At 32.9% G+C, this 72089-nt stretch overlaps 4 protein-coding genes across 4 annotated transcripts in view; 1 reads left to right on the top strand and 3 right to left on the bottom strand.

The window, feature by feature from the left end:
* Positions 1 to 2520, bottom strand: part of LOC137932056 (lactosylceramide 4-alpha-galactosyltransferase-like) — a 4154-nt gene extending 1634 nt beyond the window's left edge. The window contains exons 1-2 of the mRNA XM_068775615.1: positions 2307 to 2520; positions 1011 to 1135 (exon numbers count right to left, since the gene is read on the bottom strand). Coding sequence (XP_068631716.1) covers positions 1011 to 1135; positions 2307 to 2446 — 265 coding nt within the window. The 5' untranslated portion in view covers positions 2447 to 2520. The remainder of the gene's footprint in view (positions 1 to 1010; positions 1136 to 2306) is intronic.
* A 13487-nt stretch (positions 2521 to 16007) lies between these two features.
* LOC137932055 (pyridoxal-dependent decarboxylase domain-containing protein 1) lies at positions 16008 to 34674 on the bottom strand. Its single transcript, XM_068775614.1, has 15 exons — positions 34553 to 34674; positions 34109 to 34482; positions 29993 to 30099; positions 28643 to 28774; positions 27323 to 27537; positions 25833 to 25904; positions 24944 to 25003; positions 23731 to 23919; positions 23100 to 23144; positions 21807 to 21935; positions 20690 to 20909; positions 19615 to 19765; positions 18433 to 18554; positions 17385 to 17556; positions 16008 to 16480 (listed from the first exon to the last, which is right to left on the bottom strand). Exons 1-15 carry the CDS (start codon positions 34622 to 34624, stop codon positions 16393 to 16395), a joined length of 2148 nt encoding a protein of 715 aa, XP_068631715.1. The 5' UTR covers positions 34625 to 34674; the 3' UTR covers positions 16008 to 16392.
* Positions 34675 to 34969: 295 nt separating this feature from the next.
* LOC137932172 (NADH-ubiquinone oxidoreductase subunit 8-like) lies at positions 34970 to 41117 on the top strand. Its single transcript, XM_068775763.1, has 5 exons — positions 34970 to 35070; positions 35288 to 35511; positions 36213 to 36353; positions 39317 to 39415; positions 40734 to 41117. Exons 1-5 carry the CDS (start codon positions 35034 to 35036, stop codon positions 40893 to 40895), a joined length of 663 nt encoding a protein of 220 aa, XP_068631864.1. The 5' UTR covers positions 34970 to 35033; the 3' UTR covers positions 40896 to 41117.
* A 1622-nt stretch (positions 41118 to 42739) lies between these two features.
* On the bottom strand, positions 42740 to 46095 carry LOC137932423 (deoxynucleoside kinase-like). The gene is made up of 5 exons (XM_068776037.1): positions 45788 to 46095; positions 45325 to 45494; positions 44584 to 44720; positions 43797 to 43891; positions 42740 to 43052 (listed from the first exon to the last, which is right to left on the bottom strand). The coding sequence occupies exons 1-5, from the start codon at positions 45917 to 45919 to the stop codon at positions 42906 to 42908; spliced, it is 681 nt and encodes a 226-aa protein (XP_068632138.1). The 5' UTR covers positions 45920 to 46095; the 3' UTR covers positions 42740 to 42905.
* Between the last annotated feature and the right edge of the window lie 25994 nt (positions 46096 to 72089).

Below are 72089 nucleotides of genomic sequence, written 5' to 3'. Positions count from 1 at the left end.
CTCGTTGCACACCGCCAGGCAAACGATCGACTATTTGGCGACCTCAGACGTGGAATTACTGGGTCACCCGCCGTATAGCCCCGACCTCGCACCCTGCGATTTTTATTTATTCCCGAAAATAAAAGAAAAACTTCGAGGAAAACATTTTATGGACGCCGAAGAAGCAGTGGCTGCGTTTCAAAACGCCGTCGAAGAGACCCCTAAGGCCGAGTGGGCAAGGTGCTTTTCTCAATGGTTCCATCGAATGCAGCAATGTATTGATGTAAATGGACGCTATTTTGAAAAGTTATAATAAAACTAATAATTTGCTAGAATGCTTAGTTTTTGATTTTCTAAGAACTTTCAGTTTGACCCTCGTATATATGACTGTGTACCAGAAGCTATTTATTTTGTTTGTAGATGACACACACACATATTAAAAATAAAATAAATAAATAGTATTGTATAAATATAGATTAAGTAGTATAAGGTAAGTAAACACAAGACGCAGGGCTTTCTACAATATTGTGGAACGCAGGCAAAGGGGAGAACGATGTAAAAATAAAGATGGGTAGACGTAAATACTTAATAATAAGAAAGAGTAGATTAGAATAGACTAAGATATTAATGTAAAAGAATAATAGTAGAACCATGAACGAAAGAGAAATGAGTTGAAGAAAAATCAAACCGAAAGATGTTATAAATTCTCTGCCACTTAACAGTAGAGATTAAAAAGCGTAAAAAACTGTTTGAACTCTTCCTTATTTTTCATAGTAAGAGTATAAAAAGCCTTGTAAAAAAATATCATTCTGTGTTAAATATTTATGCGGCTTACCTCACAAAACAATGTTTAGATAGACAACCTTAAGTGGCTCGTCTTCCTCTATTATAATTAAAATATAAGAGCTGGAAGAAGTAAACTGTCCCGCATGTATGTTCCATATGGAACGTCATCACGGAACGCTTGTATTTGTTTAAGTTACATAACTATAGTTATTACAGTTAATAGTTTTTTGAAAGAGAAGTCATACCTCCACATAAGTCTGAAGACATGAGCGTGACATCTGTGGTGGAACATAGTCTTTTGAGGACTCGTGTTATGACACCTGGACCGTTGTACCCCCAAAGATCACCTCTGTACGTAGTCTGTATTTCTCTGTAGAAAATACACAGTGTGACGTTATAAACCGTAATCTATGAACGGGGAATCCCCTCGTAATAGTTCACATGATTCGATTCAATAAATTCGCATTAATAAAATTGTATCATATAAGGATAACATATTCAAGCAAGTGTATTATAAGCGTATGTACTCCTGTACACAGTTATGTTAGCTTATATCTAAACGTAAATTAATAAGCCAGAAAAATAATATCAAAAGGTTGTTTAATTAATATAAAATTAAATATAAAATAAAAACAATTATTGATGTTTTGACTAATATCATGCTTCATGCTTCTTGAATTCTTCTTTCTTGCTTCTCGTGAAGCGTACTTTTATAGACGCAGGTTGGAGATGTGGTCTGTGACCGACAGAATGCGTAACATAAACCTGGTTTTAAGAGACTAAATTCGTCAATTCCGTCAGGAGTCTTTTGTTGAAGTAAGGGCGTCTCCACCTCGGACGGAGGTTTAGTTTCACATAGCATATAACTCATGAGATAGACAGACGACTTTGTTAAGGTTATGGATTTCTTTCTAGAACCGTACACGTCTGTGACTCAATTCTACCGTGAGGATTAATGTATAATTTTAATTATCTTACACTATACGTTTTTGCAAACATAACTTCAACTACTCTTACGGTTGGATCTTATCTTTAATTTTAATACAGATTAATTTATTTTAAGATCCTTTTTTAACTGACTTCTACTTGGCTAGAAGAGTTTTTCTACCAAATTTCAAGTCTCCAAACATCATGATTCCAGAGATATCGTGATGAGTCTATATATAAGTGGAAATCTCATATATATACAGAATTATTGCTTTGTGGGATTTTTTCTATGGCCGGTAGGTCTTGGAGGTAATAACAACACGAAGTTATAAGTAGATGTGTGTATATTCATTCAAGATACACTCATATTTATACCGATTTAATACTATAAAAACATTAGTTAAGTAATAAAATTCATCAGCATGTCATCAAAAATCAAAACAAGTCGTGAAATATTGTAACGCGCTCTCTTTCGCTCGATGTAAAAAAGAATTATATTTCTGTGGGATTCCCCTTTTTGATGCGTCGATGAAGTACTGTACCGTGTACATTTCTTACCACTTTGATATGATTTTTGCGGGCCGTTATTATTGCATTCTAATGTAAACTCTTACCTGACCGCAGCTCGGGCAATTCTTCTGCCGACGTTGTCTGTGGAGAAGGCTAATACCGCGGCGGCAACTGATAAGTCACTCTCCCTAGCTGCCCAATTAGAGCCTAATGAATCCAAGCGCTTCGCGACAACGACATCCATGTCTAAATATACTCCACCAAACTTGTACAATGTCAACAACCTTAATACATCAGAAGTGTGTGAGACTCTCCAACGAGAGCTACTTAATTTTCCATCAACGAATATATTTTCTACAGGTGTATTCTTTACATATTTATCTAAATTTATTCTAAGAAATTTAACATTATCAAACGCGAGTAAATGTGTTATATCTCCGATCGACGAGTTTATGGGTCTGTTAAAAATAACATTTATTTCAAAATCAGAATGCAAAAGTGCAGCTGGGTAATTCTCATGGAATCTCGAAATTCTTGTCCTTTTAGTTTTTACACAGTTCGAAACTATTCATGGTGGTATTTTTTTTTTTTTTAAAGAACATCACTTAGGCTAATAATTTTGGTAATAACCTTAAAACTTTATGTATATCTGTAAGGAATAATAAATATATAATACCCTTAAAATCATTCCCTCACTATGTCCCAAACTTTAAAATAAAACATGTTATAATTTTTTAACTAGAAATTGCTTAAAATTTATGTTTGCGCGTGTGACTATTTTATTAAAAATACATCAAAATTTTAAAAATTCTTCGAATTTAGGATTATAGATCGTAAATAAATGAGGAAATGTTGATTTGACATGTGTCCCTTAAAAAATAGTCATTCCCTCACACCATTACCGACAGTCGATAAGTTAGCGTACTTGAGATTTTTTATTGGAACTTCTATTAATTTTTGATAGTTGGTGACACTAACAATTGCTCAGAATGGCGAAGTTGTATTAAAATTGTCGGAGTACTTGTTGGAAGAAGATTAAATTACAATTTTTCAAAGATTACATTTCAGACAGTCATTCCATCACTGAGAAGAAAACAAAGAGGTAATTACTATATTCGAATATAAATTTAAAAATAAAGTATGTTTTTAGAAGCAGTAAAATCACCGAAAAATTTACATACAGCAGTTTACTACATTTGGAGATTTTTGAGGTTATGTTTTATTTTGTCATTCCCTCATTTCATTTCAAAATGAGGGAATGACAACTAATGAGGTAATGACGTCTAGACTATTTTAACTTAGTTTTTTAATGAACTTGCTTATGTCAACCTTAAATTTACTATTCTGTTTTGTTTTAGAGCTAAAAAATGGCACGAGGAAAGAAACTGTCTGATGCAGAAGCAAAATTGAAAAAAAAAGAATATGATCGAAAACGTAGAGAAAAAATGAAATCTAATCCTGAAGTGTTAGCAAAACTTCGCGAGAAAGAACGAATTTCATATCTTAAAAAAAACAGAAGGGCCAAATAAAATCTGTAACTGCCATGAGTTCCAGAGAAAGAAGATTAAAGAGAAAAAATTGGAAAAAAAACAGTCAATCGTACAGACACCGAAAGGCACAAGTCCGTAAGAATCTGACAAGTCTCCTCAATAAAGTATCACCTTCAAGTTCTAGACTTGCAGCAGACCCTGTTCTTCAAAATAATAATAAGCGTGAAAGTATGATAGCTGTTTTGAGAAGGAAGCAATTAAGAAAACGTAGAGCAATACAATATGCAAAAATTGCTAAATTACAAAAAGAATTAAAAGAGCAAATTCGACAAAAAGAGAAGTACAAGAAGAGATCTCAAAGGCGAAATAAAAAGGTTTTATCCTCTCCTGAAGCTAAAGTATCAGCACTTTTGAAAAACGTTCAAGGTGTCACTGTTACGCCTTTCCGTGGAACGCAAAAAATTCGCCAATTTGTGTTCGCTAGTGATATATTAGAGTTTAGAAGCCTTTCTTGCTGTCAATGTATTGGAGAATGTAGCCATTTTCACCTGGGATACTACTTATCTTCGAAAACTCCTCATGTTGAAAAAAGACTTGGAAAAGTACAAACGCGGTCTTGTGGTAGACAATCTGCGAATAATTTTTTCAATGATAATGATTCCCAAATTGATGAATCTTATGATATAGGCGATTTCGTTCTCATCAAGTGGAACGACGCAATTTATCCCGGAAAAATAACTTCAGTTTCTGATGATGCCGCTGTGGTAGATTGTATGGAAAGAGTAATTAAATCCTGGAGATGGCCTACACCCAAGGATGAAGCATTGTATCCCTGGACTGATGTTGTGCAGAAAATTGAACCTCCAAAATTTATCAGAAAAGGATATTTTTCCGTAAAGGAAATAAATCAGCTTAAATTGTAAAAGTTAAGACTTGACTGCAAGGTATTCTATTGTAGACTGATTCGGAAAAGACTATTATATTATTATATTCTAACTTGTGTGATATAATATTGTTTACTTTAAGACTAAATGTTGATATTAATGGTTTTAAACAATATTTTAGGATTTATATAAGAGATTTTGAAAATTTCTAAATGAGTTGAATATTTTTAGTCATTATTAATTAAGTTTCATGTTGCAAAGAAAATGCAATTAATATAAAAATGAAAGCAAGTTTTGCTGTAAGCAATTTGAGTCACTTTCAGAGCTGTGTTATTAGATAACTCCAGAATTTTCATATATATATTACCTACTAAAGTTATACATGTGTTCAAAAAATAAATAATTAAATTTTTCATAATAAACTAACATAAACATCATTTCCTCACCACAGTCATCATTCCCTCACTTTTAAAGTTTATCAATATTGATTTACTTCATTTAAAACTCGTTTATTCTGGGGACCACTATATTCCCTAAAGTTACTAACACATATAGTACAAATTTAAGATAAATTTAATAGATATTAACTAAAATAATTCTGAATAATTTAATTTACATTTTTTCGAGATTTCATGAGAATTACCCAGCTGATTCTATTGCGCACATTTGACGTGAATTTAATTTTCCAATACATGAGGTCTCGTGAAAGAAAATTAATTTTGAATTGTCACGAAATTTGATTTCATCAAACGCATCACCATTCTCTGTATAACATGATGTATATATTAAAAATTTTCGATATAATATTAAATAATGTGTTATAAACTATTGTAATAGAAATAATACATATTGTTAAAATTAACACATATATTTTATAATATTTAACAAAAATAAAACTTGAATAATTATTATAACAATTTCGACACATTTTTAAAAGTATAAATTAATGATATATATCATAGATTCTACATAAATATTTTGCACTGAATTTACACTTTTAATAATTAACATATACAATTACGTTTTTTTTTTATCAACCTGTACTATTTTGTCGTGTTTAACCTTCGACGTTTGAATTTAAAATGGCGACAGATAGGCATGAGTGGTTTTCACATATCAAACTTTGAAAGAACCAATGTAAATGTGTTGTTTGAATTGATATAAATTTTAGATACACAAACCTTATTGGCGGGAGAATTCGCGTCATTATCTTTACAAGCATAGTATATGATATGTATAGGCATAATTTATTATGTTTTTTATTTACGATACATACTATATATAAATATATATAAATAATATAGAGCACTATCTCTGTCCCACACCACCTTCGTGACGTTTTTTCAGTCGTATTTCGTACAACAGAGATAACGCTCTACGAAGCCGAAATTAGACGATTATCTCTTTCCAAATGTCGATTATAATGTTTTTTATTTACGATAAATACAATAAATAAATAATACAGAGCACTATCTCTGTCTCACACCACCTTTGTGACGTTTTTTCAGTCGTGTTTCGTGCGACAGAGATAACGCTCTACGAAGCCGAAATTAGCCGACTGTCTCTTTCCAAAGGTCGATTATTATGTTTTTTTATTTACGATAAATACAATAAATAAAGATAGATAAATAATTTAGAACACTATCTCTGTCCCACACCACCTTCGTGACGTTTTTTCAGTCGTATTTCGTGCGACAGAGATAACGCTCTACGAAGCCGAAATTAGCCGATTGTCTCTTTCCAAAGGTCAATGTGGAATATTTATCACCGCGCACTTTATGTAGTTACCAGGAGTTTAGGCGTACCAAGAGTTTCGTACCCGCAAATATGGTACAACCTGGCGACTTATTTTCTGATTATTATAACCAAGGTCTCTTTAAAGTCAGAGTGAATAGGTACCCGCTGAATCTGACTGCTTCATCTTCGATCACATCGTCGTTCCATCAGGCGAGTTGATGGTCAGACGCTGACAAGTAACCGCTATAAAAAGGTTTTTAATGTAGCGGTTATAGATACAAATATAATACTACAGATGTTCTCTAATATCTACATTAGTTAAGAGCCGTGTCGAAGGTAGTAATGTCTACCTCCATGGTTTAAAGGCGACATTGTTGATTCCATAATAAACAAAAAAAAGGAAAAAAAATTGTGCGTGTGTATAAAAAAGGTTTAGAATAAGTGTCATCTGCTCATATATACATAAACCAGGGGTAACCAACCTACGGCTCTTTAAACAATTGTTTTTGACTTGGATTAATTGTAAAAATATTTTAATATTTAAATTTAAATTGCGTTTATCATAGTTCCAGAGAAATATAAACTAAGTACTCGTCTGAATAATTTTATTGTAAAAATTAGTGAAGTCAAAATACCAATCATAATTAACTGCCCGTCATTTGAAATAATTACTAACATGTGCTGTCTTCACCATTCTTCTTAATTCTTAATATCTAAATTCAATACACGTATTCTGTACCTTACTTTATTTTGAAGAAATAAAATTTCTGTAAAAAAATTATAGCCATTTGCATTTAAATGCGTATCTAATTGCTCGCGAAAATTTACAAATTTCGAATAATGACACCTACCATCAAAGAACTTCACCACCCCAGGTATAACAGCCGGTGCTCGGAAACAGGAAAGGAAAACGTCTTGAGGAATCATAATTAGGAAAGGTGGAAATAAATTGTTTTCTTTAAGTCTTTAATAGCTACACGTACGTGTATATATGTGTATGTGTGAGAAACTTGTTCGCGCTTTATCGACTCCGCGAAGTATTCACAGGAACAGAATCGTTGTGTTTTTATCGCTGTATTCATTATAATATAATTAACTGATAACTTCGATAGTAATTAACAATTCACATGTGATTGGTAAAGGAATAAAATATGTAATATACAATAATCGGCGATAAGTATTGCACATCGACCTTTGGAAAGAGACAATCGGCTAACTGACCTCACCACTGACATAACGTCACAGTGGTAGTGTGGGAGAGAGATAATGCTCTACGAAGCCGAAATTAACCATTTCTCTCTTTCCAAAGGTCGATGTGCAATATTTATTGTCGGGTACTGTACGTAAACAAAGAAAGTCTGTTAATACCCTAAGATAAGGCATTTTTAATATGCTACAATTGTCTTATAAATCAACGTCGTACATAAATGAATTTTACATACCTTGAGATGGTGTCTTTCTATTTATTGATAGAAGCTGTAATACGTCATCGTCCGTGACGCATCAAACAGGGGAATCCCAAGCCAGAAGGCCCTATATTTACGAGCGAGAGAGGGTGATCTACAATAATTCTCGCCTTATGACTAGCTGACGGTTTTCATTGGTTAGTGCTCTAAATATGGGCTAAGCTTGATCAATATTCTACCCTTACATTAAGCCCCCATCGGAGGCCATGCACAAGCAACACACAAATACTCAAGGCACCGGCGGCCGCAAGCCGTTCAAGCGAGGGCGGTAATGGTCGGCTCGCGTCGCTTCCGACCGCCGAGTAGTCCTCGTTTCACTCACTTACACTACACTACAGTTATAGCACTATACCCTGTGTAAAGTGCTATAACATAGTCTCTCTTCGTACAAACATCTTCGTTTTAATTTGAGCTCGAATGGTCAGCGGAAAATTTTATCTTGCGGAACTCCTATATCCGATAGCTCAATTCCGATGAAGCTTTACAAAGATAAAGCCGGCTAGCAGTATATTTTAAATAATTTCTGTTAAATAACATGCTACTCAATATTACACACGATTCTCCTACAAGCAAAGAGCTGCCACCTTCGTACGAACGTCATCGTCCACATTTAAGTCAGTCATAGGTTACGACTACCAACTAATTTTTTTTCTAAGTTCACGGATCCTTTCGTGGCGTGATCTGAGTACCGATGAAGCTGTAAAAGCACACGCACTAACAGCATCTACTTTAACAGAAACAATGTGTGAATACAAACTTCTACTTTGGATTTCGTGTTGTCATAACCTCCAAAACCTACCGGCCATAAAAAGAGACCCACATCATCATTTCAACCGTAGATCTTCCACAGCTGGACACAAGCCTTCTTTAAATATTTCCAACATGTTCGATTTAAAAAAAAAAAACACATATAAAGTTTGTACTTCTACTATCTATTAATGTATACAATTCTTGATTACTATTACTACCGCAATTGTAAAAGAATGGTATTATGCAAATATGTTATAAAAATAAGTATCGAAATTATTTTATATTATCATTATTATTTTAGTCGTGATGACCACGGCTGAAGGCCTATCCTTCATAGATTCAAAATGCAATACGTTGGAGGTGTTCTGGATCCACCGCTAACAAGTCGTCTTTACCGCGCTTGCCGATCCATGATCTCATCTCCAGGACTTCTAGGCTCCTGCGGTCATTTGGCATGCTAACTGCCACTACTATCCACCTTTTTATTACTATGACCACAATCTTTGCTTTTATATTTATTCACTATAATGTCACCATAAAAATCTGTGATCGAAGTATATAAATTTATTCTGTAATGGCTGAATTTTAAAAGAAAAATGTTTTTTCTGTCAAACCATTTTGACAAATAGTGGTATCACAGCTATGGGATTTCCGGATTTACTCAATTGGATCGGATTTATGTTTATAAGTGGGTGAACATATAGCAAATTTGGTATTTAATGGAATCAGGCGTTACCTTGCGGAAGTCCATTTTAAGTAAGAAAAGGACCAATATTTAGCCACTTCCGCACATGCAGTGGTAGTCGTGCAACAAAGTGCACCGCCCGCCAGTCCGCTGATAAATGCGTATGCGGCAAACAATGCATTAAAGAGATAAACGTAAAGATCATTTGTTATCAAGAAGCATTAAAGCTTTTACACCTATAACGTATCATCCTGTATAAATATTAAATAATAATTTATTGGATGTTAGAGGAGATGTAAAACAAACTAGAGTAACATTGTATAACTTTATTGTTAACCGACAACTTAAATTATTGACACTCGATGTAACATACATAAATGTTAAATGTTACATCAATGTAACATTAAAATTCGGAGATAATTTTCATAGCATTTTAATGTTACATGGAAATTTGGTATAAACATATTTCATAGTACTTCAAATTGTGCATTATTTTCACAAATTTAACCACACCGCTATATTGCAAATTCTATTATTTGTCAACTCTAATAATGTACAGGAATGTTTTAACATTGGAAGCACCATAGACAACATTTGTCTCTTTATTTCTTGTATTACGAAGTTAGCGTTTTTTAATAAGACAAATAAATCAGTGTACGCTTTCTATTACTAGTCTAGTATGTAAACTTAGCGACGGTTGGGGATTCCCACGTTAAAAAGTCATACAAAACCAAACCATAAACGATATCAATGTAGTGTATTTTTCTATCAATAATATTTAATATCGAAGAAATCTAACTTAAAATAAAATGTGGCCTAAAGAGTTGAATGCAATTAGAATTTTAAAGTGCATTTGAATGATAATAAACTTTTCAATATCATCAAACCAAAAAAACTACAAAATATATTCGAGCGATAGAAAAATACTGCATAAATTTTACTTTTGTGACTACAATTTTGGTGACGTGAATTCTTACACGAACACCAAATATTCAAACAGAGAATTTAATTGTAGGTGTACAAGCTTTAAAAGTGTGAATATATAGATATTTCCTGTCAAATAGTGTATGGTACATCATATATAAGAATCGATGGTTCTAGAAATAACAAGTAAAATATAATAAGAAGAAATATAGCAAGAAATAATGTTTTCAAAATTCTAATTACAATATATTTAAATTATTTATTATATGTTATCTGTCCTTGTAGACTGCACTGCAGAAGTTATTAATCTGTAGTAATCCAATAGAGTTTTAGACAGATCATTTTATACAGGTTGAATGTTTAAGATCGTTAAGATTTCTGATGACAAGTGATATATTAGGAGGACTGGAAAGTAATGTCACTCTTTCTTTAGTTAAATTCAAACGACTACATTTTAACAAGCTATTATGTCTGATCAACAATATATTCACCTTCGTTATCAACAACCTTTTGCCATCTAGTATAAAAATTTTAAATGCAGCAACAGTAAAAATCAATCGATTTTTCTGTAAAACATGTCGACAAAAACGACATTACTTTCCAATTCCCTTAATATTTATACCTTTAATGATATTACACCTATAATAAATCTGTATATTTACATAACATGTTTTAATAACACAGATAAACTATTTACAAATTTAATTTTGAAACAATTAGTAACCCATAGATAAAACATCCAATTTATTTATAGATAAGATTAAATTGACACAGATAAAAAATGAAATTAGGGACCTGTACTAAAATAAAACCGATTAGTTTTTTTTTAAATTTGCAGTTTACATCAAGTGATGGCATTGCGATAATTTGAAATGTCAATCACGTATCGATCTTTCACGTCCTTGGAGAGGTCAAACATTAGGCTTATGTAATATCATTGAGCCACTTGAACGTAATGTGGGTTATCGATGTAATCCGGAACCACTGATTTTGAATCCGGACAGAGAGCAGGGCGAACCAAAAATTGTACATACTTCATTGTAAAACAAATATACGGTGCAAGTAATAATTTTAAAAATCTATATACAGGATGATTGTTTACAGCTGCAAAAGCTTCAATGAGGCGAATACAATATACTGTATTTGACGACTAAAATTTTAAAGCTTTCACATGTCCTATATAAAGTGATCACTCTGAAATATGTTACATATTATCTTTCCATTGGAATGCGACAAGCGAATAACTTGGACAGATGAACAATAATTTTAAAACGGAAAACTTATTTTTTTTATTACATTGTTATAACGTTTTATTATTTCGAAAATAATTGATATTTGAATAGTGTACCGTATATTAATTTACAGTAAATAGGCTTTAAGCGGGTGAATTCCCAATCTACCCTTTTATAGAAATTAATCCCAATATCACTCCGTACCATAACTTGGGAACTTTACCAATTTCATTCACATTTTCTTATATTTCAAAATACTTTGTACGTAGGTCTTATGGAAAAAAAACAGTCTATATTTATTTGGCGAAAATTTCGTTTGGATTACATGTGGTCATAGTTACTTTTTAATTATAGGACGTCATAGTCGCTTTGTAATTATATAACGTAACACTTGCTTTATAATCATGTGGCGTCATAGTAGCTTTATAATTATGTGGCGTCATAGTCGCTTTCAAAATGTATTATATGTTGTCATAATGGCTTTAAAATTATGTCGTCATAGTCGCTTTATATTATGAGGCGTCATAGTCGCTTTCAAACTGTATTATATGTTATCCGAGTAGCTTTCAAATTATGTCGTTATAATCGCTTTCAAACTGTATTATATGTTGTCATAGAAACTTTCAACTTATGTCGTCATAGGGGCTTTATAACTATGTAGCATCATAGTCGCTTTCTAACTGTATTATATTTAGTCATAATTGCTTTCGGAATATATGATATCATAGTAATTTTTTAAATTATGGCGTCATAGTAGCTTTATAATTTTGTGGCGTCATAGTAGCGTGTAATGTGTAATTTATTCAGAACGTAATAATGATTTTTACACAATCGTTAAATTGCTTTACATTTAAAAAAAATAGCAGTTAGCTTCATTTACAGACAGGTATAGATATTATTGTCACTCTGTATGAAAATAGGATCTAACACTATCACATTTTATAAGTCACCTAGTGAAGAAACTTATTCATCTAAAAAGTCTACTTCATATTGAATGCAATGGCTAGAGCCTATCAATCTAATAAAATAAAAAGTGATGAAAACCGATAATTTATATAGAAATTTCATAATGCCCTATACTATTGATTTATCACCGTAAAACTTGACACATCTCATTTTGGTGTCGTAATATGGCGGTAAAAAATCTGTCACTGACAAGTTACATTTTTTTTTCAGCAAATGTCATTACGAAAAGGCCAAACTTACTGATGTAATTAAAGATATATAATTTGAGAATTTATAATTTTTTAAAATGTCACTGATGGCAAACATTATTATGTGATATAAAAAATCGACTAAATTTTTGTAAAATAAGTAAACTGACACCATATAAAAAGATTTTACTTTATACCAAATTGAATTCTTCACGATTTAAATCTGATTCTTCCCAAGACGTACACGAGTTTTCGCTATAAATGAAACAAAGAGGAAAATAACTTGAAATAAATGATATTACATTTTTATTATTAAAAAAATAATCTACATTTTTATGCAGAAATTTTAATCGCTGACTTTATGCGGAGCTTCCCGAACTTATCCCACCATCCTCCCTATAAAGGACTTGTACGCCCACTACTACTTTCACACTTTGGAGTTTCCTTGGAGGCGTACCAAGCGTTTCGACTCAATCTTTCTGTACCGCAGTCCAAATACTGAATGATCTGCCAGTTCCCTTATTTCCTGGGAATTATAACCTAGATTTCTTTAGGGTCAGAGAGGTACTTGTTAATCCTCTAATTAGTGATCAAACGCGAACAAGAAAGCGTTAAAAAAACGCGAAAAAGTTCTAACGCAATGGAAATATTTGGGAGCTATTGTAACAAGAGAAAGACCACTCAATCTCTGGATCTATTAATTGATTTTAAGGTCTATAAAATTGGACTAAGATTAACATTGGCTATAGCAGTTTTCCAACGTGTGGCCCAAGCCCTATAGGAACAATTTGATTGTTAGGGGGGGGAGGGAACAATTTGTACGTGGCCTTGACATGAGTTTAACCCTTTCAGTTTAATTTAAAAATAATATATGTTACATAAGAAGGTGTAAGAATTTTAGAAAGGCTAAGGTAGCAAAAAAATGTTTTGAACCACTGGGCTAGTGTACCAGCACTATGACGTAAACTGATTGGTTACTGAATAATATTTATTGATGCCAATCTATAGCACATGCGTATGCGCATATTGTTATAAAGGTTATCACTAGATGTCGCTACATCCATCATTATCAAACCACAGATAATAGATGACAGCCCAAGCTGATATTCCTTATAAGGAACCCTTTAGAACGAAACCACTGAAAATTAGTTTCAGTGGTTTATTTCCTTACATAGCCGCCTAAGTTAGGGCGTCACAGGAAACCCTCGAGCTTATCAACCTTAAAAGGTATTAGACTAAAAATCCCCAATAGCTGCTCTTTTAAATCCTGCAGAATCAAAAAGAATGGAAAGGTTTTGCAATGTTAGTTGCGAAGATGTTCCATTATTTTGGATTTTCCTTTATATATACGAAAGAAAATAATTGACATTATCCAACGTATTGACATTTTGAAGATGCTGTAGGCAGACCATGTAGCGAAGAAAACATATGGTCTTTATGGCCTTATGTTTCTAGAGTGGAAGTGCACAGACGCTTACAAGCGGTCTTATTAAAAATCCGCTGTGACGATCTATATTCAGCATAAAGAAAACCCATTTAAATTAAAGATTATATTAAGTTTCTTATATACTTATTGTTGGAAATAAAGAATTCACCAAGCGAGCCTGGTTCAAATCTGTAGAAGTCATACTTCTAAAGGACATTAAATATTAAAATATATATATATTTAAAATATTAGAGCCCAGCTGGTAGACGCGGAGTGGATAGTCACCCTCATCAGGTAGACCGACCACATTGACCGACTTCAAGGTAGCAAGTCAGTCATATTAAACTCTATCTAGAGAAATAAATGACAATATTTCGTTATTATCATTTCTACAATAATGGCAGACATTTTACATTTAATATAAAACAACTTAATCTAAAACAAATGGTGGCACTATTTATAAACAACATACGCAGAATCCGGCAATAAAATTCTTGAAAACAATACATTGAATTATTTATGTTATTGTGATGAGTGTTCATGATATCTATACATATATATAAAAAATACATATATATGAATATATATATACGGTACATATATAAATTACATTTTTAAAATTTTTGTAAGTTGTATGTTTAATACGGCTAATCTTTGAAATACTGGCCTATATATTGAACATATACTTTTATTTTACAAAAACTCTTGCATAATTTAGTTATTTTTGTTAAATTCTACGCAGATAAAGTAGTAAGCACAGTTAGTTTAAATTAGAAAAAATCACCATTAACTTTGATATTTTTCTTAAATTACATATTCAAGGGCCAACCTCGGTGCGTAGAAGGGAAATAAAGCAAAATAATTTGAAAAACCAAATGATTTTGCCGCTTTGGCATTGAAAATTTGTATACTCGATGTCAAAAGGTTGTTGATAGCGAAGGTGAATATATTGTCGATTAGAAATAAAAACTTGTTAAAATGTAATCGTATGAATTTAACTTAAGAAAGCTACATTACTTTCCAGTCCTCCTAATACTTTACCCGCTACTTCAAAACTATTATACATATATGAACAAAAAATTATGTGAAAAGGATAGCAGATATTTTTTCCTAGGTTGGTAGGACTGTCTTTTACATTCGGTGGGCGTCTGTTTGTCAAAAGTTAGAATTTCATTTGACTCAGCCTAAACCAGAGTTCCCCAAACTTTTTTGTGTCGTAGACCCCTTGCCATGTTTTTTCCGTGTTGGGTAGATCCCCTACTTACCTGATATTGATTTCCTGTAAATTTCTAACTGTAGTGAAGTTTAGTGTATGTTCAAAATGTATTGCGACCACAAAGTGAATACCAACATCCTACAACTTACACAATTTTATAATGTAAATGTTTTGATATTATAAGATAGTATGATTTAAGTAAATAGGTACTATCAGTGTATGTGTTGAGATCCACTATCGTGGACCCCCATTTTCATTTCATAGACCCCCAAATTTTTTTTCGCTGACGTAGACCCCTTGCAGGTTGTTATAGACCCCTAGGGGTCGATGTAGCGGGTCGATGTAGCCTACTTTGGGAATCACTGGCCTAAACCATTTTGATGAAAATGTTTTGTGTCTCAAATGCGTCAAGTTTCAATGAATGACGTCATACTAAAACTCGACTAAAATCATTCCGCAGTAACCGTATTCGCAAATTCAACAAACTGGAACGGCAATTGCGGAGACGCCGTTTTGACACGATTGAGTCGATAAAGCCTTGAAGGCTATATACACTGAAAAAAAAACTATTCCAGCTATTTCAATGACTGAAAAACGCTTTGGCAAAAGTATGTCTTATCTGACGGAGATTACTTTGAAGGGGATTGATTTGGAATAATAAACAAATCAATTTACATTTTATAAACAAATTTAACTTATATACATATACATATATATTTCATAATACTCTGTTTTTGTGCAGGATTTTGATTTATTTATCATTGTTTTGTATGTGTACAGTGTGAATAATTAACTAGGGTTAATAATAGATGTAACACCCATATATTACCTGTAAAAATTTTTTTCACTGGTCACCCTTACAATTTTATTGCCAGTTCCTGCAATATTTTATTGACATATAAAAACTTTTTCATCAGTTTCCGACTACGCACTTTTAATTTATAACTAACTATAAAATGTGATACACGTATAACACTAGTATAATTTGTATATAGGATCACTTAAACGGGACATAGACAAGGAGTTCTTAAAAAAAAAAATTAAACCACAGACACGAACACTTTGGCTTCACATATTACTCTATGGTCCCAAATTAATTAAAAAATAATTTATAATGAAATAATACGATGTATTACAATACTATGGATCTATTATGATCCTATAAAATTGAGACCATATATTGGTATAGACACTGTCCGCTTTATTGTGGTCTTTTTATACGAAGGTTATTCCTTTTCAGGTGGGTCATGCTGTCTGGCCGGCGAGTGTGCTCGAGCAGGTTCTTCATCACCTCTCTCTTTCTTTTGCACGTATCTGTTGGTGTATTACATTATTATATTTATATATATAAAATTGTCTTCAACATATAAAGTGTATAAAATATATAACATAATATATAACATAAAATTGGAGAATCTGTTTGTAATATATAATTATATATACGGTACATATATCAAAATTAGAATTTTCTAATTAGATTTATATTAGCAGGTAGCTGTTGATTACAACAGCTATCTGCTGCAAGAAAAATTATTTAACGAAAAAAAAAAAAACTTTTTTTTTTGTTTAATTCCCGGACGCAGTCAGCTAGGTGAAAATATAGCAAATAGCAAGAATTTCTAAACCCGTAAAAAGTGTATATTTTATTATTAGATAGATAGATGAAACTATTTGCAACTATAACATGATAAAAATAAGTAATAAAAATAAATAAAGTATGAATTGCGTCTTGAAAAAAATTAATAAATCCTTCACAAATCTGAGTACACATGTATATAAGTTTCACATTACAATAAATCCTACTATTGCTTAAATGCCTACTTGAATATAGATCTTTCGTAAATCATACTTACATACGCAAGCACAATAGGAGAGAGAAAGAGAGAGAGGGAGAGGGAGAAAGAGAGAGAGGGAGAGAAACAAGCAAATGCACACATCGACAAACTTACTAATATGTAGAAACATTACATCCATTGGTCATTAGTATATTATTTAATAAAAAAAAACTGTAACTTATTACGCTATAATAAACTATATTTTTTAACTTTCTCCTTTTCAATCAAGCTATGTAATCGATAAAAGCTTATATTTTGATTCTATCGCATCCCGTTCAGTTGTGGAAGTCCTATGTATGAAATGATGTTGATGACATTAGAAAGTTGCGTTCACTTTGATCGTTTGAAGTAAACCGTTCAAGAAGTACGGATGTGTCACTGACCTGTATATATCATCAGTGGCCTGCAGGGTGCCGTGGGTTAGCAGTAAACGGCGGCCGGTGGGTGGCGGTGGTGGTGCCCACCATGAAACCACACGTCCCACCACTGGCACTCTTCGAAGTAGACCTTCCTGCCACGCCTCACGTTCTAAATCTGCCTGAGCTTCTTCAATGCCTAGGAATTACGTCATTTTTATACATAGTGATTGAAAATTGGTTTAAAGCAGTGATTCCCAGAGTGGTCTATATCGACCCCTAGGGGGACAACCTGCAAGGAGTCTACGACAGCGAAAAAAAAATTGGGGGTCCATGAAATGAAAATGGGGTCCACGAAAGTGGATCTCAACACATACGCTGATAGTAAATTCAATTAATAAATGTATAAATTAACATTTGTTTTTACTTTAAGTTTTTAACACTAAACTTCACTACAGTTAGAAATTTACAGGAAATCAATATCAGGTAAGTAGGGAGTCTACCCAACATGGAAAAACACGGCAAGGGGTCTACGATACAAAAAAAGTTTGGGGAACTCTGGTTTAAAGCTTTAAAATTAATACACGGTACACCTTATTCAAAAGTAAATGATTTCAGAAGTAATAAATAATGTAATAATATAACTAGCAGTGGTAGCTAAGCTGTAGAATACTGAGACTTGGGATCATAGGTCGTGTGTTCGATTTACACTCTGTGCATTAATTACACGTGATTGCTATTGCTCAAAGACAAGTTTTCAGAGGATGGGCAGCAGCGTCCTTTCTTATCCTTCCAAGCGTGACGATTATGGTAAAACACCCCACCACCATCACATATATGTCTTGAGAGAGATTTATGTTATGCAATGGATATCTATGGGCTGAATAGACAATGACATATTAAAATCAATTATTGTTTACTCTCTGTACCTACAGATATTGTACTGCCAGAAGTCATTAGTCTGTCTTATTTGAATTAGATATCAAAAGTTTATATTTACATGTATTAATGTAGTAATATTTGCATTGCTGAAAATTAAAAAAAATAATGCAAGAGATACGTTAGTGAAACTCACCCTTTTTTAATACTTCAGTCATATCTGTAAGAGCTTTGGAATTATCTTCTACATCCTTACCGGCGCTCACAACTAAATCTAATAATTCGTCTACGTCCGTATCGGCGGTTACCATACCGAATCTGAAAATATATTTATTATTATCCATATAAATTCAAACTTAATATTTCATTATAAAAAAAAAAAACATTCAAATTAAGAACAGACAAAGAAATTTTGTTTCGTATTTTTTGACCGGACTCTCACTGCTCAAATATCATTTGCAGATTCAGTACAGTCCAGGTGGCGTTGTGCAGAGTGAGTCTAGTCTAAGACCACTTTTATAGTGGCGAGACTCGAGGTCTCCCAGGAGCCAAGGTTCCAGCTGCTACATACTACTATTTAACCATATTAGGAAGCGAATTAATAGATTCGTTTGTCATTTGGTAGCTTATTAAGTACTTTGAAGACGATGTATACTAAATGACAAAAGGTTGTTGACAACGAATATGAATATATTGTTGATTAGAAATAAAAACTTGTTTAAAATGAGGTCACGTGAATTTAACTTAAGAATGTGACATTACTTTCCGGTCTCCCTAATATATTGATATTGTGGTTCCTGCAATATTACTTTCGTTACCGCGCTCATAATCACGACAGCTGCTTTCAAATTGTTGTATCATTTCAAAGTCTATATCTTAAATTGTGTCCGACGATAATCACGATCTTTATATAAAAATATGCAATCTAATGAATAAAAATATGAATACGGTAATACGTCCGTCACCTACGGACGCCAAACGTGAACTGTCAACAGAGCGCTATCGCGACGCGGAGATGTCTCACGACTAGCGATAGCAGCGCCACGGCGCTTTTAGGCACTAATAGCTACTAGCTTCACCGGCCAATATTTATTAATCACAAAATTATTTAATTAATCGTATATTACACCTAATAATGAGTGATCACATTCTGAAATATGTTCTTTTTTTAAATTTTGAAACACAGGTCATTATACTCGGGATTTGTCTGAGAGATCGAATCAGGTATAAAGCTGTTAAAGTGACAAGATTCAAAATGGCCGCTGGAGTTTAACTTTCTGGAGAGACATAGTGCACCGGCCATCACAACGTAGACATACAACCTAGAGGTCGTTGGAAGACACTGGACGCAGGCTTCCAATCCTAAAACCAAAATTACCTGACACAAGCCATTCCATCTTCTCCATCACCACAAGAGAACGCTCCGTCTGTCACTCGGAGTGTGTCAACCAGCTTTCTGTTTAATGAGTTCAACTCTTCTTCGGGTGCGTTCTCCCATCCGGGGGGAACATATCTTACTCCGCCTAAACCTGGATTATTTACATTGATTTTAACAAACAAGACAATAAACAAACCTTAAGGTATAGACTTCTGGATTTATTACTAATAGAAATATAAGGAAGGATATAAAAAAATATCAGGTTAAAAACAATAGCATTATAATATTTCTATTAAAGATATAATTTAATTAAACAATAATCGTAATTTTTATTTTGGACCAGACTGTCACTTAGCCTAACGCCTCTTAAAGTAGCGAAGCTCAGGGCCTCCGGATGGGAGGGACGACTGGAACCACTATGTACTACTATTTTAAAAGGTAAGCGAAATGATAGAATTAATATTATAATAGCAAAATAGTTGATTTTCATGATTCTATAACTTGCTTACTTCTAGAAAAGACTTTCAAAGTAGCATTGAAGAAATATGTTTACTAGAAAATGCCAATATTTTGCAGGGACGCTTCTCTAAACCTGCTACAAGGGTCATCTGCTAACACTGTACCTGACCACTTTCTTTACAACGCGATTATCACGGCAAAAAGAGGATCAAAGGAATTCCAAAAGTTAAGTAGCTTATAATGAGAATTAATAAATATTTTCATAAGTCAAATTGAACTCTAAAGAACTTGTTAAATCTGATCGTCAGCCCGGGCACTGTATCCTTCCTACAACGCGATGGATCCGGTACCAGAACGGTGAATTCATAGAATGATTAACTGTAATGTTTCGTATTTTTTTCGTTACGAGCAAGCCCAGTAGGCAAACAGATGTTGTTCAAAGTCTTTGGAAAACGTTGGATGCAGGCTGTATCTTACCGGCCCTATTAGAAATCTATGGGATTATTCAGCAGTGGACATTCTATGACTAAAATAATAATGATGATACTGTTTATATGAGAAAGATGACATAAAATCGTGGCGATCTTTGAGGGGAGAGATAAAGAAGTTTGCTCACCAGCCCATCCTGGCACGTGGACCAGCACTAAGCAGTTGTGCTGTTCCACACGCTGCTTGAAGGGCTCCCTCAAGTCCACTGTAGCGTGCAGCACATGCAACTGCGCCTCCAGAATGCTGGACCAGGTCTCCACGCGCTCATCTTCTAAAAGAGTGCCCTCTAGCGGACAGTATCGCAGAACTACACCGTAGCTCTCCGTCTCGCATACTTCGATATTAATCTTTAAATTTCATTTATTTATTATAACTTTTACACGTATCTAAAGTTTCTTGAGTATAAATATATAACAGTTAAGACTGGTCACTGTGAAATAGACTTTCTTGTAACTATTTTAAAAGCCAACGGAATATAATGATTTACTCCACTTGGTTGTAGCCAAATGTATGTTTTTATGTGACGAAAAAGTGTAGAAAAGGAGACAAACAATTGATCCCGCTAATATCAGAGTGAGACATAAAACTAAAAATGCTACAATATAGCTTGGAGTATCAATAAAGTCCCAAAAGATATCTTAGACTTGTAGCGATATATTCGCAGATTTTAAAACGCTTTCGCTTATAGGTCAATTCATCGGTCTACGCATGCGCAAAATCTCAGGACGCGTGGCGCATGATCTGTAGGCGGTTGTCAAAACCGCGTCTCACGCCGAAAAATATTAAAAAAATTACAAGAATGTCGGAAGGCTTCAAGTGATGTATCTTTAGTACTGTGATTGAATAACGATTTGAAGACTATCTTATATTAATCCTGAGTCAACGTTTAATGCGTACATTTCATTGTTGAGAGTTTTATGTAAAATGATTTCATGCGCTGACTAATAATTGATTACGGCGTTGGTATATCTGAAGTTGTAGGCGGATTACTTTTCAAATAAACTGTGTCTACTTTCTATTCAAGCGTTCATTAAGTGTTAAGAATCTAAAATTACCCAGTAAACCTATTCAACCTCACAGACATTCGATTTCTTAGTATATTGTTAATTAAATCTTATACTAGTAGTACTATTTAAACATTTTTATATTTATTTCATTCGATCAACTTTTTTTTTCTGTAATTGACGATTCAGAAGTGCGTATTAAAGAATTTTTGAATAAAGAGATTTTGAATAAAAACTCACCATATCAGCTTCCCTCTGAAGTACTTGACCAAGCCAGGAGTTCAGCTTATCGTAATAAGGCGGTGGTTTTTCCACTCCAGGCGGTGCGAACTGGAAGGCCACGCATGCTGACGCTTGGCTTATAGCTTCCTGGAACACGAAATCGACATTTCTATTACGTATAGTTTACTGTAAATTCACAACTTAAATTCATGTAAACACATCTTTATATATCACATTTAACACCGTTCCATAAATACAGCACCTCTAGGGCATCAGATAAAAGTTGTTGCAGCCCATAGACGCCCCACTGCATGGAATCTTCTCCCCGAAATATATCTGAGGGGGGGGGGGGTATACCATAATCGCCACGCTTTTCGTATTATGGTAAGCAGAGGACGCTGCTGCTTATTCTCTGGAAAGTTTTTTGCAAACAGTGAAATAATTATATAGAATTGCATATAATTAATGCACACAAGTGTGAATTATATAACTTTGTATCACGGGAATCAAACCCTCGACGTATGATCACAAGTCTCAGTATTCCACAGCTGGGCTTAAACTTTAATTATTGAGCTTCAACTTTCCTTACGTTTAATTAAGTAAATATACAAACAGAACGACAACTTTAATCAACTTAGTAGTAGGGAGATAAATATTTCCAAAAAACACAAACTGTATTCTGATGCGTGGTCGTTAAGATTACTTCTCTTCTGTTAGATTTAAAACATCACGCGACCTACAACGTTAATTATGGGGAAATTGAAATATTAGTTCTACTCCCCCTCACACCTCTCCACTTTCGTACATACACACACACGTATACGCACTGACACTCTGACAAAATACACTCTTGGGCAAATGATATCTTCATGTCAACTGGTAGATTCCTCCCAATCTTCGCCAACCACACTCCTGTCTCTTAACCAAATTTGAATTGATCACACCAATGCTGCTTTGGAAGTTACATCATTAAGCTGATGGCTTCTCTTGGTAGATCCTTAATCGGAAGGTTATAGAGAAAATTAATATGATATAAGCCAATAAACGCCCATTACTGGGCATAGGCTTCCCTCAATGATCACCAAGATGATAGGTCTTGGTGCTGCCTGCATCCAGTAACTTCATAGTTATTAGTTTTGACCGCCTTCGGTCCATCTAATAGGGGGCCTATCCACGCCCAGGCCTCCACAGCCTTCGGTTGCTTACATAACTTAGAATAGTTTACGAGCATGTGTATATTAAACCTTTGAAAAACACAAAAAAAAAACTTAAAACTTAAAGGTCATACACAAATCACTTAAGTATACTTACAACTATGTCGACATTTGGTGGTTCGTCACCGCCAGGTCTTTCACTCTAAAATAAAATAAAAAATATTTAAATATACATATAGGAACTTATTAGACTCGAAAAAGATTAAAAAGTCATTTTAAACTGGTGAAGTAACAAAATAATATATATGAAGTATAGTTGGTCATATCTGTTGGTATCATTTAGATTGAAGTCAGCGTATTTATTAAAGTTTTGGATAAAAGCAACCATTTTTTGTAGTCACTTTTAATGCGGAACCCGTTAGGATTCTTCCTAGGTAGACCTTGGAAGTAATCACAACGCGAAGTCCAAAGTAGAAGTGTTTATTCAACTATCTCAGTCGCACCAAATACAGCGACTGACAAAACGTCACATAGGTAGTGTGGGACAGAGATAGTGCTCTACGAAGCCGAAATTAGCCGATCGTCTCTTTCCAAAGGTCGATATGCAATATTTATCGCCGGGTACGGTACCACCCCTTTAAAATACCTAGAACTAATCACACTGTACAGATCAGATCTCAAATTTTCCGACGAACCTAGAGTCTTCAATTCACCCACTATACACAAAATTGCACATCAGATGTGTGTTTCAGCTGTGGGCAAATATTGTAACTTAAGCTATCACTTACGAGTAGTCTTAAACCAGCGCCTGCAATCACAGCACGAGCAGCTCGAGCAGACCGGAACGCTGAATGGAGGCGTCGTGCCAGACGCCGGGCACCGCCCACGCGTGCCGCCGCCCAGAGCGGCAACGCTGCAAGTCTTGAGCCTCCACTTAAACCAGCAAGCGCAGCCAATGCGCCTTCTCTACCACCCGCCTGGATTCAAACCACACGAGGATTATTCGAAGGTGTTACGCTCGAAGTTGTAGACGATTATATATGCCTGGTAAGTCCAACTTAGAGAAAGAGATTACTAGCCCAATCCAACTAGGATTTCGGGAGGCATAGAAACATCTCTAAAATACTGCAAGGCCTGAAAATGAAGGTCTTTGGCCAGGGTCTGTTGCCGGTGATAACTTACGGATCCGAGACGTGATCGCTTACGGTAGGTCTTATAGGCTCAAGATCAATCAGTAAGAAAAGGACCAATATTTAGCCACTTCCGCACATGCAGTGGTAGTCGTCCAATAAAGTGCACCGCCCGCCAGCCCGCTGATAAATGCGTTAAATTACTCAACACGTGTTTCACCCCTCCACGGAGCATCTTCAGGAGTTATGTTACACCGATTAGTGCCAAACACACTCTGTTGTGTAATTTGGCGGTGGCGGTTGTGTGATTCGCATTGTTTGCCGCATACGCATTTATATCCTTTTCTTACTTAGGATGGACTTCCGCGAAGAAACGCCTCATTCCATTAAATATTCAAGATCAATCAGAAAAATGGAGAGAGCTATGCTCGGAGTTTTTGCTATCGACATAGCTCGAAGAATTGCTCGTAAAGTGACAGTGGACGGGGTATATCGCTCGTGCAACCTCTAGTGCGACCACGAGTCGGTAGACGCGACGTGGGACCCCCACTAGGTAGACATGCTCGATAACTCGCCGTATGGTATGATCTTGAATGAATGAGTGAATGTATTTAAGCTAGTAGAAGTAACCGAATAAAGGGTTTTAAAAAGTGTAAAGTCACTCTTTAAATTATTCTGTTTTTATATTTTCATCTTTTTATTTAGAAGTCGTTTTATTGATTGCTTACCATGTTAAATCTTTAAATGAATGTATTTATAATTTTAACGTATTTTTTCTCTCGTGCAGACTAACAGTGTGATGACTTGAACACGAATGAACATGAGTTGCGAAACAGCGCTTATCGGTAAACTTTAAATAAAGGAATCTTACCGTGCTGACGGACTTCGAGTGTTCGTTGGCTGTGATGGGTTCCGGTATTTTGTAAAACGTCTGTGTAAATGCTAAGGAAATGTATTTCAAAATGATTATTAATAAAATTATACAATTCTTGGAATATTCTTATGGAATATAAGTCCAGATTGAATAGGTTTCTTCTAGGCAAGCATGTACCATCGAAGACCTCGTCATCACTTAACAAGCGAGATAGAAGTCAAACTCTTTGCCTATAATAGATAAAAAAAATTGTATCGATTTTATATAATCCTGTATAAAAGGTGGGTTAAAACTTTAATGTAAGGTGCTATAATTAAAGTTGTAAAAGCCAAGGGTTTCAGAGATTCATATTTTAGTTTTTCTAATGCGATATCCCAGAAAACCAGGTATGTATATAAATAGATTTTGCAATTAAAAAACATAAACTAAAAGAAATGATCGCATAAACTTGAAAGTTTAATCATTTTTGTGTAATAAAATAATTTCTTAATATATAAACTATTTAAAACAACATAACGGTATAGAAACTGATATTACACAGATAAAAAAGAGCTTACACGATTATTATAAAAAAAATTAATAAATCACGTAAATAATACATTAAAAGTCCCTTAACATTGGCATTACACATTTTAAACATCATTTGTTCTGAATATGTTTACATAACTTTCACTTCTTACTAAATATACCTTTGCCCATGGATTTATACTACAGACGTGTATTTTTCTTTTATAATTTTATTGTGTTTTCAATCACACTGTATGGATACATATGTCCAAGACAATGCACTTATCCAATCGTTTTTATACCGTATTGTTTGTGTTATAAGATATATTATTGCATGATGAATTGATTTGAAACTTTGAAGGGATTTTATAAAGGATACAACAACAGGCAGGCCGGGTACACCGAACCAGAGGCCAGGTGTAAGTGTCAGCGAGTCCGCAACACTGTATGTCTGTGGAAAAGATAAAAGATTTGTACAAGAAAAGTAGATATGAAGGAATGAAACAGAGAAAGAGAGAAAAGGTAGATCTATAGCAGGAGTGGCCAAACTACGGCACGCGAGCCACATGCAGCTCTTTGAACGATTATTTTTGGCTCCGAATGATTGTCGAATTATTTCAATATTTAAATTTACATTACCTATTTCAGCTCCTGGTGTGAATTATTATTATTATTCCACCATAAAATTAGCGAAAACCAAACACCAATCATAAATAAGTAACCGGCAACTTTAAGTATTATTAGGAGTGCTGTCATATACATGTACCATTATATCTACTTTCAATATACATACATATTTTGTACTCTTGTCATATAGTTTCGATAAATATATTTTTTGTAAAAAAATATTCGTCTGCGTATTTTAAATGCGTAAATAACGTCCAGGAAAAATTTCAAATTTTGAACAATGGTTTGAACTATCAAGAAGTTTGGTCACCCCTGATCTATAGGTTTATTGGAGACATATAGATAAGAAATTGTATTTTAAAATCATTAATTATTTTCTAATTAAAATTATTGTTACGTAAACATACGTAGATTGGCTGCTTAAATAAAATCACTGTATGAGATAAAAGAGGCTTTGAGAGAACAAAAACTGCTTATTCTTCTTATATCGTTGGTTGAACTTTATTTTCACAATGTTGCATATTCAAAGAATCAAGTTCTAGAAAGTTCGTTCACTTATATGAATTGATCAATCAGTGAACGGTATATGTCGAAACTTCTCGAACGTTTCTATCTCTGTCTATGGACGTTTTAAGTAAACATCTCCCGACGACAAATGAAAATCGACCTTAGCTCATTACTCGTAAAGTCCAAATTTACTATGTGCAACACAAAAGCTGTCAATGTGAAGTTTAGAAATGCCATCAATGTCGCCCTTGCCACATATGTCCTTGTTCTTTCTTAAAAATATTGTATGGAATAAAACTATTAAAATAAATATGAAAATAAGACTATTTTAGGTTTAGTTTACAGAAATGGTAAATGTGACATTTTTATTACTTTTTGCTGTCAATCCCTGCCCGTATTTATGGAACGGGACATATAATCTTTTATTTCTTTGCTTATCTTTCATTCAATGTATGTTATTTCTTCGTCTTACGTTCTACAATTTTTCCACCATTCCATACCATACTAATTTTCCTTTCACTCGTCGCCTCACTTCCATCACCTCGTTCATTAACTATTACAGATACAACAGGTATTTATTTTATTACTTTTATTATTATTACCCTACATCTATGTCCTTGGGTGTAGAGTTATAACCTAGAGGCCCTGTCTCTAAGTACGACCTGCAGCGACATCTATAATCACGATAGTTAAACTGAAAAGAAGATATATTAACAGATAATTAAATAGGTATACCTCCTCTCTTCCTGTGGCCGCTGGTAATGTCAACGCATGGCCTCGCAAATGTAGATGTATATTGTAGCCCTTGCAAATCGCGCCGAGAGCGGCAACCGGCGTCCCAAAGCCGAGGGGCGGAGCGCCCACCTCTCCCAACACCAGCAAAGGCGTCCTGTTACCAGCGACGTCTTCTTCACACAATCGTTCCAATGCTTCCACATCCATGCCTTGTCCTATAAGTAGATGAATATAAAGATGGGTTAATCGCGTTATAGGAGTAAGGGCTGGCACGCTAGATCGAATTCAAAATATCTTTATTCAAGTGGGCATTTATACGGATTTTTAAAATCGTAAATTATTTTAGCTTTAAGCATAGTGCTGAGAAAAGCCGACCAGAAACTCAACAGTTGCTAAATTTAAATTAAATTGAACAATTTTTGATATTTACATTACAATATCAACAATGCAAATGTCAACAAACCAAGTTCTTTACTTTACTTTGATTTAAAACCAAGAAAAGATCTAAGAAGTTTTCTGAAACTTTATTATGTATGCGTACACTCGAACAATAGCGTAAAGATGAAAAAATCAAAATCAAAGAGAAAGAGTCCCGCGCTATGTCCAGTCGATTTATTGCATACATGCCCACTGTAAGGTATAGGCCTCCCCTAAAAATATCTATTGAGGATATACCATAATCGCCACTCTAGGCAGGGTTGATGATCAGAATATATTATGGCAAGAGGGCGTTGCTGCCCATCCTCTGGAAACTAGTTTGTTAGCAGTGGCAGCCCTATATTTAATGTACAAAGTTTGAATTATATAAAAGACAGCATCCTGGGAATTGAACCCACGACAAGTCTCACTCCTCTACCACTGGGATATCTGATACTCTGGAAATTGGCTTGAAGTATGTCAACAAAATCATTAACTATTGTTGTTAGTTCAATGTCTTTTGAAAATCTCTTAGTATTTTAAAATACATAAAGATTAATATATCATTAAGGATGTGACGTCAGTGGTTGATACACAGGATGATTGGTTATAGATATAAAAGCTTTAAAGTGGCAAATGTATAGATCATTTGTCAACAAAAAGCTATATAGATTTTACACCCATATCCAAACGACGAAAGTAATATAAAATATCACATGAATTATTTATTCTATGACAATGCGTCAGACCAATACCTTCTGGCAGTACATTCTGCAGAGACAGATAATAAATAATAACTAATTTTAATACGCAGTAATTTCAGACTTTAGAACACTTTTTCTTGCTATAATATTTAAAGCTTCTAGACGTATAACCAATTTGTATTTATAGAACAAGTCATACCTGATGGGTGTACTGGAACTGGTCGAACGCAGGCCAGCGGTAGACTCAACTGTCGACACAGGTGTTGAACAACCACCAGAGGACTGGCAACACAGCTGTATATGGATGGAAGACGTGCAGTGAATGCTAAAGCTGGAATAAAACAAAGACATATTACTTATATCTATTTGTATTATCTATTACTATAATCGAGAGTAGTGTTAACACAGCATTAGAGGACTGAGATTTGTGATCGTAGGTCTCAGGTTCGATTCTCGAAATACAATCTTATATAATTCACACTAGGTGCATTAATTATGTAGGGTTATCACTGTTCATAAACAAGTGTCCAGAGGATAGACAGCAGCGCCCTCTACTAACCATAACACTACACTCCGATCGGAAATCCGTCTGCAAATTGTAGCGATTATAAATCTCGCCTTAAATATCTTTGGGAGAGGTCTACGATTTTCAGTGGGCGTTTATAGGCTTAAAAGACAGCGACAGACAGTGGGCAAATTTAAATTTTAGAAAGTTATTCTTTTCATAGCTGCATTATTTTTAAGTGGACAGGACCTTTTTTGCGGTCCCGTTTTTGGGACATATCCTTAATCCCTGCATGTGGGACAGTGACTTTGTTTATCCGGGTTAATGATATTTTAAATTTTAATTTTCCTCATTTATAGTTTATACTTTCTTTCGTTGTTCATCTTTCTTTCTTCACAACTCATATATTTGTCAGACATCACCTTCCATCCCTCATCTCTATTCGTAAGATATCATATATTTTGTTATTGACTTATTCCAATAGGTTAGTGCGGTTTACTATACATTTAATGACTCTTGTCTTGTTGTAAAAAAAGTTTTTATTAGAAAACTGCTATCGCGTCGAGTGGACATTCTTTGGCCTCTCTGGAGAGCCTTCCAGATCTCGCCTGTCTCAATTTTATTTCTAATGTTATTACAGATTGCAGTCAAACAATACTCCTGTGCCAGCGAGTGTACTCGACTTTGTGGTACAGTGTCGAGGGGTGTACACTTTAAGATGCCACAAACACAGTGATGTTATTTTTTTTTAAAATAATTAACTATGTGTTTTTTATATGTATACTTCTTATACATATACATACAACGCGGTGCAGACATAAATTAATGAAATAGAAAAAAAAAGATAATATAAATATTAATCTAATATAAATATTCTACTAACTAAAATGGTATATAAACATAGTATATTACATATATTTAAATATACACAGGAATGGCAATGTAGATTTTATTTCCGAAGCTTTGTGTTTTTCTTTTAATTTTTATAATCTGCACAACTTAATCCTGGTACATTAACAAGTCCTATAAAAAAATCTGTCTTACCTCCATCTTCTAAGTAGCGAGGATATCTATGATGTAGCAGCATCCTTGTTACCCTCACCAGACCCTCCATCTGGTCTTGATGGTAGAATGCATTATAATCTACTAGCCTGAAAACAATTTAATCATATTGGTTTATCGAAATTATAGTAATTCCTACTTATTTATTTAGATTTTTAATTATTTTATGAGGTTCCTACCGCTTAAAGATTTTTTTTCTATTATTTTACTATGAGTGTTATTTTTTATAAGCGGTCCATATCAATTACATAAAATCAGGGTTGATCATGACTTGTTAGTAAACACACAATATGTAAGTCAATTCATATCAAAGTAAAAATCTCAATTTATTATAAATTATAATATCATTCATGAGTCTGATACATTTTTTTGAATATAAAACAGCATAAATCAATGTCTTTTATTTAAAAAGAAAAAATATTGCATTTACATTATGCATCTGATCCATGAAATTCAAATTTAGAATGCATTGTAAACATGTCTGGAGTCTCAGACAATTTATACAAACATTCTATAGACACAGGCAGATTATAAGCTTGTAATAGTTTTAAAAAATATAAGTTTCACTAACATCAGTGAGAATAAAAAGAAAATGAAAACATTAAGCATATTTTATCATATTTTTTATACAATATATATTGTATATCTCATATTATTGTCACGATTCCCATAAATCAACGTCAAATAGAAAGCAGTTGAAAAAATTCTATTAAAGTAAAAAAAATAAAGCACGCTGTGATGTTTTTTTCATTTAATAAGTCTACAAATATTTACATATCAAATTATTTTTCATTTTCATGTCACCTTAAATAACCTTTCTATAAACCAAAGACAAACTCATAATTGCAAGTCCGATTTAAATATTTTCCAAATAAATTACTCAAAATTATCACTGCATCCGACTTAAAGAACTAAAAGCATACATGACATACATTATTTTTCATAACTTTCTATGGTTTTCAGAAGATGCCTTTATTACACAATTTCAGATTGATTTATGGGACCACCTGCATAAGGTTTATCTATTAATTCAGCTAATTTTCTTTAGGTAATGTTTATAGTATCAGATATATGTTGATGTTTTTAGTATCAGACAATAAATTCCAGCTAACACAACTTTGTTTGCTATACAAGTTATATAAAATGAACAATGTATGTCCAATTCTTATTTACATGGTAGTAGTAGTAGATATTCCTTAGAAAAACTTGCAAAAAAATCGTCTAAAAATACATGGTATTTTTTGTAGTTTTTTTTTGGAATGGATTACGATTGTTGACCAAATGGCATCTGAAGATTCTGCGGGGTCATCCGGCCTAGATTAAGACCTCTTTTAAGGTGTCGAAGCTGGAAAGCTCCCAGAGGAGCCTCGGCTCAGGCCACTACATACTACTATTTCACCAGGAGATCAGCTTTGAGATCGCTACGGCAAGAGGACCTCAGTTTAGGCTGCGACTCAAGAGGGCCGAAATTAGACTATGTTGACTAATAGATAAGTTTTTATAAGCAATATCTAAGATTAAATTAAAAAAGGTTACACTTAAAAATAATAGAATAAAAAATATATTAATGAGTATTATTTGGTAAAAAGCAGTGTAAAATAAGTGTTGAGTGTACACATCACATATTTTTCTTCATATATTTAAATTATTTATTTATTATCAACATATTGTTGTTCGAATAATTGTAACCATATTCATTTTGTGTAATATTGTCTAAAGCTTGTCTATTTAATCAACCTTCAATAAAAATAATGCACTGGGTAAACAACATAATACTATTATAAATTGTAACATAGGAAACATCCTGTGTTTACTTTGTGTAAAATTAGTTGATTATTCTGTATCCTGTATAATTTTCATTGTTTATAATCAGCCAACTGTTGCAATTATAACGAATTAGTAAATAGGAACTTGTTGAAACCAACTACATACAGGATGAATGGTTATAGGTGTAAAAGCTTCAAAGTGAATGTACAACTCATTTACTGTCAATTAATTTATGTTACATCCTATGTGAAAATCTATGTTTTCAGTAATAATAACGTAAGCATAATATAGTAAGATAAAGTGTTTTCTAAAATACCCAAAACTACTAAAATTAATTTTTATTCACTATCTGTTCCTGAAGTACTGCAAGAATTTATTGAATTGTCACATTCCAAATAAAAAAAATATATGTAATGTATGTTACAGTAATCATTTTATACATGATGCAAACTTTTTTTACAGCATTTACATCTATAAATGCTATAAAAATTTGTTGAAAAATGAGCTGTACAATCACTTTTAAAACTTTATGTTTGTAACTAATCCCCCGGTATAATTGCAATCATTTAATATGTTCACAATAAAGGCTGTGTCATCCAGTAGTGGATGCTGCTCCTTTTCATTGAGGCAATAGTGGATAAAGGTTGTAATGCTATAAATCAGTGCTTCGCAATCGGTGTGCCGTGGTACACAGGTGTGTGGTCTGATACAAGTGTCCCACAGTAAAATTAACAACTTGTAACATTTACAATTACTTTTATTTGAAACACAGTGGCACGTCGCATTTACTCTTCTCCCGAATTTAGCTTTCGTGCCACAAAGTTCTAGGAAAGATTTTAGTGTGCTGTATGTGTGATGACAAAAGGTCATGGAGCACTACCGATAGATGCCCACTGCATGACATAGGCCCCAATAAAGAATGCTATGATGACTGGTCTTATACTGCCTATATATTAATTATGCCATAACTATGATTTGAAAATATATCCAATAATTTACATTTTAGTTTGTTCCGTTTACAAAAAAATCTTTGTTTTTATTTATTTATTATCTATGATTTAAAACATAACATACAGGTACTTGTAAAATAAATTTGTCTTTATAGATAAAATATATAACATATTGCAATTAACCATTATTTTTGTTTCATAGTTTTATATACTCTGTTAACATGAGAGTTAATTGATGGGCAATCTTATCATATAGTACATTAGAGCTCAAGGTGAAATATAATAATTTTATAGATAACAATGTTTGATTATAATTTTAAAGTTTTTTATGTAGTCATTGCTATGGGTGTGACCAGCTACTCCAATATTTCCATTATCCGACATACAGAACATATTACTTACGATAATATGTAATGTCCCATGGTACATAGCCAATAATGAAATGTTCAAACATTTATAAAGGCAATGGTCATAAAAGAGATCAGAGCATATGTTAAATCTATATTTCCCAATATAGGGCCTACATCATATAGGTAGCCGATTAATTTGTTACAGGGAGCAATTTGAAAGTGGTCTCAGCACAAGTTTAACCCTTTCGCTTTTATACAAAAAATATATGTTACATAAAGAGTGTAAGAATGTTAGAAAGGCTAAGAGGGACATGACATATAATAGCTTGAAAAATACTGATTAATATTCACCAGCAACTGTTAAAAATATTATACCTATGATGAAAAACTGAATAAAGTGATTGGTTTTAGATGTAAAAGCATTAAAGCGGTAGTAGATGTATATTTTATTTGCACCTTAGAAGAAAATCAATAATGTTACATAGGAAGGCATAGTATTTTAGATAGGCTAAAGTGGGGCATTGCACAGATATGGTTGGAAAATGCTGTGTTAAATCCTAATACCAAATTAATACATTGGATAATGGTGCCAAACTTCTGAACTATAACATTCTGAAGCCACACCAGATTTAGTTCTGTGTGAAAAAGAAGTAAATTTGTTGGAAGACATCTCTTGACATATTCCTCACAAAACATTCACTTATAGGCTAGAGTAATTGTAGACTAGTACAGAGAAAAAAAATTCTAGATATAGAAACATTTTTTGAAGTTTTTTTTTTTATCAAAGATAAAAAGGGCTCATTTATAGTAAGATCTGCCCCTTAATTATTTTTACTTATCTATACTTTCAATTTATTAAACATACAATAATACAATGATCCTAGGACTTTATCAATGTAAAGTTTGGGTTGTATGAAATATTAGCTATTTTTTCAGTTATATTGAAAAGTTAGCTGAATAGAATGAAATTTGTTAAAGTTGTTTTATGAATTTATGATTAAATTAGTTAGGATTTTAATAATAATACATACCTAAACATATGTGACATCCAACGAGTAGTTTCGGTTGCTATATGTGCTCCCAATCTAACAGCATGATTTCTTTCTAGTCTAGCAAACAAAGCTGATATACTGTGTGAAAGTATAGCAGCACGAGTTATCGCATCTGTAGGTAGCAATGGAGGCTCAATACTTTCAGAATTAGGGTCCGTTTTTATCACCAAATCTTCTAACATCTTAAGAATTTCATCCATGGAGCTTTCTTCTGGTTCAAAGATACTACCGCTCATCTTGCGCGGTTCCGGCTTTTTTTCCTCTTCGGACCCATCTTGAGCATTCACTACGGCTTCTAATCTTCCGACTACTTCCGACACTTGAAACTCCAAGCCGCCAAAGGGACGCCGGCTCTGATAACAAACTCAACTGTAAGCAAGATTGTATGTAATCGTATAAATATATGTTTAGCTAAATAGTTACCGGATCAGATTGATTTTCGACACTTGGGATGCTGTTGTTGGACTCCACATCTGAAGCTGGCGTGTCTCCCATTCTGCGTGGCGAATTTTTCGCAGTTTACGACACACCAACAAGAATTTGTAAACGTCACTCCAATGTTTTGACGTAGCTAGCGGTAAAGCAAATTAATATTAATAAATGTATTCGGATAACCAATGTCAACTTATTAACTGTTTATGTTAACCATTTCAAATTTTTATCAATAAATTTCTTATAACAATATAATCATATCCAAGAAACTTTAAAATGTTTTTGTTGTCAAATGCTAAAATACATAAATAAAAATATACATTTTGAAATATTTAACAGCTTCTGACTGTAAACGACTGTAGTCTTTTATGTCTACTCGAATGGTTGTTAAGTTTAGACATTGACAATTTGGACACTGACGTTTCAGCGACTTCAGTGAAAGTCCTGAATCTTTTAAAAATATTCTAGGAAAATGTCTCTAGCGAAAATATTCTCGCTTTCGACTCGAGGTAACAATGATTCCTACACTTTTTCCAAATCTTAAACAAAGTGTTTTTGCGGTCAAAATAATTTGAAGCGTTACGCAACTTTTGTTTATAACCTAATTGCGTCTTGTATTTAATGATATTGAAAATAGTCGTTACCAAGATAAAGTTATTGAAATATATTTTTAGAATTCTTTGTTGTACCTATATTTGTGTTTGTTTAATTTGAACATTTTTTCAGTACGAGCTGCCGGAGCAAATTCTGTACTCCGCTGTGCTCAATACAGCACTGGTCAAGAAGGTAAAGAAGTTAAGGTTTACCCACCAAATGTGCCGGGTTATAAGTACGTAAATGCGGAAGAGCAAGATATGTCTTTTAAAGAAATGTCAAACAGGGCTGCACAAACATTATTTTGGACAGAGTTAGTCCGTGGTTTTGCTGTTACATTAGCTCACATGTTCAAGGTAACTGGTGAAAAAGTTTATTGTATTATTTTAATGACTAAATTACAACCATTTTCATTTTTTGTAGTCTGTAATGTGAGAAGGTGATACACATTTACATAAGTGCAATAATGTCTCATAGGCTAGTTACACATATACAAAATATAGATAAAAACTAATAAAATCAGTTATTTCAATTCAAAATAGTAATTAAAATAAAAATAAAGAAGTAAGTGAATTAAAAAGAGTAAAGAAAAAATAAAATTTATTTAATCAAATAATATGTTATTCTTCAGAAACCCTTCCAAAATATTGAGTTCATAAACATTTATAAAATTTTAGATGCTAGAGTGGATGACATGACATATCTATTTATTGCTTGATTTAGAGTTTAGAACTGTATTGTCATGTCAGCTGATATAGTACCCACTGCAAGGCAAAGGCCTCCCTTACAGATTGCGACAATGACCAGTCTTGTGCTGTCTACATCAAACAACTGTTGTAAGTTGTTTCTAAAAAATACTATACTCTTAATCGGTCAATCAGTGATTCTCAAGAACTTTAAATTAAAAAAAATAAGACAGTTATCATATTTACCTATTTGTGGAAGATACACAGTCTTATCACTTTTCTTGTTGTTGTTATATGCTTTAATCTATTTGTCTGCAATGAAGCTCTACGAAAATTGAATAAAGTCATATGTTATTTTTAAACAATTCCAGGAGCCTGCAACAATCAACTACCCATTTGAGAAGGGACCTCTGTCACCTAGGTTCCGAGGAGAACATGCCTTGCGTAGATATCCATCTGGAGAGGAAAGGTGCATTGCTTGCAAACTGTGTGAGGCCATTTGCCCAGCTCAGGTTAGTTCAAATCTCTGTATTTTTATTACATTCCATTTAAAGTTTTCTTTTATATTTAAAATACTAACTGGAATATCTAAAATTTATTATAGATCAGTATTTTCCAGCTTTTTTGTACAATGTATTTAGCCTTTCTAAAATTTTTATGCCACCTATGTAATATATATTATTTTTGTATTAAAGAGCAATGGTTAAACTCATGTTCAGTTCACTATCAAATTGCCCACCTGTGCTGTGAGTGTGAGACCCGTGTTAGGAAACATTGTTATAGAAGTAACTTATAAGTATTCAGTGGTTTTACTATGCAGATGTGTTGTAGAAAGAGGGGCTAGGTATGATATGTAGGGCTGACAATCCATGTAGCGAGTTTAGGGAGGCCAAATGCATTGGCATACCTTGGTTGACCAGACTATTTTTTTTATCTTACTATATTTCTAATAATCTTAAAAATACTTTGTTAAGTCTGATTTGTAAATAAGCTTTTGTTTATTCTTGCTAAGCTTAATTTATTTAGGTTACAGAGAGAATTCAATGTTGTCCTCGCTCCTACCTATCATATACAAATTCTTTATGAGTTTATTCTGTTAATTATGCTGGTGCAATTACCATAGTATCTGATAATTTGATCACTGCAGAGCCGCTCTAATTAAACAAGTATTAAGTATATAAGTCACAGGATGTTTCCATGCTTAGATACTGTAAAGTGTAAGTAAAGAAAAATAAATTAGGTTTAACAAATTATCTAACTGTTGAAGGGTGGGTGTATTGTTGTTTTACTATAATGAAATTGTAGTATGTATTTAATTTAAAAATATTACAGACAATACTTTTCTATTTAGATTAGCATACATTAATATTTACATTTGTGTCTTAAGATGGAGGTTTACAATGAATTTATGTTATCATTGATTACTTGGTCATGATCTTTCACTTCAGGTCTCATTGGCAAGCTTCGGTTATGCTCGGGATTTCTGGATAAGATTAAATCAGGATTGTACAGAATCATAGATAAATAAAAGTAACAGAAATATCCTAGTGGATTGGCATTATGTCGCATATTACGCTGAACAGGTAGCTACTCGGGTATCTTAAGATTTTTTGGAGACCAAGGCTCGGCAAGCATATTAGAGTATGTTCACAGACCAGGTGGACAGACAATCATGTTAATGACATTAACAGATGCCAGATAGAGAAGATTAAGACTTTGACCAGCAGTGAATGTCTTATGGCTTAAATTATTACATATATATGTATACATATAACAGACATATGTAACCTCACAAATTATTGAAAATGCACACTTCAAAGCATTAATATAAAGACGTCACATTGTATACTCTAGTACTTTTACATGTGTGTTCAACTTTGCTAGTGATGTTACTATGCTAATATACTATATTTCAAGAAAATAAGTTAAGATATACAATATAATTTTGCAGAAAACCAATCATAGCACCATAATACCATATAATCATTACAGACTATTTATTACTGCTGCTGAAACAGTAAATTATATACTTTACCTTCAACTTACAATCCATTTTTTTTACCAATTATTTTAATGTTGACAGCTGTTTTGTGAAAATTGTATAATTGTGTTTATGTTGTATCTAAATATAAATTTTTTACTAGTTTTAAAGACCATAGAAAAGTTAGTATTTTTATTTGTTATCTAAGTTCTTTACTAAAATCCAGAGTTGTAGTACAGGTTACACTGCGGTACATAGCTGAGAAGGGGTTCCCATTGTTGGTACTCTTATTAATATTTCTTGACTTAAATCATTTTAAGTTAAGCTTTCAATAAACATGTTTGTTTCTGTGTTGTTGTGTTAGTTATTTATATTCTGTCTATTGTCTATTCTATCTGTGTACATACTAATTTTGGAAAGATGTTATCATAATTTGTTATCATTTTGATACTACCTAAAATTATATAAGACGATACCAATATTATATACCAGGGGTGGTCAAACTGGTTCAGCGCCACATGCGGCTCTTTGAACAATTATTTTAAGGCTCCAAATTACTGTCGAATTAATAATATATTTATACTAGCTGATCCCGCAAACGTTGTTTTGCAAAAAAAATTAAAGTTTTTAATTAACAAATGTAAGATAAGGGTTGATCGTAGAGGGGTGAAAATTTAGGTTTGTATGTATTTTTGTATGCTGTATCATAATAAAATAAAAACCAAAAAAAATGTCTAAAAAATTAAAAATAAAATTTAGGGGTGGACCACCCTTATCACTTAGGGGTATGGAAAATAGATAGTAGCCGATTCTCAGACATACTGAATACGCATGTAAAATTTGGTAAAAATCGGTCAAGCCGTTTCGGAGGAGTTCGAACACCGTGACACGAGAATTTTATATATTAGATTACCTATGTCAGCTCCTGGGAAATCATCAAAAATCAAATTACTGGTGTGAATAAATATTATTATGAATCCGCAATAAAATTAGCGAAATCCAATCACCAATCATAATTAACTAACCGGCATCTTAAGTATATGTATAGATAGGAGTGCTGTCACATGTGCCATTATATCTATCTTCAATATACATATTTTGTACTTTTGTCACATAGTTTCAATAAATATAGTTTTTTGGAAAAAGATATCCGTTTGAACAATTTTAAATTTCGAACAATGGTTCGAACTGTCAAGGAACCTGGCCACCTTTGTCACATACATATGAAAGTGCCATTTCAATCAATTATTTTTATTATGGCTTTAATATAAGACTTTGGAAAGGGAATGTTATGTAGTGGCCTAATATTTGGGTTTTGTTGATTTTATGTCAATATGCCATTTGGACCTCAGCCCTTCTCCAGTTTTTTCCATTCCTTTCTATACTCTGCCGTTTTGTGTTACGATACTTTTATTTATTTTTGATGGTAGAGTACTCCCCCACGTTGACAAGGCCATGTATTGTACTGCAAATTGATTTTATTTATTTTTTCAGGCTATCACCATTGAGGCGGAGGAACGCAAAGACGGCTCGCGTCGTACCACCCGTTACGATATCGACATGACCAAATGTATCTATTGCGGTTTTTGCCAGGTAATTAGATTTTTTTAATTACAATGCTGAAATTTGTTATACAAAAATTTGCTTATGTGGTCTATACTAAAAATATAATTGATAATTTAATAGAGAAAAAAATATAATAGAGAGGCTTGAGGATGGATTAGACCAAAAAGTAGTATGTAATAAGCAATATGTATATATATTTGTATTGTATGTTTGTGTATATAAATGTATTTGTATGTATGTACACCCTAAACTGCAATCTCCTTCATATCTCTCATCTCCATCCAAAGGTTGTCTGGTTGAGATCGCCTTGAACGATAAGACTGCTTCAAATGATACCTCTTGTACCATATAAATTGTTTCATTTTTTTCTCTATTAACTGTGTATGGTGTACAAAAAAGTGTTAATAAATAAATAAAACTATATTGTAGAGGAATCATAATATAGCATAACAACTAGTGCTATAAAAAGGACTTGCTTGAACCAACAGCATTCATATCTTCAAAGTTAAAACACTATCATTTGTATATACGATTCTTTAAAATGATTTTGTATTGAAAGCTCGTTATTGTAATCAATATTATGTTATTGATGTTGGCAAAACTTAATCATACTTATAACACACCTGGTTATTTTTCCATGTGTATATATACCTTTAGACCAATACCTCACTTTGCGTCGTTTAGTTTTGCTTTTTTTTGAAGTGACATCGCTGTTTAATTAGTACTAATTTTCACAGTGCGTCGTTAGATTATCGAGGTTGCGTTGTTTTGGGTTCTGGTCTATTTTTTTTTTAAATGGCAACATTTATTATTGCGCCATGCCATCAAAACTCGGGGGTTCACTTTCTAATTAAAAATCAATGCAATTTTAATAGTTTGGTTTTCACTTTGTTTTGGTAATTTTAGAGTTTAGTTTCAATTATGTTGTCGTGTGTGTTGTGTTTTTTTTTTATAAAAAAGAGTATAATAAATTTATATAAATTTTGACATGTTGTTTCTGATTACAAAAAGATAAGTATTTTTACAGTTCATTTATTGGAAGAGTTATATTATTTTTCTTTTTAAATGTTTACTATAAAAAATCTTAATTAAAATTGTGTCTTGTATTTTTGGAACCTAATCACGACGCAAAGTGAGGTATATAGGGAGATATGAGTTAGGATATAAACTGTCCTCGTTTGGTAAATAGGACATTTAAAATTGATTTTTTTGTTGCAAAGGTTGCCAATAAATGCTTTCCTTTTTTTTTACACATATACACATGTAAAAGGATCATTTTTATAAACAAATGTAATAATGACCTAAATATTGAAGAATATATTCCCATCCATTGTTTCTTTTGCAGGAAGCATGCCCAGTGGATGCTATAGTTGAAGGCCCCAACTTCGAGTACTCAACGGAAACTCACGAAGAACTCCTTTACAATAAGGAGAAGCTGTTATTGAACGGTGACAAATGGGAGAGTGAGATTGCTACCAACATCAGAGCCGACCATCTATACCGTTAAATGATGTAAACCTCATTCTGTTAGTGTAAATATCGTTTGGGAGCTTATTTTGCAATATTCTGAAATCAACATTTTTGTTTACTCTGTAGCAATGTCAAAAGCAAAAATTCTTTTGACATATGTTTATATCGACATCTATTTTCTATTGTCAAATAAGCTTCAAAACTAGATGTATAGAATAAATTATAATTTTTTGTGATAAATAAAAAATATCATCTCAGTTGAAATTAGTTTTTATTTTCAACACAGTCAAAATATTTTACTTACAATGATTATAAGTAGTCAGTTCATTTGCATAAAATATATAAATTTTGTCAACTCAATTTGTGCATTTTATTTTATACACGGTAAAATGAAATTTGCTAGTTTTAAATGATAAATAAAAAATATATTGGATAATGGTTACTTCTGTATGTACGATTAAACATCTGTTTTTGTGTGGTAGTTATGAAACACAAAAAAAATTACTTTAAAAAATTGAAAAATAAACCTTCACAAGTAAAATTAAGAAGTATAGTATATAATAGTATAAAGGCGCAAAACCTTAAGGGTTTTGTCACTTTCACAAGTCAGTGACAAATAAAAAAAAAACAATGCTTCTCTCATTAAGTAAACTTCTATATACTCAGTAAAATAAATCAAAAATGGCTCTATTTAGCAATTATTTTACCATAAAAATAAAAATATATATGTTAAATTTTGTCACATAGATATTTTAAAAATACTTTGTTACAATCATGTGTATTTTTCTCCTTTTTCATAATCTAAAAAAAAAAAAAACAAATCCAATGAATATATTATACCTTCTCTTAATGTGTCTTCTATTAAATGACTTCCCAACTAAATGGTTGATGTTAGTCAAATTTAAATTTTCATATACCGCTTATAAAAATCGTAAAAAATAAGATAAACATGGTTCTACGTACACGCGTTTTTAAAACAAAAATATATGTGAAAGAGCGAGTGTGGCAGATAACTATATTGTGCGAACAGTACAACAAATTTAACAAAGCCTCCACAATAATTTCTTAACAGTTTGAAATATTCAAATTTATGTTCTATGATTATAAGGCATCTATACAACATTAACTTAAAAAGGCGATATTTTAAAACTAGTTACGATTTTTTTCTTAATTAGTTTAAATAATACAATAACATATTCATATATAAATAACATTTAGTGCAATATATCTTATTATTTATGATCTAGCTCGATTTTTAAAAAAATTACGCATTTATAATTAAATATTACCCGTACTGATTTAATACTTATTTCAAAGTACATACATATTAAGTAATATAAATCTGCTATGACAATATATTATTTTCTATTTCTCAATGAAAAGATACAATTTCGTCAATAATAAATAACTGACAATTTAGTCCAGTATTTATCAACTTTTTATGCTTCACCTTAGCCTTTATAAAATTTTCCGCCTACCTATGTAACATATATTTTTTATATAAAAAAAATTGAGTCCACTTTTGAAAGGAGCCCACATCCCACAGGGGGGCAACCCTGTGGGATGTGGGCTCCAAGCTGCAAGACACTGGTTTAGTCAATATATTATTTTGTGTTCAAATTTTAATCACACAATTTAAGTTTCATTAAATTTTTACCATGATGGTTATTAGGTTGGTCACACATATTTATTATTTAATTGAATATTTATACAAAATTGAATATTTATAAGCAAAAAATATATACTTAGACACAATTTGGTTCTATAAACATTTATTTTTAAGTTTAAAATTCTCTTAATACATAATACTGTCCAATAATAAATATACAAGGCTATATAACTAAATATATATTTATATGTATATATACATTGTATCTGACATGATGTAACTTACTGTATATTGATTAGACAAAGATAGCATATAAAAATCTGAACCAAGCTGAATCTCTGTTGTCTCTGTTGTTTCTTGAGGCAAATGCTGGGTAATATATGTTATTAATGAAATTACACTTTTAATATATATATCTTAATCACTATGGACAATATATCAATTTGTATGATTACCACCGAGGATTTTATATGTATATCTTTCCAAGTCTTCCTTTACATATTGTATGTCTCGATCTGCATTTATTGTTAACACCTCACATCCCACGTCGGTTGAGTTGAGCCAGTTTTCATAAGACTCATGTACCTAACAACAAAATTGCAGTTATTATGTCACCTATTTTTAAGTGTTATCTATTATACAAGGCTTTAGTGGTATAATTTTCACTGTTCTTTCTGGCAAAATTTAGTAAGTATTTGAATGATTTAATACATACAGGTCAGCGGAAAATGCAATCAACCAATTTCCTACCAATCCTACCAGAAATCTATAGAGGAGGCATATGTTTAATAGCTAAGAAGTTGAAATATTGATGACGATTTAAATTTTTACTAATGAAAAGTTTATTAACTAAAATTTTATCAATTAGTAGGAAAAAAGAATTGGTGATATAGTTTAGACAAATACTTTTTGGTTGTTTTCACATACAGCTTTACAATGTTTGATGCTAAAGATAATTAGGGTGTCTAACATTTGGAGTGATTTTTTTCTCCTGTCCGGATCTACATAAGTATCAGGCAGTACGAGTGAAAGTCATACTCGATTATTTGACTTTTCTTTGGCACTTCTTTGTGTTTGGGCTTACATTGCAAACAATATTATCAAGTACTTTTCTTTTCTTTCTTTTTACTAGTGCAAGTGCTTCCAAGAAGTATTCCCTGCATGTGCTGTCATTTGAATTGCGTTTTACACCCTATATTGAGTGTCAAAGAAGATAAATTTGTCTCAATTGCTTGTTATCGACAGATTATTAAAAGAACTTCCAATACTAACAATAACCTCTGCAAAAAGTATAAATGCTGGGCGAAATGGAATAAGAAATTTTCTTACCTGTGTTAAATATTCTAGAGGTATTTCTGACTCTTCTTTTCTGCCACGCTTCATTAATCTCTCCCATGCAACTTGGGGTGTTGTCTTTAGATATACTGTAACATAAATGGATTAATTTCTAAATATAACAATATTTACTTGTAACAATCAATTTTAGTTATTTATGCTTACTAATTCTTATTTATATTCTTATAAAATTTATCTCCGATGTTTCAAAATTAACATCAACATTTATTTTATTTATTTGTGTGTGTGGTCAAAAAGTAAGGTGATTTTGTTAATAAAACGCAAGTTCTTTATTTATTTCCTTCAAAGTAATCTCTGTATGAATAAACACAATTTTGCAAACTCTTTCTTCGGTTCTCAAAACGGTTGAATAGTATTTTTCCAGTATAGCTTCTAGGACTTTGTTTGACTTTGTTTTTATCTCCTCAATCGTGTCAATATGGCGTCTCCGCACTGGCCTTGAGTTTGCTGTACCGAGTTTCAGGGCATTTTTGCATCGGCCTCTATGGGAATTCTCATCTCTCCGTCTTGGGTTGTCATTCAAAAAATGTTTAACATTTCAATTCAAATTGTTTTTGTCTACCAAATGCTATCATCAGTTTATTACTGAACATAAAATATATAATATATAAAAAGTTATATGTAATATATAAAAATTTATATAAAAATATATATAAAAATAGGACATCAACATTATAGAACACAATTTGGTAATTCTGTAGGCTGGACTAACAATTAACCTGATAGAGATGTAATTAACTGAGTTGATAAAATAGCATACCTATAAGATCTAAGCTGATGTCAAGAGACTTCTCTGTGTAATCATACCAATTGAGCAGAACTTGATATTGTGGGTCCTCGAGGAAGTTTTGTTTTTTAGCATTCTCCACAAAACAATGCCTGCTGTTTTGTACTGACCTGAAATAGTTTTTTATATGAAGAATGATTTTAAGCCTTTCTTACCTTGGTTCTTTAAATTCTATGGCTGTTAAGAAGTGTACATACACTCCTAAAGTGCTAAGTTTAAGTTAGACTTAACTTCTTAAAGGATGGTAGAGGACTGAGCCTCGTAGGTTAGGGGTTCAATTCTCAGGATACATTATATTTATAAATGGGGGGAGGTCAATGTCTTACAGTGGGCACTGAAATGACAATGAGGACTTGTTTGCTATATATTACCTTCAAATCATCATATTATCTGTCCTGCAAGTTGCTATTATTTTCTTAAAAAATGGGCTCAAAATTTAGTTCACATTTGAAATTTAAAATAAACATTAGATATTTCAATTGTGCCTAGAATGAAGATGAGCATGGCTATAATATATGCACTGAATAATATAGTTAATACCAAAAAATGCACAACTTAATGGAATAGCGGTTAAAAGATCAAAATATCAACTTGGTGTGACAAATAAAACATAATACAAGTTATGATAACCATAAACCATAATGAGGATCCAAATGTAAAATTGAATTATTTTTATCATTTTACAAATTATAGCATATATTCTCCTAATGGTACCTTTCAAACATTTTGACTGTGATTCCAGGTGTAGATGGTGGGCTAGTTTGTATCTTAAGCCTGCTGAGATGCACATAGTGTTGGAAGGCGAAGGTCCATAGTTTCATGTCTGTATAGAGAAGACCCAGCAAATTATGGCCCCTGACATCACGCCACTCTTGTATTGGCTCCTACAAATTTTATAATAGATTTAAAATCTTGATATAAAAACATTTACACTTAAGCTACTATTATAAATATATTCACAGATTTTTATTGTAAAATGTTTTTATATTTTAGTCACTCTCATTAGCTACATCATTGTTGGAACACAGGTCTATTGTCAGGACATCATAAGCCTACTCGAAGAAATCGACCAAATATTGATATTTTTGATGATTAATTGATATTAATATATAATTATAATCACAGCAAAATGTTTTTGGCAATTAGAAGGGTCAATATATAAACGGTTTAAACTTACCGCATGCTTTTCTACGAAGTGATATTTGTCAAAATATTTGATACAAGTAGATTTTCCTGAACCAATATTACCTTCTATAGATACTCTAAAGGGTCTCTTCATTGAACGAACTGCATGTGTAACTTTTGACATTTTTTAGATTTTATTTGGCCAATGTTATTTATGAGAAAGAATATTTCAAAGAATATACAGATGTCATTACTACGTAAATATTATTAGTTTGTCAATTCTGAATAATAACTACAGGTTAGTAATTTGAAAGATAAATTTTAACGCAGTTAATATAACATTTTTCAATTAAGCACAAGTTTGAAAAATATAGTCACATTTGTGCGGGAAAAATAAAAACGTCAAATGACTTTTTAAATGTCACTTTCAGTGTCAGTTTCGTTAAGAAATTGCAATCGATTGTTTATAAAATCTGTTTTCTAATCATAAATAGTTATCAAATATCTTTACATAAAAAAATCATGTGCGTTTTATGAGAATAAAAGAAGCTTTAAAAATTCATTAGTAAACATATCACCAATATTATTAGAAGTGAGGGACGATTTAGAAACTGGTTCGAAACTAGTTTTTCTGGATAATTAGTTTTAGCATGCCACTCTTAACATATTTATGTATATTTAACAGATTATACTTACTATAATTTGAAAAGTTTATGTTTTTAATTGATGACATTTACAAACATTTAGTTTATAAATCATAAACTGTTATTGTTCAAAAATATTTTTAATCGGATTCCTTAAATTAATTAACAGACTAAAACACACAATTTCACTTATCTTTAACACTATTGTTATTGACTTGTGAATGTACAAATTCATGAGGCTCAAGGTGATAGAGTATTGAAAACATTTTAATGTTAAATTTCTTTGCAAAAACTCGAAGGCTTTCTTGGCAACCATAATAATTGGCATATATATGCATTTTTATACTTGATCGCAATACTTACTATGCACGTCGTTTTATTATAAACGTATATGAACCAAACTATTAAGAATAAACTGTCTGTCTACGTTTTAAATATTTTTATTTTACTGTAGCTCAGCTTTATAAGTAGCCAATAATGTACATGGCTTTAGACGAAAGTATTATATTTCCCAGACAATAGCTATTACGTATAAAATATTGAAATAAATACGATTTTCCTTTCCCGTCGCAACCATAACGATATTCGTCCATAAATGTAGTTTCTAAAAACAAATAGTGCACTAGAGTTACATAGAGCGATACGTAGATTGTTGTCCTTTGTCGTTCTAGTCGGTAAGTTATATGTTCAATAATGTAACCCGACATACGCTCCGCGCGGAATTGTCTCCGGGAATTGTTCTCTCTGTGTTTATTTATTTGTAAAACGAAGCACGCTACATTTTCACTGTTCGGATCGGTCATATTATTATTCTAGTTTTTGAATACCACAGACTCAATAAAAATATCGATATGTTTATAACGAGTTTATTGACAGAACAAAAGAATGAGTCCGTGAAACAAAATGTTCATATATTTATTAAAATAGTTAAAAATTTAGGAGCAGAGGGAGAGGTTGACCATCATAAATAAAATACGTTCAGTGTTTCATACGGAACGCCATTACAGAATGCATGTATTTGTCCAAGTTACATGGCTATTTATACACCTGGGGGAATAATATAGTAGAAAGTTCCCACAGTAGCGGAACGCATAAGTTATCGTCATATTGCACTTCAGCCGCTGTTCAAAGTTCATTATCTGTCAACAAGACCTTTGACGTCGGTTGGGATTCGTAATTAGCAAACGGCGGCTACAATATGAAGGTTTAAGTAGCAGCTACAGAACCTTAAAATTGAGTAATTAGCGTCATCTTAGTTTTTGTTATTATTCACCACATTTAATTATTTATGTACATCATAGATTCACAAATAACTTCGAGATCTGCAATACGATACGAACCTGAGATACACATAGCCAAATTAGTATAAAAAAATCTCTAGTTTTATCCTATTAATTCCAAATATCGATATAAAAACTTTTTGCGGTTAGTTGAGTTAATTGACATGATTTTAAAATAAGAAGTTATGATAATTAATTATGGACGATTTTTAGGCCTCCGTTCAAAGAATAGTCAACGTAAAAGAAAAAAAAACTTTCTTTTACGTTGACCATTTTGCTTCGCAATTCGGTGTTGACTTATTAATGCTACCGAAGTAGAAGTTGGACTACGTGTCAATAAATATCAATCTCGTTGTTCGCACGCACATGCATTTATTTATTTGATTTCTAGTTGTTTGTTGATTTTTGACGCCATTTTATTGATGCTAACATAAAATTATAAATTTTTGCGACGTAGTATGAAATAAGACACTTTATTATAAAGTGTTACAATTTTTTTTTCTAGAAATAAAACATATTTTATGTCATGACAAAGATTTTTTTACTAATTAAACTTGAGACTTCCTTTAGAACGTCAGCTTAGGTTATTACAACAATTTATTTCTTCGGATTGAGTTCTCAAATTCTTCAAGCACCATGCAGTGACTGGACGTAAGGGCTCAAGGATTTAAACACTCGTGGAAACTGATAGATATTTTAATAATGTTATATTAAGTACTCATTATTTCAGGTTTAGAACGTCCAGTACTGGATATAAGCCTCCCTCATAGATTTCCAATAAGACGGAAGAAGGTTGGAAACTGAGAGTCTAGAGTCGTCCAACATCCGTGGTCACCTACTCTAGAATAACTACATACCACTATAATTTATGAACTACACAATTAAAATCTTAATACATGAAATTTTCACATAGGAACTGACTCATCACCATATCTCTAGAACTATAAGGCTTAGAGACTTTAAATTTGATATGATCATTTTTTTTATCAAGTAAAGTTCAGCTTAGAACGAATTTTGTAAATCTCTACCCATAAGCCAGTTGCTTCTTACATATATATGCGAACAGTTGCTTTACAGACGCTAGTTTCTCGGAGGTATTGGTACTAAAACAAGTATACTTATTTTACACGTTAATTATTTTATTTACCTAGAAGAACGTAATATCAAAGGAGTTTCCAATATCAAATGAAAACAGTTACAAAGTTTAGTAAACAGAACGGTAGAAGTCTTTTTTTTATTAGGCTGATAGATTTTCACTGCAAGGCACAGGTCTTCCTTAAAGATCGCCACAATGATCCGTCTTGCGATGCCCGCATTCAATGACTTCCTGGGACCATAAATATGTCTTCGTTCCACCTTATGGGGGGTTGAGGTTGAGCTTATTAGGTTCGCGAAGCGAACAGTGGGGGACAGCTAGTATAATATATTCATACATGTATGAAGTGTTACGGTAACGAAAAAAATCGTTTGTTATTTATGTAAAAAAATAATTATCATAAAAACAGTAATTGACTTGTAAAAAAGTGGAATGAAAATATTTGAATTATTTAACAAGCTATAATCATTCATAAAGCATAATAGAAAATGTGATAATTGGTTAATAAATTGTCAATGTCACTTTGACATTTTACTATTAATTGTATAACAGAATACACCCCACAGACAATATTCGGGAAATAACTTTAAGGTTCGAGATTATCCCGTCCCATTGCTTTGTTCAAAGGTCGTTAAGTCGGCCGGTGTGACCGCGAAACAAAAGATCTAACTTATGTTAACGCATAGACAACATGCCAACAAGAACCGGTCTAATAACTTTCCCATTCTTATCGGTGTTGTAATTTATTTTTACCGTTTTTATTACAGCACTAATACGTTACTTTTATTCGAAATTTAGGTACAGAAAAAAAATCTGTAAACTTGAGAGCGTATCATAACAAATAGATTATGATATACAATCTATTGTGTTTTATAATACGGCATAAAGGAACATATTCTCCAACATTGGTTCTACATTGTTTGAGGGCAAATGCAATGTGATATTATTCACACTTTGTGCATTTATTATATAGGATTGCTCACTAGCAAGTTTCCAGAGGATGGGCATGGGCAGCGGCCTCGTTTGCGTACCATTATACCACACTGCGATCGCCAACCCGCCTGCCAAGCGTGGCGATTATAGTATATCCCTCTATATATATATCTTTGGGGAGGGTGTAGTCTTGCAGTGGGAGTCTCTGGCATGACGTATTTTCACTTCTGACTTTCATAGCGCTCTCCAATTAGGGTTTATAAGACTAGTACTTTAAATAGGTATGAATATTTAATGGAATCAGTTACCTTGCGAAAGTCCATCCTAAGTAATAAAAGGACCAATATTTAGCCACTTCCGCACATGCAGTAGTAGTCGTGTAACAAAGTGCGGTACGGTGGCAGTTGTGTAATTCGCATTTTGGTCGCATTGGTTCTTTTCTTACTTAGGTATGAATATGTGATGGATTGTTTAATATATAACATGTTCGTATAAAACGTTGGTGATATGATCTAAAGTAAAGATTTAAATCAAAGGCAATGCCAAGATCTTTAATGAGACAAACGGATTCTTAAGACGAATTTAAGTTTTTTTTTAGTTTCCACTCTTTGGTGCTGGACGTTATTTCGGGTAATATTTTTCGGTACATATCTTTTTATTAACATATGTCTTCTTTTTTCTCTTACAGTATCTTTAATGCTTTTTCATTCTTTAATCCGTCATAATTTTTTTTCATTCCATAAGCATTAGTATTGTCATTCAACTATCGCTTTTTATCCTTCTTCTCCATTTCCAAAGTATTACAGATTATTTATCTCATTATTGTTTCCTAGTTTTTTTTGTTACCTAGTATTGTTTTGACTTTTGTATCCTATTTTTTCCTTTTTTCTTTTTTATTTTATTTATTCTTAAATATTTTTACATTCTTAAGGCCTTGTCTGATTCTTTAATAATTTTAAGATTTATTATTTTTCTGCGGTACTTCAGAAATGGTGCACGACACTCATCGTCGCCCAAAAAGGGGCAATGCTTCCATTGTTTTTTTCATTTTCTGTTTCTTACTCACATACAATTTTTTATCTTTTTTACTTATTTCGAATGTCATAGGCGTATTAAATATCATACATCTTTAGGTTAATAATATATATATATATTATGGGCTACTGCCACTAAGTGATCATAAAATTGATGCCATTTTTGGAAAAGTGGATCGATGGCGTATATCAGTGGCGGCATATCAGCAGTAACACGTAGCTGAAGAATTGAAGATTGATCACAAAAAAGTCATTACTTTCAGAATTTTCCAGCCAGTGCCAAAACTATTTGACCCCTTCTTTAATCATAAGTCTCAAAATGTTTACAGCAAATGCTTCATTTCTCTACTCAAATGATGACAAAAAGTTATTAACAAAATGGCACTTGTGTACTATAGTAGGACGTAAATAAATAAAAAAAATGTTTACGAATTTTCATATAATATGCGAAGAAGCATTTTCGCCTACATATTATTTCAATCTGAATGTCTAGGGAAACTTTTGACATGAGCGAAATTAAAAAAAAATGATATGAACCAGGGGTGGCCAACCTCTTTGATAGTGCGAGCCACTTTTCGAAGTTTGAAATATTCTGCGACCCGCAATTGAATACGCATTTAAAACATGAAAAAGAAATTTTTTTTGCAAATTTCATATTTATTGAAATTATTTAAATAAAAGTACAAAATATGTATATGACAGCAATCCTAATAATGCTTAAGATGCCGGTTAGTTATGATTGGTATTTGGATTTCGCTAATTTTATGGTGGAATAATAATAATTATTATCATTCCACATATACTTTGTTAGTACCAACATATTTTAAGTAGAAACGGAGAGAATGCAGAATTAATAAATTGAATTACTAGGGCAGAGACGAAAAACTTTATAAGAGCAATTCAGTGATGTTGAAGGCATGACTTTTGGTTATGCAAATTATGTTACCCGGGGAATTTTGATCCAATTTACCACAACGCGTGTGTCGGCAGTCTATTGTGTGTGTATATATTTCAATTGTACATATCATACCATTCTCTTTTCACTATACAAGTTTTATTTCGCTGTTCTCCTTATGTAGTTGTTCGAGGACAATGCTGCAGACATTTACAGTTATTTAAGTGTATTCTATTTGGCTAAAAATTGGGATCCTACCAACAGTTTGTGTGATGTTTAGGACAATATGCTTTATATGTTAATAAGATATTGGTAAACTATTTTTAATGGAATCAAAGACAGAAGCGACTAGATTATTTTATACATTAGCGATTTTGCTCCACTAAAAAAGGCATTGAATAACCTGTATATATGTAATCAGTTTATTATTTTCAATGTTTGTTCTGTTCTTATCTATCTTAAAATTCTAAATATATATTACGCTCGAGGTAAAAGCTTACTTAAGCTAAAAATTGTATTATTACTAGGTGTACACGTTCAGAATTTTATAGCAAGGCTGTTTTGACTGACTCTCTGACTTCAAACATAAACTGATAAAAAATACAGTACGAAAAATCTTTTTAGTGATATACCTAATATTGGACCAAATTTTCAAAGCGATTGGATGTATACGTCTTTGAATCTATGGAGTACAGACAGATAGACATACATTAATTTTTATACACGTCGGAGTTCTATAATTTCGGCCGGCGTCAACAGATGGCATTAGTAGTTGTTCGCATACATGCAGAAAATTACCAACGTGTGGTAGAATCGATTTTGTCAAAGAAGACTTAATAACTATACGATATATATATGTATATATATACTAGCAGATCCCGCAAACGTTGTTTTGCAAAAAATTAAAGTTTTTGATTAAGAAATAAAAAATAGGGGCTGATCGTAGAGGGCTGAAAATTTAGGGTTCTATGTATTTTTGTATGCTGTATCAAAAAAAATTGGTCTAAAAAAAAAATTAGGGGTGGTCCACCCTTAACATTTAGGGGGATGAAAAATAGATGTTGTCCGATTCTCCACCCTGGCCGATGTGCGAGCTAAGATTCACGAAAATCGGCCGAGCCGTTTCGGAGGTGTTCAATCACGCACATTTTATATATTAGATATAAATACATTTTTATAACCTCTAAAACTCACTTAGTAACTAATTAAGAAAAAAAAAAATAAAAAAAAATATTATTATTTTGCGTTACACCAATTTGACACATCGAACTGTTGTCAGCTAAATTCAAATGTAGTTCATTTATAGTAATTAAAATTTATGTCAGTAATTTTGGAACTGCTCGCTGCAGCTCGCTGGTCTTGGCTCGTGCCGTAGGCCGTAGACAGATGTGGAGACGAAAAGGTTTTGGTGTCGCGACCATGAACTGGTAGACGCAGATACCCGAAGACCAGTATCACCATGACTTTGGGGAACGGATGATGATGACACGAGTGACGATACATGATACAAGATGAAATAAATTAATACACAAATCAAAGTGTTGAATAAAAATATATTTCTCAACTTCTACATCGCTCAAAGGTTTGCCATTAGTACAAATAAAAACCGTAAAACAATGAGTAGCGAACGTCGGAAAGGCTTTAATGGAGAAGATGCAGCCTGCATTACTACCGGAAGATACGACCGTACTTTGCGTTGGACGTTGACTTATATCTTTCCGTATTAAGGAACATAGCTGAACTATTTACAGAATGGTCTATTTAGCTCTCTACAACTTTATTTTTGTACATACGAATATGTACAGGATGATTGGTTTTAGGTGTAAAGGCTTTAAAGGGGTGAACGTATGGTTTATTTACTGTCATTTAATGTCCGCTACATTCTATCCACGAATCAATTGTTTCAGAAATAATAAATGACGTCATGGCAATTTATTAAAAAAAAATTAAAATTCAGATTCTCTTTCCTCGTTGCTTCTTCATGTATGAGGGTCGTGGCCATGCGTCACGGTTTCTTCTACTGGCTTTTTGAATGCGGGCAGCGCAAAACTGGTGATTGTGGCAATCTTTGGGGAAGAACTATGGCTTGTGGTGCGCCTATAAGCTGATATAAATGTATATAAATAAATACTAGAATTTAAGTAACAGTAAGAAAGGGACTATATAGTTACTTCCGCTATGTAGCAGTAGTCGTGCAATGAAGTGCACCGCCCGCCAGCCCGCTGATAAATGCGCGTGCGGCAAACAATGCAAAACACAACTACCACAGTTAATTCACTCAACACGTGTTTCACCCCTCCAAGGGGCATCTTCCGCAGTAATGTTACACTAACCAGTGCCAAAGTTTTAAGTAACATACAAAGCATATAAAGCCGTAAATAATGAAGCATATGTATCCATTTGAATATAGTTTTCACTTGCCCAATAAAGTAAAGAAGAAAGAATCAAATAATTAAACAACCGGTAACGTATTTCACTACCGAACAGTTTATATGATGTAGAATCGAGCAGTGGTAGCCCAGTGAGAGAAAACTGAGACTTGCGATCGCAGGTCGCGGAATCGATTCCTTGGTTACAATCGTATAAAATTAACAACATGTATTTATTTATTTAATATTCTTTATTGTACACGATATGATACATAATATACAGATACAATAATGTACAGAAAAGTACAATGGGCGGTCTTCATCACACAAGGCAATCTCTTACAGACAACCACAATAAGGAAAAGATAATAGTACTTGTAAAGGGTATATTATGCATGTATATTAGTTATATAGGATTGTCATAGCTCACAAATAAGTTTCCAGAGGATGGGCAGCAGTGTCCGATTCGCCTGCCGAGCGTGGCGGTTATGGTATATTTCCTCATAGGTATCTTCGAGGAAGGCTTATGGCTTGTAATAGATCGGCATATATTTTTAATCTTAGATCCTATGGATAAACTTAACCTCTTTTTGCGTATTCTTTGTACATGTTTTTCTGTGCACTCCATAACGTTTAATGGAATCAGGCGTTACCTCGCGGAAGTCCATCCTAAGTAAGAAAAGGACCAATATTTAGCCACTTCCGCACATGCAGTGGTAATCGTGCAATGAAATGCACCGCCCGCCAGCCCGCTGATAAATGCGTATGCGGCAAACAATGCGAATCACACAACCGCCACCGCCAAATTACTCAACACGTGTTACACCCCTCCACGGGGCATCTTCAGGAGTTATGTTACACCGATATGCTACTGCATGTGCGGAAGTGGCTAAATATTGGTCCTTTTCTTACTTATCTATAACGTTTGTTACGTTTAATACAATAAATATAAATAAACGAATTTTGTAAATGCACTTCACTGTTCATGTCAAAACGATTCAATATGGTGGATGGAAGTTTTCCCGCCATAAATCTTAACCGCTCAATTTAAAGTGCGCCCCCGTATCGGGAATAAATCAAGCAATTAATAGATACGCGGTCGTCGTTTTTGAACGACAACATTGAACCAATTACCCGTGTGGTTCACGCGTAATTGGTGTCGCCAATTTTATTTCGATACGCTTCACCCGCAGAATGAGTGGTGTAATTCAATTACTCGCATCGTGCATGCGGAGCTCGCATTGCGAGGTAGCTCGTTAATGTTCTGACAGAATGTTTATGTCTTCATTTGTAGATAAACCAATTTGCATTGCATTTTGACGAAAATAACATTGTGGAATTACAAAATTCTTATCAATTTCAAATCCACTGAGCTCGTATTGCGAGGTAGCTCGTTAATATTCTGACAGAATGTTTATATCTTTATTTGTAGATAAATCAATTTGCATTTTGACGATAATAACATGGCGGAATTACAAAATTCTTATCAATTTCGAATCCACTGAGCTTGTATTGCGAGGTAGCTCGTTGATGTTCTTACAGAATGTTTATGTCTTCATTTGTAGATAAACCAATTTGCATTGTGACAAAAATAACATGGCGGAATTACAAAATTCTTATCAATTTCGAATCCACTGAGCTTGTATTGCGAGGTAGCTCGTTGATGTTCTTACAGAATGTTTATGTCTTCATTTGTAGATAAACCAATTTGCATTTTGACGAAAATAACATGGCGGAATTACAAAATTCTTATCAATTTCGAATCCACTGAGCTCGTATTGTGGAGTAGCTCGTTAATGTTCTGACAGAATGTTTATGTCTTCATTTGTAGATAAACCAATTTGCATTTTGACGAAAATAACATAGCGGAATTACAAACTTCTTATCAATTTCGAATCCACTGAGCTCGTATTGTGGAGTAGCTCGTTAATGTTCTGATAAAATGTTTATGTCTTCATTTGTAGATAAACCGATATGCATTTTGACGAAAATAACATGGCGGAATTACAAAATTTTTATCAATTTCGAATCCACTGATCTCGTATTGTGAGGTAGCTCGTTGATATTCTTACAGAATGTTTATGTCTTCATTTGTAGATAAACCAATTTGCATTTTGATGAAAATAACATGGCGGAATTACAAACTTCTTATCAATTTCGAATCCACTGAGCTCGTATTGCGAGGTAGCTCGTTGATATTCTTACAGAATGTTTATGTCTTCATTTGTAGATAAACCAATTTGCATTTTGATGAAAATAACATGGCGGAATTTCAAAGTTTTTATCAATTTCGAATCCACTGAGCTCGTATTGCGAGGTAGCTCGATAATATTCTTATAGAATGTTTATGTCTTCATTTGTAGATGAATCAATTTGCATTTTGAAGAAAATAACATGGCGGAATTACAGACTTCTTATCAATTTCAAATCCACTGAGCTCGTATTGCGAGGTAGCTCGTTGATGTTCTTATGGAATGTTTATGTCTTCATTTGTAGATAAACCAATTTGCATTTTGACGAGAATAACATGGCGGAATTACAGACTTCTTATCAATTTCAAATCCACTGAGCTCGTATTGCGAGGTAGCTCGTTGATGTTTTTATGGAATATTTATGTCTTCATTTGTAGATAAACCAATTTGCATTTTGACGAGAATAACATGGCGGAATTACAGACTTCTTATCAACTTCGAAAGCATTGCGTGAAGTCGAAGCAAGTTTTTGATTCGGTTCACAACTAAAAATTCATAGCTATTATCCTAACTCGTTTTTTTCTTTTTTCTGATCAACATTTAAAATAGTAGATATCGAAGTTTAAAGTGCAATATATTTATCCGATCCATAAAAGGTAGTAGGTAAAATTTTTGATATATTTTAACATAGTTTTGTTTTCTTAATTTATATGGATTTATTATATAATAAAGTTTTATTGAAAGTAAGATTTCTTTAATAAAGTGTCTTTAAACATACTTAGAAAAGCGTAGATTCCATATTTGCAATGCTTATTCTAAATAAATCATTATATAGATTCAGAAATATTATTATATATTACATATAAAAGTTTTTCGGATTTTGGTATAAAAGCCTTGAAGGAGTGAATGTTGAGCTCATTTGTTATGAAAAACTCTATAATTTTTTTCATTTATTTTCAAACAACCTAAATAAAGTGATTACTCTGAAATATGTTGCAATAATTATATTTTATTTATTGGAATAATGGCAATAACGTCTGGTAGTACAAAGCCTGCAGGAACAGATAGTAAACAATAATTATTTTAAAGTAATCCGAACTTGAAAAGGTTTTTCTTACTATATTATAATTACGTTGCTTATTACTTCTAAAACTGTTGATTAAGGTGCACAAATAAATTATATATTCACCCTTATAAAGCTTTGATACATATAATGAAACACCCTGTAAATAAAGTGAAGTAATACTTTGGCTATGTCCTTTAATGTAAAGTTATATTACTCAAAGTCAAGCTCGAAGTACGGTCGTGTCGTCCAGTGTGGCCGCAACTGCATATCTCCATTAAAAGTTCTTGTTATTGCCAGTATAATTCGTTTTTACTGCCTTTTCCGCAGTTAAGCGTGGCGAATGGTTTTATATCGTGTTAGCATTACATCTGGCAACACTTGAGCCGTGAGTTACAGTAGGTAAATGTCACTTTGATGTATAAAGGAAATTAAGAATCGGGAACAACTAAACGAGATGAACATAGCCTTCTATCTCTGAAAAATGTTCTGCGTAGAGAAAGAATATCAGCTTTATGAAGGATCTTCTTCATCACTTTGTTAGCCGCCTAATGTCACGACATCTTTGTAGGTTTTTGGCGATATATATTGATCCTACTGCAATATCAGGAAGAGAAGGATATGTATACTTAAAAGAATAATAACTTTGGCATGTTATAAATGTGAAAGGGTGTAAGATCCATCAAGATACGTTTCTTGCTTTGTAACACATTGAGCAAGCCTTCATTATCTTAATTTCAATTATTAATATATCACAAATACAGGATGATTGAAATTAAAGGGGTGAAAGTATATCTCATTTGCGGTCAATTTGTATATGAAATCTATATAGGAATTAAAGTTTTGGATAATTGAATACCCCTATTAAGGAAAAACGTTTTCAAAGTTGATTACTATATATTAAAATTAATTATTGTTTTCTATCTGTCCTCGCGGACTTTGTACTGCTTGAAATTATTTGCTCGTTGTATTGCAATAGAAAAAATAAATTAATGTAACATATTTCAGAGTGTTCAACATATACATGTGTGTTGTTGTAGAGTTTCTTTCTGATTCTTATGCAAATGATTACATGAAAACTACAACTTGCGAAGGAGAGTGGTAAAAAAAAATAGATTAAAAAACAATTGACGATCAATAAAAGTTCTGTTAAATGTTACAGTTAATGAATTTTACCTTTTACTGTGTAAGAGATTTAAAGCTTTTTATCCAATAACCTTAGCTACCTAAATAACTTTACCTAGCTATATATTAGACCCTTTCTTAGTGTATTTATAATTTTTAGTGTCAGAAATTGTATAGTTAATTACTTATAGCGACGTGGTTCCAGCACGGACTGATAGATGGCGCCACAGTCAACATAATTAAAATCCTGACTCGCGTGAAGTTGAGGGAATTCGAAAATGTAAACTATATATATATATCTAACCGCTTCACCCGGGTAGCCACTGGGGCGGAGTAGTATCAGCGCAATGTAGACCTCTATAGTGACCTCAAACTCCCAATGATACAAGAATTCTTTAAGGTCTGTTCAAAGACTTACTTCGAGTCGGCCTCTTCCCACCCAAACCCTCTCATAGCAAGTTCCTCTCCCTACTCGCCTCCGTACCTCAGTAAAGGCCAAGAGACGCCCCAAAAACGTACTCCTCACACAATCACAGGGTTCCCACAAAACACGCACCACATCACACCACTGTAAGCAAGACATTCACAACACTGTAAGCGCTAACCTCACAGCATGTACAGAGCGAAAGGGAAAGACAGTAGAATTGTGGAAATAAAGAAACGAATGAAAGATACTGTGACGTATGAAAGAAGAGAAAGAAAATAAAACTGTCTGTGAATATTAAATAAATGTAAATAAAAAGTCCCTGTCCCACACTAGATAGGGGGTAAGAGAGGCTCCTAATAGCGGGGGACAAAAAAAATCTCACAGCATCAGCAACCACTGCACCTGCGATACTCCACGCGAGTCACCGAGTTATATATAACAGAACCAAACGCTACTCTTCACCATACCACAACACCTGTTTTTGGAGAGTGGCCACCTGCTCCTTAACCGCGAACAGCGTGGTCGAACTGTAATTGGATGCGGATCCCTCCTTGGCTCGCTTGTGATCCACACTCCCGTCCTATGCGGTATGCGGCATACACACAACACCAACACGAACAATACACAGTTCTACATGGGTCGAGCAGTTTGCTACGAGCGAACTTCTTCATGCAACTGGCACGCACCCGACCAGCTTTTAATGTTTTTAAGTATACGGACCTTTAAGCTCCGATGAAGCCGTAAAAGCCCTCGGGCTAACAGCAACAACTTTAACAGAGAATATATATAAATTACATGAATGAATGTGGCAAAGGAACAGAGGTTATGTGTGTAAGTATTGTGAATAAGAGAAAGAAAAGAAACTAGGATTTCATGAATGATAGTGAAAGTAGCAACAGAAATTGTGAAGAGTAAGAGAGGAGAACGAAAATAAAATAGTAACGAAGAAAAAATTAAAATAAACACGCGATAGGAGTAATGACCCAATAATGAGGGCCAATGCACAATAAACAAGTCCGAGATTCCATAAAGAGATGACGGAAAACTTTGAATATCATTTAGACGTTACAATAAAAATTATTAATTATGGTTTGTATGCGACAAAATAATTAATCCATGTTTTAACTTAAAAAAATCCTAATTACACTTGTTCCGAACAAGTCGAAAGTTCTATATGAAGAGGCGCAGAATGAATGTTAATTTTAAATACGCAAACAACTAGGGGAACGAAGAATAATAAGTCCTGTCCACTGTTTCTATAATTTTCGTGCGTACATGCCGCAGACAGATTTTTCGGCTGGAAATTAAAAACATTTCTCTTTGTGAATTTCGATGCTAAAAGCTCTTTGTTTGTTACTTTTTTATATCTTTCAATTTTAATATTTATATAGAAGAATATTTAAGACTCTGTACTTTACTTCTGTGATAAGTTTGTAATGGTCTGAAAGCCCATTACGGGCATCTAGGGAGCTAGTTGAAAGTGCTTGACCGTGTTTCCAAATGCTTTTAAGCCATCACGAGTGGTTTTATGATTTCGCTAGGGTGCTTAGGATAATTTACTGATGTTTAGTGACATAGTTTAAGGCATAGTTTAGGTTATTTTTTGGTAATGATGGAAAGGGATGCAATTACACAAATTATCTATACAAATAAATAAAATAAGAGCGTTTGTAATATTAAAATAAAAGGTTTTTACTACATACCTATGTATATATATACGGTACATACCAAAAATGTTTTCTGCGTGTTTGTTCTATGACGGGACTCATACTGGCAGGTAGTAAGCAGGCAGATGTAGTAAGGAGTAACTTAGGTTACTTTTATTTTACAAAAATGTCTATCGAAAACTGAAACTGAATAAACTACATATTTTTTGTTAAATTACACATGGACGAAGTCGCGAGCAAAGCTAGTTAAATTTATTATTTAAATACTATCTGACCGCTTCGGCTTGTCAAGTGTTTCAGCCGTATATTACGCCCCTTCCGACGGTCTTACGTGATATCCTAATATTCATAAATAAGTAATTAACATGTAGTTAATTTAAGAATAATGATTAAGTACTAACTTTTAAAATTACATTAAAGTATATAGGTAATTAGATTGTTGATCTGTTTGATTTTTTTTTGTTAAGCTAGCATTTATTGTGTGTATGACAGGCAATATCATTAATTGAAAGTGCAAAAAGTCCAGTCTTTATAAAATTGTTTTCTACTTGTATGTAATGTTAATTTTTTTGGTAATCGTTGACATCAAAATTTATTCTTTGGTTTGTTGTTTAGTGCTCATTATTTAATATTAAGAAAATTAAATCTGTGAATTCCATTGAAATTAGGTAAACCTATCGTTTGTTTTACCTAATCCTTAATAAATAAAAAATTAAAAGAGTCTTCCAAGTTTTGAACAGAAATTTGACATAAAAATATATAAGCGATCATTACTTAATGTAAAATTATCTGTATTTATATTATGCTATTTTAATTTATGATATTATTAAGTTAATAGACTGGATGGGGGTTTTATATATCTTTATTTAAATATAATTATTGCTATATTTAAATGGTTCTACACAAAATTCAGATAAACGTAATTATGTATTAGTTAAAAAAAAATTAATGTTTTCAGCCTGTTTATCAGGTGAGACAAAAATATGATAAAGTTCTACAAGATGTCTTAGACCTTCCGTTTCTTAGTTTTAAATCTAAAATTATCAGTACATTATTAAATAAATCTTATTATATCAATCAAGGGTTTTCGATCAATTCGAAATGTATGGAATTTGGTTTATTTACTCATTTATTTAAAAAGAGTTGAGTTTTTGTCCGGCTCTTCTCAACAGCGTTCCGAGCCGTTTGTAGCTTACTGTATATAATGTTAAAATAATCGACGCTTAAAAGCGAATAAAGATATTTTGAATTAACAGTTTTTTTTTAAATCTTTGTTTTCTTATTAAGTGCGCATTATCTAATATTAATAAAATTAAAAAATGATTCTTATTTTAATTAGGTAATAGTCTAAAATAGTAAAATTAAAAATAATTATAGGACCATCCATATTTACGAACTGTAAATTGATTTAATAATTTATTGTTCGTTTTATTATTTAATGCGTATTATCTAATATTAACAAAATTGAATATATAAATTTCATTGAAATTAGGTAAACCTTTTGTTTATTTTTACGGTAAATTTTTACCTACGTTCGTTATTTATTAACAGATTAAAAAAATCCGTACAGATAAAAAAGAAATATTTTAATCTGTACAGTTAACACGGTAAGCCACGTGCCTACTCTATATACAAATTGTAAATTGTAATAAATGTTTCTGTGATTTCTGTTTTTTTTTTTGGGAAGAGGACTCGCAATTATTTGCAAAAGAGATTGTAAAATGTCTTACGTAATGGAAACGAGAGCTTTTAAGCCCGAAGCTCAACCTGTAAAGTAATTTAGTAAATAACGATGTGTATTAAAGATTTTGTATTTCAATGTACCTTTTTATTTGTACTATGTATTCATTATATTTTAATGCGTTCGTTTTTGATATAATATTCTAGTAGGTAAATTGTTAAAATCCATGTAAATATATTATATAAAAAACTACATTTCATTTCTGTGGTTTTTTGACAGATCTGTCATATGTCATAAAATTTTACTGTTAGAGGGTTATAAAACTATAAAATAATAAAATTGGAACTTTACAATTAACTTATAACGTCATATTTTTGTCTTCAAGTGAGACTATTGCATAATTCTTGTTTTAATATATAATATGCCAATTTAAACTAATTACGTATTAAAATAAAATTCTTTGTTTTAAGCAACGCTTCATTGTTTGATTATAAGATCAAAAAAAGTGTCTTATAAAACGACATTTTTAGATAAAAACCAATAAAACTCGAACGATAACGGCTTACGAATATTTTTGATTTTATTTTTAGTCTGTAAATGTCCCAATTGTTGGAACGAAAACTTGTTTTTAAGATAGGATTCTAACACTTAATACACACCCATGCAGTTGAGATTGTTAGACTGATTACTCTATTGTACTAATATATAGTAAGCTGTGGTAATCCAGTGGTAGAAGACTGAAACCGCGATCGTAGTGCAGGTTCAATTTCCCGGATACAATCTTATGTAATACTCACTTCTTTACATTAATTATATAGGATTGCCATTGCTCACAAACAAATTTTTAGAGTATCATCATTTATTGTTATATTATCAGTGGTGTTTCAATTTTCACATTTGGTTAAGAGAATTTTATACATTATTTATTTTTAGAATTTAAAAGAATGTTGTCAACCGTAAAAAAGTTCAATATTCATCAAAGTACTTTGTCCACGGCGTAAAAATAATCCGCTTTTCTATCTACATTAGATGTAAAAGAAGTGTTGAAAAGAAGTTCGCGGACCTTTTAATTCCTCGAAAACAATTCCGACAAAGCTGCAAGAACTCCTCGGGCGAGCTGAATTCTTCTCCTTTCACTTGTTTAGACTCCTCCAAAGATCACAACGATGACCGATCTTTCAGCGACTTCCCGCAACCTTAACTCACTTATTCTCTGTTGATATTGTTGCTGTTGCCGCGAAGGCTTTCACAGTTTCATCGGAGCTAAGTTCACGAAGCGGAAAGGTCAGTGAACTTAAAACAATCTAACTGTGTTGTATGATGATTTTATTATTTAAGATAATGATGACTCAGTATTATCTTAACGCGAATACACTATGGGAAGAATATTTAGTATAAAAATGAAAACACTTTTGCGAGTTGAAACCTTGTAACAAATTACAGGTAGATATTAATCAACATAAATAACAGAGTGCTGGATTCTCCCTCTGTTAATGCACGTTGCACCTGTTTTTGCATTGTAATATCTTTCTACTAAGTTTTATTCGCTTTTATACGAAAACAAAAACTTTGTCGTGCGGTTTTACTAATTGCACATGAGTTTCAACAACCAACTATGCGACGAAACATGGTGAGTGTTTTTCTGTAGTAATAGGTAATTAAAACGATCTTAGAAACGTACGTCATTTTGAAGATTATTTTTTTTCGTTAAATTCAACTGTGGGTGTGACCACAAACTTTTAAATATATGTATAATACATATTTACAATTTCTCATATTATTAAGTGCCTTTTAATTTCCAAAGCTTACTTGCTATATTCACAATCCAAAGTCCCTTTGTGTAGCGTATGATATAGCAGAGAATATACCACGCGTGGAATAACTAGATAGTAGGGATATACACGAGAAAATAATTAAACCAATTAAAACTGTATTACTGTAATAGAAATGGATAACTGAAGTGTTTGAAGATGTACGAAAGGAATGGAATGATTGAGAAAGGAAGATGGAATTGTAGAATGATAGAAGGAGGAAAAAAAAGATATTGTGTACTATGGAAGACGAGAACGAAAATAAAAATTCAAGGTAAAAAAGTATTAAGAAATACAAAATACTGTTCCCAATTAAATAGGGGGTGGAAGGAAAGGTACTCAATAGCGGGGGCCAAAAAAAACTAGATGGTAGATAGACCGAGTCAGAGCGATTGTATATAGTGAGTTTAGAGGGAATGTTTTTTTCAACTGTCACGGTAGCTCAGTGATAGAGGATTCAGACTTAGGATCGTAGGTTGCGGGTTCGATTTTCAGGGATATATAATATATGTAATTACCACTTTGTGTATTTATTAGGGTTGCCACTGCTCACAAATAAATATATAGATGATGGGTAGCAGTGTCCTCTGCGTACCATTATACCACAACGCCAACGCCAACCCACAGGCCAAGTGTGATAATTATTATGTATTCTGCCATAGATATCTTTGGAGTATGCCTTTTAATGGGAATCTATGCGCTGAAAAGCCGATAAATCTTTTATTTACAAACTCTTTTACCCCGTGACTCTGTGTTTGGCACTAATCGGTGTAACATAACTCCTGAAGATGTCCCGTGGAGGGGTGAAACACGTGTTGAGTAATTTGGCGGTGGCGGTTGTGTGATTCGCATTGTTTGCCGCATACGCATTTATCAGCGGGCTGGCGGGCGGTGCACTTTATTGCACGACTACCACTGCATGTGTGGAAGTGGCTAAATATTGGTCCTTTTTTACTTAGGATGGACTTCTGCGAGGTAACGCCTGATTCCATTAAATGTCTATATAAATGTTATAGTAAAACAAAGATGTTAGTATAAGACTTACATTAAGATAAAAAAATAAATAAAAATGAATTTAACAGATACACAAAGATATATGCAATAAACTTTTAATATGTCGCCGAATCTATACGGTCTTTCTTTCTGGATTGTAATGGATTAATTTTAGTCAGGTCGCAAACCCGCCTGCCAAGCGTAACGATTATGGTATGTCCCCCATAAATATTTTTGGAGTGGGCCTATGTCTTTTAGTGCGCTTATATGGGGTGAAACGACGACGACGATGCTACAAGCATTACCAGAATTTCTCGCGCCATTTTTTTCTAACGATCACGCTTTTAGAAGTGATAATAATGGTGGTTTGATAATATCAACTGATTAAGTGAAGATCATGCCTTCTCGGGAGCTCTTGAATCGGGACGAGCCAAGCTAAAGCCTCTACTAGCGAGAATCTCTGCCAAAAAGACTTTAGGCTTTAAAAGTTTAAAAGGTGTCATAGTCGGACCCGGAAGTACAAAGACAGCCTTCGGACTTAGTTTTTGTTTATTTATTCATTAATTTTATTAACATATTGTACACATCACAACTATTACATAATAATCGGTTACTATTAAAATATTATTTATGAGATATAATTAAAAATCTTGTGTGAATAATAATGAAAGATACCTAATTTATGAAATTTCCATGTCACAATGTTAGTTACCGTACTCCTCCGAAACGGCCTGACCGATGTTTACCAAATTTTATATGCGTATTCAATAGGTCTGAGAATCGGCTACTATCTATTTTTCATACTCCTAAGTGATAAGGGTTGTTCACTCTTAATTTTTTTTTTAATTTTTTGACGAATTTTTTTGTTCTTATTTTTTTATAACACAGCATACAAAAATACATACAACCCTAAATTTTCACCCCTCTACGATCAAGCCTTATTTTTATTTGTTAATAAAAAACTTTTTTTCGCAAAATAACGTTTGCAGGTTAGCTAGTGATAAATAAAAAAAATTAGTAAAACTCGTAACGCATAAATTTCGTCTTTAAAAACTTAAATAGTTCATGGATTTGAAAGTATCATGTACTCGTATATAATATATAATCTGACATCACATAATGACATATAATATGCAAGACAGCAATGAGTAATGACAGAGTGATATAGTATATAATGAGAGTGACAGAATAAGCAATGACATATGTATATGTAATGACATATAATAAATTACATAATACACCTTTCGTTTCATAGTTTTAAATCAAAAATTTTAAACCATTCAAGAGGTTTTAATTGATCGAAACGTGTGAAACTTGGTTTATTGACATACATGACGTTTCATGTAAACGAGTCAACATTGATATTATAATGTACACATGAAAATTTATTAAATTTCATTTAAAAAAACTTGTTGAGTTTCTGGTCGGCTCTCAACAGATCAGTGTTCTAAGCCGTTGGTAGCTTACTACTTATAATGTTAAAATAATCAACAATTAGAAGTATTAATACTTATTTAAATAAAAATATTTTGTATTTGAATTTTATTAGTTAGTGCGATATAAACAAACCTAAAAATGTACAAATAAACGACTGTGAAAATAAAATATTTCTTTAAGGTGAAGTTCTTCATAAAAGATACATAAACACTACAATATACTAAGATTAAAGCCTTTAGCTCAAAGGAGCGAGCTTTCTCCAACACGGTCAAAATGTAGTATACCCGAGTCGATAGACCTCAAGAAACCTTTGAGCTTCGATACCCAAAAAGAGGTTTTAGGATGAGCGAGTTCTGCACCCTGTGTAAGCCAGGAAAAAAAAACCTGACAACCTAACTTGGTCACTAGATAAAAAACGACTAAAACAAAGTCATTACTGAAACGACTAAGATGAAATGGTAAAATTTAAACACCATCACAAAGATGTCATTTGAATAATCGGTAAACGAAAACGGAGTGAAATTGAAATAGAATTGTTCGAAGAGTCTTGTGCATCAGATGTTCGGTGTAATGTCACGCCACGTTGCTTACAATGTACTCACCCGATAACAAACTAAAGGAGACTGCACACTTGTTCCATAATTATATCATTATAACCTGTACCCACAATATATAAGCACGTTTTTCTCTGGTAGCATATGCTGTTTATTTATAATAATCCGAATTTACAAGGTTGAATAAAATTTCTTACATAACAATCTGCTTGTGATATATAAAGTTTAAAAGTAATATAACTGGTTTAAACCGGTTCTAACCGGAATATACTAATGTTTATGATGAACTGTTAAGTTGATTTTATTAAAGTTATTTATGATAAACTTCTAAGTTGATTTAATAAACCATCCACTATACAGTTTCTTTGTGGCTTAATGAATAAAATATGTAGATAAATGTTTGTGTTAAGCCATTTTGGATTTGCAATAAGAGCGGTTGAAAATGATATGCATACAGCGGTTTTTAACGACTAATAAAGTTTGACCCACGCTGCGCTTAGTGGTCCGTGGTTTCTAGAACCTTCGGGCCCCAGCGAACTTTTGTTCTATATGTGAAAAAGGGACTTCCCCGCTGCCACTTCAACTTGTTAAACCGCTGAACTATGTCAGTTATTTTATTTGTTTACGGTTCGCAAAATTATCACAATCCAGCAACAAACCGTGATAGAAGATGATTAAAATTAAGAAACTTTACAAATAACAAAACAAAATTAAATTAAAGAAACAAGAATAATTGAAACCGTTATACTAAAAAGATAAATATTATGACAATTGTTGCTTTATGGAGAATTATTAAAAGTACATATTTTTAAATCAGTTTAGTAGTAAAAAACATCTGAATATATATTGTCATTATGATTATACTTCGGGGTGAAAATAGGGGCAAGTTTTGTTGAAAGAAATCACACAAAATCATTTCCTTGAACTTCGAATCATTAAAAACAGGTTTTAATTTTTAATAACTACATTTTTGTTACAATGCCGACATGTTTTTGTGAAACGTGTTATTTTATTTTAAGAGGATGTCGTCATCGTCATGATTTCTACCCCAAAGGCTTTCTAGGAGGGGGATATACCATGTATGAAATACTATGCTTATATTTAGCTACAGTTTGATGTCTTTTACATCATTTATAGGTATAAAAAATTCTTATTTTTTCTAAAATTTTTACATCCAGATCACCTTTAGTAAGAATATCTTGTTTTTAGTACCAATATTAAAGGACCAATATTTAGCCATTTTCGCACATGCAGTGGTAGTCGTGCAACAAAGTGCACCGCCCACCAGCCCGCTGATAAATGCGTATGCGGCAAACAATTCGAATCACACAAGTGCCACCGTCAAATCACTCAACACGCGTTTCACTCTTCCACGGGGCATCATCAAGAATTATGTTATACCGATTAGTGCCAAACACAGAGTCCGATGCACGACTACCACTGAATGTACGGAAGTGACTTAATATTGGTCCTTTTCTTACTTAGGATGGACTTCCGCAAGATAACGCCTGATTCCATTAAATATCTTATTCTTATTAAAGATTAGTTATTTCAGCTTAAAAATCGAATATATGTGTACAATAATTTACCTCCGAATCAAGAGTGAAACCATAGAGCAGGAATAGCCAACCAGCGGATCTTTGAAGTATTATTTGTAGCTCTCGATAAATGTACACGACCTTCTTTTTCATTTTTATGTTATTGTATTATAAAAAATAATGTCGTAAATATTACTGGCCAGTGTTAACTAATCGGTCTCTAAAAATGATTGAAAAGTGTTGTCATCAATTATTGCATAATTCTAAAGAATTATGTCATGAAGTTTCTCCATCACTGGCCGTCTGGAGTGGCAGTTGGAGCAAGTGGCGACCACAAGCCGGTAGTCGCGGCGTGGGTTGATCCCTCAGTAGGTGGACTGTCGAAATAGGGTCGCAGGACGTAGCTGGATGCAGGCAACGCAGGAGCGGTCATAGTGACGATCTCTAGGTGCCTATGCCTTGAAGTGAGCGTCAATCAACAGAAAAGTGAAAGAGAGAGAGAGAGAGATATTATGAAAATTAAATGAGTGCATTTGCATTTGCTATGCTGTGCTATTTAAATTCAATACACTTATTTTGTGTTACTTGTTATATGTTTGCAATAAATATGATAATTCTAATTTTATAAAACTTATTTAATTGCGGCTCTAGAAATCAATGACCTTGGTCACCCCTGCCAAGGCGACAAGAAAAATAAAAATAACATCAAAACATACTTCTCACGATTTTAAAGTGTTCTAATTATTTGTAAAACCTTTTAAAATTAATTTCACTCGAAGGCGCTGCATTTATTTTTGAAATGAAACATTTTTAAATTAATTCCGCTTGAAAGTGTTGTATTTATTTTTAATTTAAATCCTGTTTAGGTTATTTTGGCACCAAAGTTATTTGTCCTCGGATTAAAACGTACTTAAGTATTTTTTTTAATTCACCGTCCTGGTACTGGGTCTATCGCGTTGTAGAGAGAGGGGCCGGGTACGGTGTTCGGGGCTGAGAACTATGAAAGTTTAAGTAGGCCTTCTTCTAGTGTGTTAGTTACTTTAACTTATTTATATAAATAAATTAAACACTTCCGGAATTCCATAGATTCTCCCTATGTGAAGTCAATTGCGTTGTAGAGAAATTCGCCAGGTACAGTACTCGAGGCCAGCGATGGTTAACAGGTTAAAACAAACAACGGGTACTGTATATCCGGTGATAAATATTGCATATCGACTTATGGAAAGAGACAGTTTCTAATTTCGGCTTCATAGAGCACTATCTCTATCTCACACTACCTATGTGACGTTTTGTCAGTCGTATTTTGTGCGACAGATATATAACGCTCTACAAAGCCGAACTTAGCCGATTGTCTCTTTCCAAAGGTCGATGTGCAATATTTATCGCATGGTACGGGATCGGCATGCACCTTTACCAACCAGACTTCTCTCCCTACTAAACCTAATTTGGAACCATCCTACAAATACTACTTTGGAAGTCCTTTCCAAAAATAAGCAGATGTTCGATCTTCATTAGTATATAGAGAGAATCTTCATATCAACCACTAGACGCCCTTAGTAAAACATAGGTGTCACCCAAAGATTGCCACCATGAACGGTATTGCTTGCTTGGTTTTGGTTGATATTGTTGCTGTTAGCCCAGGGCTTTACAGTTTCATCGGAACTGAGTTCACGAACCAATCCGCTCCGTGAACTTAAAAGTAAAATAGAAGTTGGACAGACGCATTCCAGTAGTACGATGTCGTTCGCACGTAGTAAACCGCTCTACCCGTGTAGAGCTGTGTAGTGTTGATGTTGTGTATGCGGCTTGGGACGGCAGAGTGGACCACAGGAGAGCCAAGGATTGATCCGGATCCAATCTCGGATCGCCCACGCTGTGAGGGCGTCCGCCCCCCTAAGAACAAGAAGTCTTGCGTTGCTCGCACACAACATTCTTGCATGAAAATGTAAAATTGTAAATGTACAATAGCAAAGTAAGGAAATAATACAGGTAGAAAATTGAAAGAATAGGAAAAAGTAAAAAAAAAAACTAATATAAAATAACTAAAGCTAACTTAAACAAAACAGACAGTTATGTAAATATGCAAAAAATATTTAATTGTGGAAGTAAATAAGTATTTTTCCTCAAAGATGTTATATACTATACATAAGATTGTAATGCCCTGTCTCATAAATACGACCATTAAAAAAAAAACTAAATATTTTTGATTTGAAATTTCTCTCAAATGGAGTATATAAACTGAAAGTAACAATGCACTTTTGTTTCATATTAGGTGCGGGAGTCATCAACGCCGAAGTGTACTCGAGTTTTAAGCGTAAAGTGATATTGTTAGGGATATTCAGGTGCAATATAACCCATTATTTGAAGTGTCTATTCTCTCTCTTAGTAGCGCATTTCGTAATAGCAATGTTTTATTAAAATTTCAACTTCAAGTTACATTTTCTTTACATAAAACAACATCGGATCCTTAACACAGCTTAATCATTAACTTCCCATGCTTTCGACATTTCGTAAATCAATAGGAAACATTATATTATAATTATAAATTTAATTAAAATATATAAATAATTATGTATGCGTTATTTTTAGGTTGTAATCGGCATCAAAAGTATGATAGTGATAAATCGGTATTTAATTTACTTTCCTATTAGTATGTAAACGAAATAAACATGTTTTAACTATATTGCAGCAAGATCCAGAGTAGGGTTGGTGCGTTGGTTTTGTATCAGTGGGGCGAACTGGAGGTCGGAGTAACAAAACTCAAGCTTGTGGATTACTCCTGTCGTGTTATCTGGGTTATATGTACGCATGATCGTGTAGCCGTGATCCTCAGTGGTTCCATATCTTCGCTGGAGCTATTGAGGGATCATGGTGTTCCAGATAAAGAGAGATAAAGAGCCTTCCAGATAAAGGCACAAATGAAATGGGTCTGAAGGGAAATGAACGAACGGGTGGATCAAGAGGGAGGAAGAATTTTTTATGGCCACGTTTTTGGCACAAATGAAATGGGTCTGAAGGGAAATGAACGAACGGGTGGATCGAGAGGGAGGAAGAATTTTTTATGGCCACGTTTTTGGGGCCTCTCGGGAAAATGGACTTTACAACTTTAATACATTTTTCTCGTCTCTTTTTATTTTCATTTCCTTTCATTTTTTACATAATCATTCCTAACATATATCATCTTCTTACACTCTCATATATTCTTCATTTCTTTCTTTGTATCGTCTCTAATTCCATCTTTAATTATTGAAGTATTTATTACAGTATATTCTTATTCAATAATCCAGAATTAATTATTTACTTGTATCATAGTTATTACATTTATTACAGTATACTTCTATTCTTTATCTGAATTGACCAAACCCGTTTACGACGGGGTGCCTCTCTCGCATGCCGGGAGCCGACTTAGGCACGCTATTCGGTGGGCGAAACCGCTTCGTAAAGCCTTTCCGCCGGATTTACATCCTACAAGCTGTTCGCAGCTGATCGTTCACTCCCCTCCATGCAAACCTACATGCTCACTGGACAAGGGTACTTCTCATCATATCTGCACCGATAGTGTGTGCGATCCGGATTGTAAGGAGGGTGCACTATACTTGCTGTTGGACAGTCTGA

The sequence above is a fragment of the Battus philenor genome, unplaced genomic scaffold, assembly GCF_028537555.1.
Source record: "Battus philenor isolate CCGP_79_NKW_IND1 unplaced genomic scaffold, ilBatPhil1.0.hap1 SCAF_9, whole genome shotgun sequence".
Classification (NCBI taxonomy): Eukaryota; Metazoa; Arthropoda; class Insecta; order Lepidoptera; family Papilionidae; genus Battus; species Battus philenor.
Note: the sequence above shows the minus strand (reverse complement) of the source record. Positions and strands in the feature narration are given on the sequence as shown.

Excerpts from the sequence above, each read along its gene's own strand:
- LOC137932055 (XM_068775614.1), bottom strand. The coding sequence starts at position 34,624 with ATGGGAGACACGCCAGCTTCAGATGTGGAGTCCAACAACAGCATCCCA. Across the intron at positions 27,538-28,642 it reads AGTTCCAGTACACCCATCAG|GACAAGGCATGGATGTGGAA; the intron begins GTATGACTTGTT and ends ATCTACTTATAG. Across the intron at positions 25,004-25,832 it reads TACCCGGCCTGCCTGTTGTT|ACGTTTTACAAAATACCGGA; the intron begins GTATCCTTTATA and ends GCATTTACACAG.
- LOC137932172 (XM_068775763.1), top strand. The coding sequence starts at position 35,034 with ATGTCTCTAGCGAAAATATTCTCGCTTTCGACTCGAG. Across the intron at positions 35,071-35,287 it reads ATTCTCGCTTTCGACTCGAG|TACGAGCTGCCGGAGCAAAT; the intron begins GTAACAATGATT and ends ACATTTTTTCAG. Across the intron at positions 36,354-39,316 it reads AGGCCATTTGCCCAGCTCAG|GCTATCACCATTGAGGCGGA; the intron begins GTTAGTTCAAAT and ends TTATTTTTTCAG.
- LOC137932423 (XM_068776037.1), bottom strand. The coding sequence starts at position 45,919 with ATGTCAAAAGTTACACATGCAGTTCGTTCAATGAAGAGACCCTTTAGA. Across the intron at positions 45,495-45,787 it reads ACTTCGTAGAAAAGCATGCG|GAGCCAATACAAGAGTGGCG; the intron begins GTAAGTTTAAAC and ends TAAAATTTGTAG. Across the intron at positions 43,053-43,796 it reads CTCTAGAATATTTAACACAG|GTACATGAGTCTTATGAAAA; the intron begins GTAAGAAAATTT and ends TTTTGTTGTTAG.